This window comes from Eurytemora carolleeae, unplaced genomic scaffold (assembly GCF_000591075.1).
Source record: "Eurytemora carolleeae unplaced genomic scaffold, Eaff_2.0 scaffold150, whole genome shotgun sequence".
NCBI classification, from domain to species: Eukaryota; Metazoa; Arthropoda; class Copepoda; order Calanoida; family Temoridae; genus Eurytemora; species Eurytemora carolleeae.
Window position 1 is genome coordinate 168,739 of NW_019396434.1, and position 52,756 is coordinate 221,494.

General features: G+C 31.3%; 6 protein-coding genes and 1 long non-coding RNA gene across 9 annotated transcripts in view; 3 read left to right on the forward strand and 4 right to left on the reverse strand.

Moving 5' to 3' along the window:
* LOC111703250 (protein kinase DC2) overlaps positions 1–53 on the forward strand; it is a 43,710-nt gene extending 43,657 nt beyond the window's left edge. Inside the window, exon 12 of the mRNA XM_023475139.1 lies at positions 1–53. This exon is cut by the window's left edge and continues 518 nt beyond it. The gene's annotated coding sequence lies outside the window, so the exon portion shown is untranslated.
* Positions 54–5,656: 5,603 nt separating this feature from the next.
* LOC111703253 (uncharacterized) lies at positions 5,657–10,558 on the reverse strand. Of its 3 annotated transcripts, none has more exons than XM_023475146.1 (6): positions 10,490–10,558; positions 9,820–9,859; positions 9,299–9,374; positions 7,260–7,319; positions 6,042–6,106; positions 5,657–5,932 (listed from the first exon to the last, which is right to left on the reverse strand). In XM_023475146.1, exons 1-6 carry the CDS (start codon positions 10,515–10,517, stop codon positions 5,905–5,907), a joined length of 297 nt encoding a protein of 98 aa, XP_023330914.1. In that variant the 5' UTR covers positions 10,518–10,558; the 3' UTR covers positions 5,657–5,904. The 3 variants fall into 3 exon arrangements, with proteins under 3 accessions (XP_023330914.1, XP_023330913.1, XP_023330912.1); XM_023475145.1 differs by having other exon boundaries at positions 5,657–5,970; XM_023475144.1 differs by having other exon boundaries at positions 5,733–6,106.
* Positions 10,559–11,436: 878 nt separating this feature from the next.
* On the forward strand, positions 11,437–20,468 carry LOC111703255 (carboxypeptidase B). Its single transcript, XM_023475148.1, has 17 exons — positions 11,437–11,531; positions 12,865–12,980; positions 13,161–13,200; positions 13,900–13,961; positions 14,774–14,832; positions 14,902–14,959; positions 15,017–15,100; positions 15,415–15,485; positions 16,019–16,100; positions 16,533–16,600; positions 16,736–16,795; positions 17,483–17,547; positions 18,003–18,109; positions 18,705–18,811; positions 19,103–19,197; positions 19,708–19,773; positions 20,365–20,468. Exons 1-17 carry the CDS (start codon positions 11,492–11,494, stop codon positions 20,433–20,435), a joined length of 1,251 nt encoding a protein of 416 aa, XP_023330916.1. The 5' UTR covers positions 11,437–11,491; the 3' UTR covers positions 20,436–20,468.
* LOC111703257 (uncharacterized) lies at positions 11,715–12,091 on the reverse strand. Its single transcript, XR_002765585.1, has 2 exons — positions 12,004–12,091; positions 11,715–11,825 (listed from the first exon to the last, which is right to left on the reverse strand). It is a non-coding gene; the product is annotated as an uncharacterized LOC111703257 (long non-coding RNA).
* A 1,129-nt stretch (positions 20,469–21,597) lies between the features above and the next one.
* LOC111703258 (carboxypeptidase B) lies at positions 21,598–35,263 on the reverse strand. Its single transcript, XM_023475149.1, has 17 exons — positions 35,180–35,263; positions 33,822–33,937; positions 33,637–33,676; positions 33,522–33,583; positions 33,123–33,181; positions 32,716–32,773; positions 30,089–30,172; positions 29,703–29,773; positions 29,354–29,435; positions 27,633–27,697; positions 27,069–27,128; positions 26,355–26,419; positions 25,993–26,099; positions 24,983–25,089; positions 23,541–23,635; positions 22,998–23,063; positions 21,598–21,715 (listed from the first exon to the last, which is right to left on the reverse strand). Exons 1-17 carry the CDS (start codon positions 35,214–35,216, stop codon positions 21,645–21,647), a joined length of 1,245 nt encoding a protein of 414 aa, XP_023330917.1. The 5' UTR covers positions 35,217–35,263; the 3' UTR covers positions 21,598–21,644.
* A 907-nt stretch (positions 35,264–36,170) lies between these two features.
* Positions 36,171–44,536, forward strand: LOC111703245 (uncharacterized). The gene is made up of 14 exons (XM_023475133.1): positions 36,171–36,221; positions 36,652–36,705; positions 36,942–37,014; positions 37,564–37,619; positions 37,952–38,003; positions 38,715–38,781; positions 40,700–40,751; positions 41,303–41,368; positions 42,134–42,174; positions 42,799–42,822; positions 42,877–42,956; positions 43,498–43,574; positions 43,808–43,917; positions 44,268–44,536. Exons 1-14 carry the CDS (start codon positions 36,171–36,173, stop codon positions 44,341–44,343), a joined length of 879 nt encoding a protein of 292 aa, XP_023330901.1. The 3' UTR covers positions 44,344–44,536.
* Positions 44,537–44,621: 85 nt separating this feature from the next.
* On the reverse strand, positions 44,622–51,134 carry LOC111703259 (uncharacterized). Its single transcript, XM_023475150.1, has 6 exons — positions 51,111–51,134; positions 50,184–50,246; positions 50,053–50,113; positions 49,017–49,106; positions 46,321–46,434; positions 44,622–44,971 (listed from the first exon to the last, which is right to left on the reverse strand). Exons 3-6 carry the CDS (start codon positions 50,105–50,107, stop codon positions 44,679–44,681), a joined length of 552 nt encoding a protein of 183 aa, XP_023330918.1. The 5' UTR covers positions 50,108–50,113; positions 50,184–50,246; positions 51,111–51,134; the 3' UTR covers positions 44,622–44,678.
* Positions 51,135–52,756: the final 1,622 nt, after the last annotated feature.

Consider the following 52,756-nt stretch of genomic DNA (forward strand, 5'->3'; position numbering starts at 1 on the left):
GTATATCAAGTTATTCTTTAAAGAAACCGTCTCCTTATTTTCATATTTACTTTACGTCAATACTTTCTGCACCTTCACATCGTTTAATCAAATTTACAGAAGAATTTTTTGTGATATAAGTTAAACAGCTTTTTAAGTGGATAAAGATAAACATTGCATACAGTTGAAAAAAACTATGGATATGTGTCAATGCAAATAGTTTTAAAAAAGCACGATACGCGAAAATTGTACATTTTTAACAAAATGTGTAAATAAATGAACTGTATTTTCTTGAGTTTAAAACTAAATTTAGAAACATTTAAAATACTCAGGACATTTTGTCGAAGTCTAATTTTAACCCAGATTCCTACTTGATAGAAAAGACCATAAATGTGAATAAATCTACGAAAGAAAAAAAATATATCAGAAACCACAAATGAACAAAATAATTTGATTAAAACAATTTGGTTTTTAGAATAGAGAATATATTTTAATCCGCTAATTTTATCTGTGATTTTAGTCATTTTTGTTAACATTAAACTCAGTATTGCGGTTCCAACTTTAACTTCATGTATGCAGTACATAATTCCTTGTAACAGTTAATTACGTCAACTCTGTTCTGTACCCTATGTACAGTTTATCAATTTATCTGTACAAAGTTCTCATTCAAAATAAATTTATGTTCAATTTTTGAATTTACATTTGTATAAAACATCTTTCATCTCGTAAGTTAGAAAACATGAAAATGTAGAAATGTAGCAATGTAAGAGAAAAAAAATAAATGTGAATGCATAAAATGTCAAGATATCAGTAGAAATGTAGGAATGCAGGATGGAAAAAAAATAAATGTATGAAATGTCAAAATGTCTGTAGAAATGTAGGAATGTAGTAGAAAATAAAGGAAGAAAATTGAATGTATAAAATATATTTAAATATCTCCAGAAATGTAGGAATGTAAGTAGAAAATAAAGGAAGAAAATTGAATGTATAAAATATATTTAAATATCTCCAGAAATGTAGGAATGTAGTAGAAAATAAAGGAAGAAAATTGAATGTATAAAATATTTAAATGTTTCCAGAAATGTAGGAATGTAGTAGAAAATAAAGGAAGAAAATTGAATGTATAAAATATTTAAATATCTTCAGAAATGTAGGAATGTAAGTGGAAATAAAAGAATAATGAAAATGAAAATATTCTTTGATTTAACTTTGGTCTAAGTTTAAGTGGAAACGGAAAGTTAGTTTTAGAGTTTAAACATGAAACTATTCAGATGGAAAATATATATATATATATTTAAAGGGATTGAAGGCGTATTTTAACGTGACCTAACTATTTATAAAGTATTGTGTTAACAGAACAGTTACTATAGAATCCGCACTGACACGTAGTGCCGTCTGACAGGCCGGTACGTGTCATTTGAAAGTGCTCAATGCCGCAGACGTCTATGTAAAAATGTACAATGGGCAAGAAAGAAAATATTTGTTTTCCATATTTACTAAGTCTAAGTTCCAGCCTTGCTCCCTGGACCCACTGCTGTGGAGAGTTTTTTGTGCAGACAACGATGTGCACAACTTATAAAATGACCTCATCTTCTGCAGGTCGATTGATTGATTACTTGGAAATATACCACGCACCCCTGACCCTTTAGTGAAAGTAAATTCAACCTGAAGTCTGACCGTGTCAACCTTCTTGCACCGGTTAGTCCTATTGAGTGTCTGTTTTATTTAACCGATGTCCTGCCGATACGATACAAACTTGGACCGGAAAGGCTCGGAAATTCAAATGTACTACAGCTGCTCGTGATACATCTATTTGCAACTGTATGATTAGAAAATCCCTTTCGAGCCACTCGGGTAGGACGGTCCGAGTCAATGCTTCTATTCTATATTATCAGTTATGTGGGAGTATCCAGATTAAAACATTACCCTGTAAACCTTTAATTGATCATTGATCATTGACTTATCTTTATTTTTCTATAGAAAGAAGCGCTTGTAAATGTTGATTTGCAATCTGCTTTATGTTCCAGAAATATCAACATCCTTCATGTCACAGAAGATAAATATTTCTATTTGAACTCTTGAACTTTGTTAGACATGTCTCCTCAGATTCAAATCTTACATGTTTTTATTGAGAACCGTTTTGAATCTAAATTTACACCTTCAGTCCCTTTAGTTGAGCTCACAAATTGTTTCTTGGAGAGGGGTCGAGAAACGCCACAAACTTTACATATTTACCTCTCCTGCTATATATGTAGATTGTAGATCTAATGACCGTTTTAATTACATGGTTTCTGCCAAACTATCCTTAGTTCAGACTGGCGGAGCAAGTATAGAACTTAAAGGGACTTTCGGCGATAATTAAAGAGACTCTTAACGAAATTCAAAGGAACTCTTGACGAAAACAGGTGAAATATACGTCATGAAAATATGTAGATTGTAGATCTATTGTCCGTTTTAATTACATGGTTTCTGCCTAATTAGTAATTATCCTTTGGTTCAGACTGACGGAGCAAGTATAGAAGTTTAAAAGGACTATTGAAGAAAATCTAAATTTGTCTTTTACATGATCGGAAGTTTACTAAACATTCCAACTTTAGAGAGAAGAAAACAAATAAAATATATTTCTCTTATACTGTCCGAAGGACAAACAATATCTTCCAAACTATTTATCACATAAAGGTTTCAAAGGGACCGTTCTCAACCAGAAATTGCTATCTTTGCACTGAGGGTCACATAAAATGACGCTTACAGTCCCTTTAATAGCAAAATTAAATCAAACATAACTTGCAAAAATAGTAGACATTGATGCTATAAATGGACACTAAACGGTAAGCCATGGTTAAAATACAAATATAAAAGTTTAACGTTAATTATAAAGTGATTGTTCATCTATTTCACACAATGCCCTTTATTTTTGGGATCAAAAACACAACTCAAATACGTTTCTCAGGCCCAAATGATCAACACTTTTATCGAAAATGTACATCGCGTTTTATGGCACTTTGCTAAAAACTTGAATTGTTTCCTGGATTTTCTAAATTTTTAAACAACATTTAAACCTTATTCAGTGATAACCAGTAAAACTCGAAATGAAAGTCGTCAACGTTTGATATCTCAAAAGAACTAAGAATTTGTAATTTTCAATGGCAATATCTATTATATCTCAGAAAATGTTTAGGAAATATTCAAAGTTTTATTTTTTATTCAATTTTAGACTGCTTATAACAGTCTAAATACAATACATTAATTAATAAAAATAAAAACGCAGCAAATAATATTATACAGGCGTAAAGACCTTTCAAAACTTCTTGGATCGGCAAAGAAATAATAGTTTACAGCTACCCTGACCTTTAAACTATATAATTCATGATACAAAACATTATATATTTATTAACCATTAACCCACACTGCAAATTTAGCATTAAAATATCTTATTGCAATCAACAGGAGTAGTGGAGGGGGGGGGGCTATAAATACAAAACAAGAATAAAGGGAAGGGGGACAAAATGAGTCCAAAAAGATTAATGGTTAAAATCAAGATGGGTTGCACTGCATAGTATGAGACAGACGGACAAGGTAAAGTTTATGCAAAACTACTTGTAAGACTTTTTGACCTCGTAGCTTCTCTAGTTTTTATTTTACACAGGTATGAAAGAAAATATTTGTCTGGTTACATATTGGAAAAATATAAAAAGAAGAAGAATGGAATTACAAGTAATAAAGGAGAAGGATGGTATAACAAGTAAAAAGAAGAAGAATGGAATTACAAGTAATAAAGGAGAAGGAGGGAATAACAAGTAAAAAATGAGAAGGTGGGAATAACAAGTAAAAAAGGAGAAGGTGGTGAAACAAGTAAAAAAGTAGAAGGAGGGAATAACAAGTAAAAAAGGAGATGGTGGGAATAACAAGTAAAAAAGGAGAAGGTGGGAATAACAAGGAAAAAAGAAGAAGGTGGTGAAACAATTAAAAAAGGAGAAGGAGGGAATAACAAGGAAAAAAGGAGAAGGTGGGAATAACAAGGAAAAAAGGAGAAGGTGGGAATAACAAGGAAAAAAGAGAAGGAGGGAATAACAAGTAAAAAAGGAGAAGGTGGGAATAACACGTAAAAAAGGAGAAGGAGGGAATAACAAGGAAAAAAGGAGAAGGTGGGAATAACAAGTAAAAAAGGAGATGGTGGGAATAACAAGTAAAAAAGGAGAAGGTGGGGATAACAAAGAAAATAGGAAAAGGAGGAAATAACAAGTAAAAAAGGAGAAGGAGTTGAAGAAAAGTTTATGTCAGAACTCAGAATGTTGTAAACTTATTTAAGTATGATGGAATTGGCGTGAGTTTAAAATCTAATAAACTCCAGATTCGGAGATTCATTGTAAACAAGAGGGAACTCAGTTTTGGACAGTGCAAAAGTTTTTTTTATTTTTTAGCGAAACAATGTCTTCTGTGATTTCATTTTCATTGGGACACACTGCACTTTAATTCTTGTAAATGATAAAATGTACCTATCTTTCTCTTCTTAATAAAAACTTTCACTTAAAGGGACAGACCAGCTATGTAAGGTAGTTAAACTGAGCATGCAGTATTGTGGACAAGTTCTTTGGGATTCATTTGAGACATATAAAACTTTTTAAAGATCTGTAAATCCAGAGTTTGAGCGCAAAGTCGACGTTCAAAATCATGAATTTGGGTGGGTTCGTTTACAGAATCTTTTTTTTATTATTATTAAATAACGACGACAAAAAATATAGTAAAAATTCTATAGTAAGCTAATTAGAAGTCTGTTCCTTTAAGGTAGAATACTTTATTATATGATTAAAAAGTATATCTTAAGTAAAATTTTATCAAAAAGGGGAAATCTTTTTATCAAAAAAAGTAATATTGTTTAATTCGTACGCTAGCACAAGTGTTGGAAAAAAATCAGATTTAAAATTGAAAATTTATATATATCAGATTTATTGTAAACAAGAGGCAGTGCAACAGTTTTTTTTATTTTTTAGCAAAAAATGTCGTCTTTGCTCCATTTTTATTGGGGGAAACACTGAAATTTTTTTCTTTTAATTAACGTATGAAACACTAAAAACTTTCATTTGATGCTGAATACTTTAGTAGCGCGCTCGAATTCTAAGATTAAAAATATTCTTACAGACATTTTATCAAAAAGGTTAAATCATCAGTAGGCTAGCAAATTAAACTCCAAAAACTGTCTTGACGCAGAATACTGTATTAGCTTAAATTCTATGATTGAAAAGTATATATTTTGCGTAAAATTTTATCAAAAAGGGAAAAAATTAAATACTGTGCATTAGCAGGCTAACAAATTAAACACCAAAGATGTGTCTTCTGTGATTTTATTTTTAATGAGAAACACTGCCCTCTAATTCTTGTAAAAGATAAAATGTACCTCTCTTTCTCTTCTAAATGAATACTTTCATTTGAGGCAGAATACTTTATTAGCTTGAATTCTAAGATTAAAAAGTTTTTATCTTAAGTATAGTTTTATCAAAAAGAGAAAATCTTTTAATCAAAGAAAAAATGGTATTTTCATTTCAAAATTGTAAATACTTTTAACTTTATTGGGAAACCATGTAGGAATAAATTCAGATTTAAAAATAAAAATTTAATTATATTTATACTTTAGGGCAGGCTAGAACACATTTAATTGTATTTATACTTCAGGGCAGGCTAGAACACATTTAATTATATTCATACTTTAGGGCAGACTAGAACACATTTAATTATATTCATACTTTATGGCAGACTAGAACACATTTAATTATATTCATACTTTAGGGCAGGCTAGAACACATTTAATTATATTTATACTTCAGGGCAGACTAGAACACATTTAATTATATTTATACTTCAGGGCAGACTAGAACACATTTAATTGTATTTATACTTCAGGGCAGGTTAGAACACATTTAATTGTATTTATACTTCAGGGCAGGCTAGAACACATTTAATTATATTTATACTTCAGGGCAGGCTAGAACACATTTAATTATATTCATACTTCAGGGCAGACTAGAACACATTTAATTATATTTATAGGGCAGGCTAAAACACATTTAATTGTATTGTAAACTCCATTGTTACTCTTCACGTCAGTTTCCACATACTGCAGCAGATCCTCCTAATCATTCATTCATTAAATTATCCTTTAATCCTTTCATCCTTTCATAGATTCATCTTTTCATAAATTCATCCTTTCATAAATTCATCCTTTCATCCTTTCATAGATTCATCCTTTCATAGATTCATTCTTTCATAGATTTATCCTTTCAAAGATTCATCCTTTCATAGATTCATTCTTTCAAAGATTCATCCTTTCATAGATTCATCCTTTCATAGATTCACCCATTCATAGATTTGTTAGCTTTCATAGATTCATCCTTTCATAGATTCATCCTTTCATAGATTCATCCATTCATATATACATCCTTTCATAGATTTATACATTCATAGATTCATCCTTTCATAGATTTATCCATTCATAGATTTATCCTTTCATAGATTCATCCTTTCATAGATTTATCCATTCATAGATTCATTCTTTCATAGATTTATCCATTCATAGATTCATCCTTTCATAGATTCATCCTTTCATAGATTTATCCTTTCAAAGATTCATCCTTTCATAGATTCGTCCTTTCATAGATTTATCCTTTCATAGATTCATCCTTTCATAGATTTATACATTCATAGATTCATCCTTTCATAGATTTATCCATTCATAGATTTATCCTTTCATAGATTCATCCTTTCATAGATTTATTCTTTCATAGATTCATCTTTTCATAGATTTATCCTTTCATAGATTCATCCTTTCATAGATTTATTAGCTTTCATAGATTCATCCTTTCATAGATTTATTAGCTTTCATAGATTCATCCTTTCATAGATTCATCTTTTCCTAAATTCATCCTTTCATCCTTTCATAGATATATCCTTTCATAGATTCATTCTTTCATATATTTATCCTTTCAAAGATTCATCCTTTCATAGATTCATCCTTTCATAGATTTATCCTTTCATAGATTCATCCTTTCATAGATTTATTCTTTCATAGATTCATCTTTTCATAGATTTATCCTTTCATATATTCATCCTTTCATAGATTTATTAGATAATTTTCTTTCATAGATTCGTTAGAGAATTTCTTTCATAGATTTATCCTCATATGGGATTTACTTTATAACAGCTGAGGTTTAAAAAGTCGTTGTTGTAAGTAAAATAACTCTTTTTGGACAACTTAAAAAAATTAAGAAAATAATGATGATATTTACATAGTTGCAATCTGCCTCCTCAAATTTGTTAGCATTGCACCAGTTCACATTCATCGTTGCCTGAATATATAATTTGATGTACCGTTTACACTATACATGAATGCATGTACAATGTAGATAAGAAAATACTCTGTACTGTACAATATAAGTTATAACTGTACAGTGTACACTGTACAGTATAACTCTAAATTGTAAGGTATAAATGAAAAGTGTACAGCATAATTGTACATTGTGCAAGATAACTGTACGTTGTACAGAATAACTGTACATTGTACAGTATAACTGTACTTTGTACAAGATACAATATTCTGTACACTCTACTGTGTACACTGTACATCATAAAGTATACACTCTACACTGTACAGCATAAGTATACACTCTACACTGTACAACATAAGTACACACTGTACAGTATATACACTATACACGATACATCATACAATTTGATTATACAACGGTTTGTATTTATCTTAACATATATGGTGGCTATAAATTTGGATTTTCAGGACTTCAATGCAATCATTTAAAATGTGAATACTAAAGATACATGGCTTTTACCATTGATAAAGATAGACTGCGCATAAGACGACATTTTTCATCTTGAAAGATATAAATGTACAGAGATGTTTTAAAGATATTCCTATTATATAGATTAACTAGGTCGGTTGTGAACATTGGCTGTTCTTATGTCATTAAGTACTTGTGGTGTACATGAGTTCTGTAGAGAGAAATTTAAGTTAGTTTAGTCCTTCTCATGTCCTTCTTCAGTTCTCGTCCATATGATATATTGCTCAGTGAAATATTGTTGTTCAAATAGTTCCATTCCCGGAGTTATTTTACACTATTATGAAATCCATTAAAACACCAAACCACCCCGCTTATCATTGAAGACACTTTTACCCCTAGAGGTATGAGTTCGCGGACTGTATAATTCTTGGTGATTTTGCGTACATAAGCTATCTATATTTATTTATTTATCTATGGCTTTTACACTGATCTAAAGTTTGCAAGCTCTCAGGCAAAAGTCGATGCGTTAAGTGTATGAAGTCGTCTTCCATTCCACAACTTTTTGGATCCCATTGCATAAAATGTACTACATATATAGAGGGTTAACCAAAAAGGATGAGATTGTAAAAACGACCTGAAAGTGTTACTTGGAGACTTCTGCCTGGACTAACGTTGTTTCCTTGAAAAAAAAATATGTTGAAAAAAAATCAGATTCAGGAAATTATTAACACAAGGAAGCAGGCAGTATAGATTCTATAAAGTCGTCTCTAAGTCTCATTCTTTGTGGGTAACCCTGAACAATGGAGTACATTTAAAGCCTTTCCCTGTTTTCTCAACATAAAATGCTATTGACAAAGAAAATTCATTTCTTTTGTTAAGAATCTTTGAATAGTTAGCGTGAAAGAAACAAGCTTTTTTATTCTCATTTTATCTAAAAAATGTAGATAGATTGATGATAAATGAATGATTCAACTTTGACTTAGAAATTAAGTTTCTCTCAGAAGTTAAAAAAATTCAAAACAAAAATGCATATATACAAGATTCGGTCGCACTGATATCTGGACAACTATGAAGGTTATTCATCAGATTTTAAGCCGTCGCAACCAAATTACCTAGTCACTTATAATTTTTTGTAGTCCTAGACATTCTTAAAACTGCAAATCCCTTGTTTCTAGCGTAGGTTTAAAAGAAACAGGCGGCATGATACTGTTCCATTTTTTAATGAGAGTGTGCACTTCTTGGTTTGCAGTGGTCCGGTCGATTTAGGCCACAGAATACACAGACTGCCTATCTCCTTTCACAGCGTGGGCTACGCAGGCTTAAGTTAACCCGGCACAACATGCTACGTTTTTACGATAGGTTTTTAGAGTGCCATCTCACGGCCACTTGTTAAACAATACTCATTCAGGGGTTAAATTTTACAACTTTTACAATTACAAGACATAGAGAAAGCCTGTTCTAGCTCCTTTGGAGAAAAAGAAAAGAAAAGAAATTATAAATCTATGGTTTAGATGTAGTTTTTGATAGCTTACCGAACACTCATCAGGTTTAAGCTGATAACAAATCCAATTTTTCACAGAGGCTTTTTTGCTAAGATTCTCATAGGTACTAAACATGTTTTTAAACAATAATAAATTTTTTAAAAACTGGTTTTCAAACAATATAAATATATTTGATTGTATTGCATGTCATCAAAACATTTTCTCTAAAAAGGGCAAAATTTAGCAGGGTCATCTTAAGCATGAAAAAATCATTTTTCCTTCTAAAGGGACTGTTAAAGTAATTTTCAAGTGTTCCTCAATTTAATTTAACATGTTCAAAGATATAAAAACGACAATATCTTAGTAATTGTTGCTCAGCTAAAGGTGTAAAATAACTGTCTGATTCTGATTTTCTTATTTCTATACATTTGCTACAATGTCGCAGACCTTAGATATTTCAAACTATTTTTCTGGATCAAATAATATGAGTTTATACCATCAGGTTGCAATGTTAAAGGGATTAATGAATTTGAATTTGTGATAAAGACTCAATCCTTTATTTTATATGTTACCGTGGATATGCCGGACTGAGGGTGAGAAGAAGCAAAAAAACTAAAATTGAAAAAAAAATGATTTTATCGAATGAAATCTGAAGTTTTTAGATAATGGAATATAATTTTGTATTAAATAATAATTCAAATTAGGGTGGGTCTCCTTAACTGTAAACCCATAAAATTCTAAGAACTTACCAAAAAAAAAAAAAAATTCGCGATTAAACCAGAGCCCGCGATTTAAAAAAATCGGGTCTAAGCTGTCGTTGGGCCCTATTTACGGCTTGAGTTTTAGGATTCAACCTGCATCTTATTTTCCACAGAGTTGAGTTTTAAAAAATGGTTTATTATTCTATTTGGCGGATTTTTATGGAAGGAATTGGCGCATTCCGGGTTTATATGAGAACGAAAGTCAACATTGAGCCTTATCCTCTACTAAAACCAACCAAGGTTGGCTTTATTTTCATTGGGCCTAACTCCTTAAGTCGAGCCGAAGATCTTGCAGCTGTCAATCACGTGACACAAGCTGTTGTCAGAGTTGGGTAGAAAATTGGGTTTTAAAGTCGGGTTTATGGAATTACGGCTCGAGTTGAAAAAACGATATTTGGTTTTTTCTGACTCTGTTTTTACCCGGCCTAGACTTTAATCATATATAAACACAATATTCCCCATACATTGATAATTATTTCACCTTTGACAATACCAACTCGGCAATCCATCGTGAACTAAAGAAACCACTTAACTACCAGTTTTTCTTACTACTAAAATCATCCTTATAGTGAAAGAAAGCTTAAAAAATATTTGTTTTTCAATATTTGTCCTAAACTAATTTTGTAAAAAATACAATTTTGGCAAAATGGTGCTTTTTTAGCCTCCTTAGAATAATACGAAATTTGAGACAATAATGTAAATTCCATGTATACAATTCTCAAAGTAGAAACATTAGATTGCTTTTCAATAGATGGAAAACTGTTGGTTTTAAAAACTTTTATATTCAAGGGGGGGTTGGTTCATAATAGTGAAATATAAAAATAAATAATTTTCAAAAAAACAAGCTTAACACCAAGCAAAATAAGGCCCTCGCGCTAATGCACTTTCTTTAGGGGGGTTTTAAATATTTAACAAATCATAAAGTTTAAATTACAAAGTTATTTAATTTTCAAAATTTCAAACCATTAAATTTTAGAGGTCAAATTAGTGTTGACAAAATTAAAATTAGTGCTCCCTAACTTCTATAAAGTGTTTATCATATTTTGAAAAAAAAAGCTTTATTCGTGCCGCCCTAAAAAAACAATATTTACAACCCTATCTTTGGATCGTATTTGTATACATCTTTTCTCAATTGAATTTGGCATGAGCCCCTTTCTGATGAAGGTAAAAAGACAAAACCCACCTTTCCTCAAATCACAGAATTTTATTTCAATAATTTGTTTGTGTGAGCTAATCTATGAAAAAGTTTAAGTTGATTAAAAAAATAAAAGTTTTTATTTTTTGTTTGAAGAAATGCAGTTAGAAAATAAAAGAATAAAGTTAAGACTAAGTCGAGTTTCTCTCTGTATTTTCAGCTTAAAACGTGTTTTTAAATCATCTTATATTTATTGGATTTAGTTGTTTGTTAAAAAAGATAAAAAATATAAGATAAAAGGTCGAATGGAAGATTAAAGGTTATTAGTGTAAATTCTAATCCAGCACTATGATGCTGGTCTTATTCACTATTCTTGCTGCAGCAATTGGTAGGTTTTTCTTCACCCATCGTCTTTTCTTTCTACAAGTTTGCCATTTGTTCGAATTTTTCTTAGAGGTTTTCAAAAGTTTGTTTAAAAATCATACGTATATTGTACAAATGTAAACTGTTCAATATATATAAATGTTTCGCTACTTAGCGAATTCCCTAAAGACCTAATGAAATCTATAAGTACCGAGTGGTATTTCTCTGGATAGGATTGTAAGGCTTCCTTCTCTCAACGCTCTCCATAACACAAGGATGATAATAAGGTTCCGAACGTTTATTTCTCTAAGCCTTCAATCTAAATAATCTTTTATAAGCCAACAGAAAAAGCATTGAGTGATAAATCATACAAATATAGCAATAAATCCACTCAGGCATTAAAAAACTGTGGCAAGGAACCCATACATTACATGATACAATATCAACCATAACCGAACATAAATAAACAATATTCATATAAATATAATCATAATTACCGCAGTGGTCCTAGAATATTCACACGGTTTAATAATAGACGAACATTACATGAAATATAACTGTATACAGAAGTAGAAACTGCTCGCTCCTACGCAGGGAACTTGCGCATGCGTAGTCGGACGGTAAACAGCTTCTCAAACTAGTTCTTCACAATACGTTCTGTACAGACCGTCAGGGGGAACTCAGAGAATCACAGGGGTATCACATAGACTTCATGAACGCAGCGTAGCTCGCGTAACAATAAACAACTTTTCACTTTGCGTAAAGTGCAAGGTACATAATCAACTTTTGCACGAAGTGTACAGTGTACAGTGTATAAAATTCACTTACAAAAATTATATAGTATACATAACCAACTTTACACTAGGTTTAAAGTGTAGAGTGCTATAGTGTACATAAACAACTTTACATTAGGAGCACAGAGTACAGTGTACATAATCGACTTTACACTAGGTGTACAATGTACAGTGCACATAATCTACTTTAAACTATGTGTACAGTGTACAGTGCACAAAACCAACTTTACACTAGGTGAACAGTGTAAAGATTATTTAAACAACTTTACACTAGGTGTACATTGTAAATTGTACATAAAAAACTTTACACTAGGAGTACGGTGTACATAACCAACTTTAAAATAGGCGTACAGTGTACAGTGCACATAACTAACTTTAAACAAGGTGTACAGTGTAAAGAGTACATAACTTACTTTACACTAGGTGTACAGTATAAAGTGTACATAAAAACTTTACACTAGGTGTACAGTGTACATAACTTGCTTTACACTAGGTGTACAGTGTAAAGTGTACATAAACAACCTTACACTAGGTGTACAGTGTACCTAACTAACTTTACACTAGGTGTACAGTGTAAAGAGTACAATGGAGACCAAGTGTACAGACTTGAAGTCCAGACTCCCAATCAGATTGAATATCTGCAGAACCTAGAGAATAATGGAGCTGATTTCTGGACTGAGGTATTAACTACTTTTATAATTATCATTATTATTGTTATCAATTGTAATTAATACACAATTTTGCAGGTGCATTTGTCCAATTTTGTGCACTGTAAAAAAAATCAACAATTTTCTTGAACTAAAAATCTAAAGTTTAAAGTATGAAAGTGCTTTATTTATGGAGTTATTGATTTTATATAGATTCGTCTTGGAACCGTGGATGTGAGGGTTGAGAGCGAAGGTAACAGAAAAAATAGCTCAAAGATTTATGAAAATTAGGACACTGATTATGTGTTGTATCTTTAGCGTCACAAAAATGTGTTACATCTAACATAGTCTAAAGTTTGATTCAATATAGTTACATTTTATAAATTAAAGAAGGGATAAAATTTTGTCAGAGTCACTACTTTGCATTTTTGTAATAAAATCAAACTTTTTAAGCAGCCAATTTTAAATTTCAGATTTATGTAAAGTTCCTTAAAAGCAAAAAAACTTAATTGTTCAAAAGAAGGAAAAAATTAGCCCTATCTAATAGTTTACAACATTGGTTTATTTTTTATTTTAAATTAATGTGTTTTTACATATTAACAAGATTAATAGTAACATTGCTAAAATATTTCACACCATCTGTCCTCAAACATTTTAAATTTTCTTGATTATTTTATGCTCTTTAAGCAATGACCTCTTCCTCTTATAGCCAGCTCTTATGGACACACAGCACAAAGTTATCTTTTTAGCTTTCAACCTTAGTTAATTGCACTTCAACTTTAGTTAATTGCACTTCAACCTTAGTTAATTGCACTTCAACCTTAGTTAATTGCACTTCAACCTTAGTTAATTGCACTTCAAAATTTTATTTAAAGTAAGAAGTGCCAAAAACAATCTTTTTAACAATAAAATGTTATAAAAATAAATTGATTAATGTTGTGAATGTGATTAGGCAAAGCTTTATTGGAGGAGGAGTTTCAGCGGCTTGGAATTCAGTTCTCTGTCATGATTAAGGTACACCACCAGCATAAGTTCTATGGGGTAGAGAGCAGTCTAAGATCTCAAATTTTATCTAAAATAATTTGTTGGAGCAACAGATCAAAGCTTAATTTGGCTCGGGTGCTAACACATTTTGTTTGATGCAAATTTGACATTTCTCAGAGTGGAGTAGGGGATTTTTTTAAGCATTTCAGGTTTTTTACTTTTAAAATTCTGTGATGGTGACGGACCAAACCTCTGTAGAGTAAAAAAGTAGATGTTAGTTCCACATTTATTGAAAATATATTTCGGTCTGGGTTGACCCTCGTTTGTTCTTGAGATTGTTTCATCACAAAGATTAAAAATTTTACTTTTAATAGGTACTAGCTGAAGGCGTTGCCTAGGGAAATTTTTTTATTTTTTTTAAATTAGAAAAAAAAAATATTAGACGAATTTTAAATAAAACATTTTCAATTTTTTTAGCCTGAGACACCCCCCAGCCACCCAGAGTATCCACAAAACATTTCAGCCTCTAGAAGTTTTTTTTCTTATTTTGTGCCAAATGAGATTTAATGAATTGCTGCCAACAATTTATCTTTTGCGCAAGGTAAAACTGAAGAAAAGTTGTTATATTTAGTTTAAGCAGTTTAACTGCTTCTCCTATTCATTAAATCTGGTCCCAGATTAAAGATATTACCCTAGAACTAAAAATAAAAATGATTAGCAGAACAGAAAAAATTTGTATCGTCAAATGGATTGACTTTTATACAGTTTATCTTTAAAATAAAATAGATGTTGTCCCACCCTTGGAAGAATGTTTGTTTGGTTTATTAATTTAAAATCCTCAGGATTTGGCTGGGCTAGTTCAAGAGAGCAAGTCATGGTTCAAAAAGGGAGACAAAACAAGGTGAATAAAAATAAAAAGGTAAAATTTCATATGATAAAAAATTGGAAATTCCAAAAATTTAAATTTCAGGACTGGAGCCAAACATGCTATGGATTGGACTTCTTACCATCCTGTAGAGGACATGCATGTAAGTTTACATTAACTTAATCATCTGAAATCAATAAACACAATCATTTCTGATTAGGATTTCATGGATTATCTAGCAGCTACATATGATTATGTATCAGTATCTTCCATTGGGGAGTCATATGAAGGAAGAGAAATGAGGGTAAGTGCATGAAGTGAATGAAAGGCAGCAAAGTCATTCAGTTTTTTATTTTGAATGATCAAGGGTGCTTAAAAAATAGGCCAAAAAAAGTGCTTTTGTCTTTGTTCAACTTTTTGTAAAATGTTTGTTGTATAACTTGGTCTATTTTTTATTTTGATTGTTTAAAATTTTATCGAAAAAAAGTATGATATCAAACTCTTTATTATTTTTTAGGACAAGGCATTAACTTTTTAAATGTTTTTTGTTTAGTCAAGACTTAAATTTGGCAGAAAACCTGTTTTTGCTAAACCTCTTTATATCTTGATGTTGAATAGGTTTTGAATGTGTGCAAAGGAGGATGTGGAAATAAGCCAGCTATGTGGATTGATGGTGGTATCCATGCAAGGTACCACATTCTCAAATTTCAACATTAACGTATTAACAAATATCTAGCAAAATTCCAATAATTGTGGGAATTCAAACACCATAAAAGTCACTACAGCAAAAGTACCCCCTACAACTAGTCACTGAACTATTTTAATTTGGAGAACCTTTCAGGAATATAGAACTTTATGTGGTATTCCAAATTGTGATTAAAGACTTAATCTTGGGGTGGGGGGGGATAAANGTGAATATTCAAATATGCACCTACGTGAATATTCAAATATGCACCAACGTGAATATTCAAATATGCACCTACGTGAATATTCAAATATGCACCAACGTGAATATTCAAATATGCACCAACGTGAATATTCAAATATGCACCAACGTGAATATTCAAATATGCACCAACGTGAATATTCAAATATGCAATGCACCTACGTGAATATTCAAACATGCACCTACGTGAATATTCAAATTTTTCAATAATAATGTAATATAATTTTAATGTGCTCATTTTCTAGTACTTTCCATTTTAATGTATCTAATTACAAGAGAGTGGGTTTCCCCTGCTACAGTTACCTACATGATGAATGAGCTGATTGAGAACGATGCTGAACATCCAGATCTAACTGAGGTAGCTTTCATTTTCAAAATGTTTTATGTAATTCTAAGATAAACCTCCATTTAAAGATTTACATCCCTTAAACAGCACCATTTAAACCCTTTCCTGTGTACAAATGAGGATATTTCAACGTCTACCGGGCAAAAAGATCTGTCATTACCAATTCATTTCTCTGCTAAAATTATTGACACATCCCTTCAACAGCAAACCTTTAATAAGAATACAGAAAAAAAGAATATTCCAATCTTTTTTGCTCAAATAAAGGTATTTGTAAATTTTGTTAATTGGGCATCCATTTTTTTAAATGAAATAAAATTTCATCAATCATTTCATTGAAAATTTGTAAATAATGTTTATATATTGTTGCTGTATATTTGAAATCTTATAACTTTTTGAAATATTAAAACCTGATTGTGCTGAGAAAAAAAAATCACATTTTTCTAGAACCTGGATTGGTATATTCTTCCATCCCACAACCCTGATGGATATGCTTACAGCATTGATAACGAAAGGTTAACTCTCAAACTTAATAAGATGTACATTTGATTGAGTAACTTGGCTAGTTGGGACTTGATATCTATAAATAAAGCTTTTAGTTTCTAGAGCTTATCTTGTAGGATGAATTAAAATTCTGGTCAAATGTTTAGATTATGGAGAAAGACCCGTGCTCCAAATGGAAATAGTTGTTTTGGAACTGATGCCAACAGGTATTTTATATTTGAAGTCTTCCTGTATTATTGTTTTAGTTGCATACTATGATTTAGTGCTTTAGATCCAGATCTAAATGATTTTAGATCCAAAGGACAGATCCAGCATTCTCAAAGCTGATCCTAAACAATGCTCTTATCAGTGCTTTGGATCCGGATCCAGATTTGTTTGATTTGCAACATTTTGGTTTCCTGAATTTAAGGGTCCAAAATCCTAATAAATATGAACTTGTTGCTTTCAAAGCACAAACTCAACTGTTAACTAATAAGCAATTATTAAAAACTTCACAATCTTTTCATTCAATGGTTCATTAAGCTCATGAAAGGAAATGAGTTTTGTCACAAACTCAAATTGTCTAATCCCTGTATCTTTACAATCTGATGATGTAAACCTTTGATATTTCAAACTAAGATTATTTTGGCTATCAGATTTCATATTTTGAAATATCAAAGGTCTACGACATTGGGTAGCAAAGATATAGAGATTAGAAAAGTAGATTTTGTGACAAAAACTCAATTTCTTTGTTTACGGTTCATAAAACATTAAATCTTAAAGAAATGTTTATTACTTGGATCTGGATTTATTTTTTTCAGAGCAGATCTAAATCCACAATAGGATCTACATAAAAATGAAATTTATCCTAGACACTGCTCATATTTACAAACACATGATAAAATATTATTTAGAAACTGGGGATTTCACTGGAATGAAGGAGGATCATCTAATGATCCATGTGCAGAGACCTATATGGGTAAATCCTGGATTAAATATTCTGCAATTAGATGATTAAATCTAATTTTATAAATGTTCTGAAAATTACTAAAAGCAAGGCACAATAAACAGCCTCTTATTAGACCTGGGCAGCCAAAATGATCCAAACTTAAAGTTTTTCGGTGTCTGGATGACAGACAAAGTGCAAAACATAAAGTTGCATTTCTTACAGTATGCAAAAATTTGACTCTAACCGAAGATATAGGAAAAAAATAAAGAAAAAGAATGAACATATGTGACCTTGATTTTTTTTTAAGGTCACTTGAAAGCCGAAAAAAAATTTAAATGTTAAAAAAACTGATCAACCTGGCTGCCAAGGTCTACCTCTAATCCAACCAATCAAGATTTAGAAAATTTGAATTAAACCAATAGAAAACTAAACTTTAAATCCAATATTCCTCTTACTATACTACTAAACCTTTACCTGTATTATAGGAAAATCTGCATTTTCTGAGATTGAAAACCAGAATGTGAGAGATTTTGTTTGGGAGAGAAAAGACAATATTAAATTCTTCAACACTATTCATTCATACAGCCAATATGTAAGATAAATATTATAAAGAAACTTTGAAAGAGTGGTTTTTGATAAAAAAATTGGGACATTTTTGTCTTATATAGGTTGCCCCCCCCCCTTCATGATTTCGCCCGTAGCTAAGAGTGGAGATATGGGAGTGTAATAAATGTCTCTAGTCCAACTTCTCAAGGTCTACTTTAACCCTAAACAGGCTGGGGAAACGCCCCCCCCCCCCTGTATTATTTTTGTCCTAGCGTTCTCATTTTTGACACTATCACCGTGAAATTTTGTGACTAATTAATTAATAGTAATTTAAAGGATTTTTTTAAATACTTTTTTTTAATTTAAAGGGTAGGGTACAAGGCGGAAAAAAGTCCGGTCTGTGAAAAAAAAATCTAAAATAGCCCATAACTTTTTTGTGACTAAAGCTACAGATCTAAAACTATATTTTTGAGAAGCCCTTGAAAAATGCATGTAGAAACCACCCTCCCTAGCACCCAAACTATTAAATTTATAGGTCTAATTTTTTTTTCAACCCCCCCCCTCTATTCCTCAACAAGATAGCGTTAAATAGTTCAAATATTATTGAAAATCTAAAAAAAATAAAGTATTGACTTATTTAGATTCTTCTGCCTTGGGGTTGGGGATACGAGCAACCTGATAACTATTCAGAACTAGAGATGCTCGCTTTTGAAGCAGTTGCAGAGCTTACTGCTGTTCATGGAACTAGGTTGGTCTACAATACAAGTCTAGAACTAAGCATGTCTAGTATGTTTACAATACAAGTCTAGACTTAAGCATCTCAGTGTGTTTTATTAAGAAAAGAATCAGGCATAAAACTATAATTTTTTATTGAACGTATACTTGTAAAGTGATCATGCTTATTTTGATATTCAATGTTTACTAAATCCACATTTATTGAGCTAGTAAGAAGAGGATTAAAAGTGAAAGATGGCTGACTTCCCACATGTTGGCATGGCATTTAATTAAATATATAATTTTCTGAACTAAATACTTTTAGATACACTGTTGGATGCATCCCCTGTCTCCTATATGTTGCTAGTGGTGGAAGTTTAGATTGGGCACTAGGAGAGGCTGGAATACCTTACAGTTATGGTAAGTCCTTCAAGTAAAGAGAATAACTTTTTTGGGTTCAACTGAATTTTATATCTACTGAGTATAGTTTTAAATTAATGGGTTGAACACCTAGCACTAAATATGGGAAAGTTGTCCATCATGGGTAACAATGAGAATGAGCGGAATGAAGAAATATTTAATTTTATTAAAAGACATGTAACTTGTAAGTCTTTAACTCTGATAATTTCTCCACTGCTTTTTAAAGCAAGAAATGTGTTAGTCACTTTGGCAGAGAAACCGCAACTGACAATAAACAGTACAAATGAACAAAAACATGAATATCTAATTCATACTTGATCAAACAGAGCTTTTAAAGGTACCATTGTAAATCGGGCATTTTCATCTTTGCATGTAGGGTCATCTGAAGTTATATAAAGTATATAGCCCCTTTAAAGTGTCATCCTTTGCAGGTAACCCTGTACATCCCACAAATATGAATCATTGTAAAAATTACTATTTTAAAAACATCAATTTCAGTTTAATGTTTAGGAATGGAACTGAGAGATACTGGAAACTATGGATTCCTTCTACCACCAAATCAAATTATCCCAACAGGTTCATTAAACTCATTCTATAGTTATTTGTTATCCGTTTATACTTATGCTCACAATTGTTCAAATTATTATTTATTTTTACTATTTTTCTTCACAATTGAACAAAACCCTTTACTTTAGATACAGGGTGTCCCAGAAAACATGACAGTAGCAAGACGACTTGTATGACATCTTTGATATTTGATAAAATTTGCTACATTTATTTGTCAACCTAATTTTAAAAGTAAAATTCTAGAGATAATTAGTACAAAATACCCCTAGTCCTTGCATTTTCAAAATGTGGTCTGTCTTTGTTGTGTTTTAAATATTAAACGAGATTGGAAGAATTTGGTTTAGATTTCGACAATTTTGGTTTAATTTTAGAAAAATTTAAATCTGAACGAAATTCTTAATATCTCCGGTAATATGGACACTGAATGTAACAAATCAAATCAAAGATTAAGGACGACTTTCAAGTCGTCTTACTACTGTCATGTTTTGTGGGACACCCTGTATTTGATTTTCTTTCGTATTTGTAGAATATTAGAAATCAATCAATCAATAAAACCACCCAAAATAGAAAAATGTCACTAAAATTTTAAATAATATTCAGGAGAAGAGACATGGGCCTACCATCTAACTGCTGCCAGAGCAATCCTCAGAGAATTTGGAAACAAAGTTTAAATGTTACTTTACTTAATAAACTTTAATTGAAGACATAGTTATTTATTAAGGTTTTAGAACTTTAAAGATAAATTTAGATAATGTTATGTCTTAAGAAATACTTTTTTTTTAATAAACTAGCTTTTTTGTTAGAGTATTGTCCTCCACTGGGAAGGTTTTATCCTTTTCTAACAACCCTTCAGAACTCTGATGGCAAAAGTACGAGTTACTTTTTAACCTGTTCAGAGGACGAATTTAAAGATTTTGAACATGCGACTATAAGAAGCACCAAAGGAGTTCAAATATGAGACGCGGCTCAAACATTGTTGGTTCCGCTTCAAATTGTATTCAGTGTTTTGAGATTCAAGCCAGTGCTCAATTGGAGCAGGGTTTTGGGGTTTATTTTAATGATAAGATTTTTTGTACAATTTGATAAATCTCAAAAACCTTACGGTTAACTTAGATGTTGGGAAACATTTCAAAGCTTAAAGACAAATACACAGGATGGCAGACGTACCATCCTCCCCGTCCCATCTTTATATTCCTTCTCGACTGGAAAATGAAACTCGAGCAAAATATGAAACCAAAGGGGAGTCAGGGGAGAGGGTAGTGACCTTACTCCTCTTAGAATAGGACCAAGATACAGGGTTCGGAAAAATATTACTTTCTCTTGCAATTTGGCTAGCTGCAGAGACATCCAAAAAATTCATTTATTTTTATTTTAAAAATTAGCCGAAGTATGATTGAATGATGGACAAAGAATGGATGATCAAGAAGAAATAATGAAAAACATGAATTATAGAAATCTCAAAATGTTTCCATCTGATATTTTATAGAAATTTAAAAACAATGTAAACTTAATTAAAATAAATTATTAAAGTTAAAAAAGGCATAAATTTCAGACGCCATTAAACTAAAGATATAATTCAATCTTGAGAAATAAGTTTTCCACTTTACTTTGATATTTAGAAAATTTTACAAACTTTGTGTATTTTTAAAAATTTTTTTTCATGGATGCTAAAGTAGGTTTATATGTTACTCCTTGATTTCAATTACCTGACTTAACTTAAGATCTGAGCCTGTTGGAGTAGGCATCGTTGCATATAATCATTGAATATCTATGAGAAATAGAAAAAGTACATTTTTGATAAAAATTTTTTAAATGAAATGATTATTTTCCGAAAAGTATATGCTGTCTTTTATTGAATTAAAATGTATTAACTACAAATATTAAATTTGTTTTCCAAATTCTCTGATGATAGCTCTTGCAACTGTCAAGTGAAAGGCCCAGGTTTCCTCGCCTAAATTATCAAAATTCAGAAAGTGAATGTTCTTATTGCAGATCGGTGAATTTTTTTACTTTGTTAAATATTTTTTTTCATCATTTGTTATCGACCCATCTCCTTCAGCAAAATGGTTTGTTCCGTGAATTTGTTCTTTCAGTAAAATGAGTTGTTCAGTAAAATTGTTCTTTCAGTAAAATGATTTGTTCAGTAAAATCGTTCATACAGTAAAATTGAGCGTTTTAGTTTGATTTTTTTGTTCATATTTAAAAAAAAACTTATTAAACTTAAAGAAATCTTTAAAATATTTGACATTTTTTAACAATATTTGTCAACAGCAATTGAAATGAATGCAACACATTTTCCACTACTATGTAAATTAGCAATTTGTCCAACCAAACGATAAGTTTTGTTTTAATTAAAAAAATGTAAAATATGAATTCCTAAACTTGTTTGGTTAACCTGGAAAATGTTTTGCCAAACTTGGAAAAGACTTATTTTTACAAAATGCACTGGTTAGAAGAAACTCTATTGTTGTGCTAAACCTAAAAATCTACACTTAATACAAAAATCTATGAAACATTTTAAAAGCTGTAAAGAATATGATAAGGTTTTAGGAATAGCTTAAAGATTTTTATTTAGACTGCAAAACAAACTTTATTATGAATTTTTTAATAAACTAACGAGGCCTGTTTATCCATCATTAGGAAAAAAATGCAACAAAGAGACCGCATTGATGAGCGTTTTCGAAGTGTGTTTTATTTGTTGGAATAATCTGGTCAGGTGGGAGAACAAAATCATATTTACCTGATGGAATAATCTGGTCAGGTGGTAGAACAAAATCATATTTATCTGTTGGAATAATCTGGTCAGGTGGTAGAACAAAACCATATTTATCTGTTGGAATAATCTGGTCAGGTGGTAGAACAAAATCATATTTATCTGTTGGAATAATCTGGTCAGGTGGTAGAACAAAATCATATTTACCTGTTGGAATAATCTGGTCAGGTGGGAGAACAAAACCATATTTACCTGTTGGAATAATCTGGTCAGGTGGAAGAACAAAACCATATTTACCTGTTGGAATAATCTGGTCAGGTGGTAGAACAAATTATATTTACCTGTTGGAATAATCTGGTCAGGTGGTAGAACAAAATCATATTTACCTGTTGGAATAATCTGGTCAGGTGGTAGAACAAAATCATATTTACCTGTTGGAATAATCTGGTCAGGTGAGAGAACAAAACCATATTTACCTGTTGGAATAATCTGGTCAGGTGGGAGAACAAATCATATTTACCTGTTGGAATAATCTGGTCAGGTGGTAGAACAAAACCATACTTTCCTTTGTCTCTTAACTCCATAGCTTTAAAAACAAAAATATTTTAAATATAAGAAAAACTTTAAGGTTATAATAAAAATTTCTATAAATCTTTGTTAGGTACGCAAATTTTATGCAACTGTAGATTTAAAAAACAACAATTGTGTCACCCTTGGATGACTTTAAATCAAGCAATTCCAAAAATCAAATTCAAAATTATCAAAATGATTGAATTTTCGTGCAATTGTACTGCAAAAATTGTAAAAACAGCCAAACAAAATTTTTGCAGAATTTGGCGTAAATAACTATTAAGCATTTAGCTTGAGAAGTTGAGAACATAGAGTTGCTCAGGGTGTTTATAAAATAATATATAATTAATACATATTAATATTTATAAATGATATATGATGAAAAATTTCAAAAATGTTTGTACTTCTGAGCATCCATAAACCTTCCCTGGGTTCAAATTTGGGCCCAATGGGTTCAGCTGTTTTGTACAAAAATCCTTGATTAAAATATTACCAAAGCTGTAAGGAATTCCTGCCTCTCCTAGCGCCCAATCTAAACTTCCTCCACTAGCAATATACAAGAGACTAGGAATGCTTCCAACCTCATATCTGAAAGAATAAATATGACAATGAGAACCAGTATACAGTTGAATTCTTTTTTATTTTAGTTTTGCAATTTCGTTCTAGATATTTCATCAATATTTTAAAGCAATTTCAATGATATTTCTTATGGAAAAGAAAGTACAAAGACAACATTCATTTTGCAGTTTCTGGTTGTCATTGTATCAAAAGAGCTTTATTTATATTGTAATAATTAATGGGTTCAATCAATTAGAATGCAAGATGTAAATCTTAGGGATTTTGAGATCAATCACTTGCTCCCATGGTTGGGGTATGCACAAATGTTTCACTCTATGTTCCGTATTCTAATTCTTGTAAATCCCTTTAATTTTTTCTCTCTAGATATCTCTCAAAATATGAATGAATGGGATTTATCAGCTTCATAGTTTATTTGTTAAGTACATCTGTATAAGGCTATTCTTGTTAAATCAGTTCCTTTAGATATTCTAAAAGACCATAGTTCAGCTACTTTCAATGTCTCATTCAGCTCAAATGTCTCGTTCAGCCGCTCTAATTCAACATCTATCTGAGCAGCTTCCTCAACTCAATATATCGTTCATCTGCTCTGATTCATGAGATGCTTCTACGGTAACCCTAGCTGCTATTGTAGTTGTTCCAGCCAGAGTCTTCACTAATTTAGCTGCTTACTTTGCTGGACTGGAAACAAGTCTGTGAAGAGCTATCTACAAGGACTAGGGTCTACTGCATCATGATCTCTTGGTACTCAACTGCTTCTACAATAGATCTGTCAAGAGCAGCATCTCCTGTCTCAGGATCCTCTGGTTCTGCTGCTGATTCCACAACAGGTCTGTGAAGAGTTGCTCTACAAAGAGCGGTGTCCCTGTACTCAGGATCCTCTGAAGAGTTTAAAGCAGCCTCTAATACTGGCTGGGTAATCTAGTTTTCCTCTGTATGAACACTCTATAGCTGCTCCAAGTCTCCAGTAGCTCTGTTCATAGAACCAAATGGAGAATATATCTTGGTCTGTAATTGGAATGGAAATCTATAGTTCTTCTGTGTGTCATGGAAGTCCTAGTTCTCCTGTGTGCCATGGAAGTCCTAGTTCTCATATGTCTCCAGGTTCTCTACTCCATTCAGATTCAGAGGAAGGGGTGAGGGGTTTTAGTATCTGATCATACTCTAAATATTACACCATACTACAATATTACAATATTTGATGATTGTATAAATCCAGGGGCATATACAGGAGGAGGAGGGGGAATAATGGGGTTAAGCCATGATTTCCAGGAGAGATGCTGCCCCCCAGCCCCCCCTTTTTTGGAAATTATTAAATGTAAGGACAAATTCCTGTATGCACCCCTGTGTATAACGTACTCAGTTCCATGAACAATAAGTAGCTCTAGAACAGCTTCAAAAGCCAGCAACTGCATTTCTAGATAGTTATCTGGATGATCAAAGCTCCAACCCCATGGTAAAAGAATCTAGAAATATAAAAAATTTAATCTTTTGTTAATTTTGTTTCAGAAATTCTATTATCAACTATTGGAAATATTTTGGAATCTCTCTTGATTAAAAGTCCGTGAATATGTGGTTAAAAAAACCAACCTTAGAGGGAGTGTTTGCGAAAAATGAAAGGGGGTATAGGCTTGCGCCGAAAATAATCGCTTTTGATCACTTCCAAACTTCTATCTGTTGCTTCTATAAGGATAAAATTGTTAAAAACAACTCATACTGATGAACGTAGCGTTCATACAAATTCAGAAAGTTGCAATATAGTACTCAAATTATAAAATAATAAATTTAATTTAAAACAAATCATTCAGATATTACAACCTAAAGTATTATGAAATATTTACCATATACAAATGCGTCGAAAAATAATCGATGACTATAGGTTGTAATATCTGATTGATTTGTTTAAAAATAAAATTGATTATTTTACAATCAGAGTCGGATATTGCAACTTTCTGAATTTTTATGGACGCTACGTTCTTCAGTATATAAGTCATGTATAACAATTTTCTCCTTATAGACGCAACAGATAGAAGTAAGATTAGTAGCGATTAAAAGCAATTATTTTTTTGTCGTAAGCCTATACCCCATTTCATTTTTGCAAAAACTCTCTTTAAAATACAATTCCTTCTAAATGAATACATGCTTAAAACCAGTATAAAGACAACAAACTTGTGATAAGATATTTTTTAAGTTGCTGATATCGTTAATATCGACATCAATTTCTAAGAAAAACGTTTAAATTGCAAAAATTATCATAGAGAGTAGAAATCGTTTAAAAGCTTAATAGAAATAAAAATTCAGCTTCATAGTATTGTATCAAAACACCCTATTTTGTTCAGGATATAAACATTTCTTACAATCTAACTTACATATTGGCTGTAAGAGTGAAGAGTATTGAAGAATTTGATCTGGCCTTTCCGTTCTAGTATAAAGTCTCTGACATTTCTGTTTTCTACCTCAGAAAATGCTTCTTTACCTTAAAAAGGGTGGTTTCAATTGACTGTCCATTTATGTTGTGGCATTTCCAATTCACAATGTTACCCTTGAGCAAGTATGAAGAAAATTTTATTTTTTTTATCATAAAAAGTGTTGAATTCTGGCAATTTCCTGCCCACTCTTCATTGGAAAGGTTAAACATAACGTTAAAATTTCTTTTAACGGTATTCATTGATATTTCATTTTTAAAAATAATTATCAATATTATCATTATTGTTATTGTATCTATTATTACCCATGTAAGCTTCATCGCAAGGATCATTTGATGATCCTCCTTCATTCCAATGGAATCCCCAATTTCTGAAAGAAAAAAATATGAATTCATAATTGAGGTTTTCTTTACGTAGTAAATATTTTAAGATAATTTTATTCTTATGAAGAATTTGATGTTTTATTGGACTTTTATTGATTATGGACTGTTTTCTTAGGTTTTTATTTCAAAGATTTGTACAGATTAAAAAAAGCCATTCAGGCAGTATGCCTGAGGACTTGCAGTAAGTATAATAGCCCCGCTTTGAGCTTAAAGTGAGGGGCATGTTTTAGTTAGAAAAGTTAAAAAAAAACTGAACAGCCTCAGACCAATACTTTTTGAGTTATCTCCAAAAAAGATCAGGCGGAATAGGGTTAAGCTATTTTTACTAACTAATAATAAAACTGTTTGAAAAAAGTCTGTACGTTCCCAGCAATATGCCTATCCTTATATATTTATATTTATCCAGTTACCTGAAAAGGATAAGATTCAAAAGACGAGCAAAAATTCTTAAATATAACGATCTTAATGTTAGATTTGGTTGTTGCCTTCAATCTTTCCTGGTAATGGTTTACTAAATTGTTTGGTATCAAAAGAAGCTTGTGTTCAAATGCAGAGATGCATGAATGTAAGAAAAAAACCTCAATAAATTCCATACAGTTGTCTCTGAAATCTCATCCTTTGAGAGTAATCCTGTACCTGTTTGCATCAGTTCCAAAACATCCATTGTCATTTGGGGAACGAGTTTTTCTCCACAGCCTTAATTGAGTGTTCACAAAAATTAAGAACTACATTATATGTAGCAAATATAACATTAACTACAGTTGGACCCAGAACTTTGGAGACATCGAAAGAATTTATAAAATTTTATCTTGACAATTTTTCAATGAGTTTTACACTATTTTACCTATGTTTCAGTAAGTGTAAAATAAAGAAATATTCATAAAATCTGCATGAAATATGCGGGAAGCGTTTTAGAGAGTTCCATATAATAATTCAATTGAAAAAATAATCATCTGCAGCAGTGCTCCATTATCAGTAGGTTTAGAAGATGACATTTTGTAAATTCTTTCGATGTCTCCGATTAGAAGATAGGAATATTCAGTTTATGCCAATATTCATAATATGTATAATTTAAAATGGATTATCCCAACCCTCTTTTCATGTTTTGAGAACACTCCATTAAGTAAATTTAGCAAAATTCATCATTTATTCATTTTGAAATCAAATGTTTGTTGATATTTTATTATGTTTGATGCTCACCTGTCAGTGTATGAGTAATTATATCCATCTGGGTTGATATTTGGAATTATATACCAGTCCAATTCCTGTTTAAAGAGTCTGTAAACGTAATTTTAAATGACCCTTCCATTTATAAAGTGATATGAACGATTCACAACAGAACCATTAAAGGTTTTGTCTGAACAAGTATGAAATAGATATCCATGTTTTTTTTTTAATTTTAACATTTTGAATTTGAATTTTAAAAACTGATTATTTTCAAATGTAGTTTCTCTAAAAATCGATCACTTATGCAATTTTCTCCTGCAGAAAAAAATAAAAGAATTATCAGAATTAAAGACTTTTCAAGCTGAATTTATAATGACGTTATATTTTACATCTTTGATCAGATAAAAGTTTCAAGTGTACTGTTGTGAATTGATCATTTTCTATTAGTCGAGGTTCACTTAAAAATGTTGCTTACAGCCCCTTTTTTCAAAGTTTTATCTTTATCGGTTTGAATTAATAACAAGAAGTATACTTGAACTTGGTTCGAATTCTATAGTAAACTTTTTAATGGATAGAAAATTTAAAGTCATTTAAAGTCATTTAAAGTCGTTTTTAGAGAGAAAACTTAGTCTAGAGAGTGTGTCTGTCTAGACATCGTAGTTTAGCTGAGAGTGTAGCATTGTAGAGAATTTTAATAATCTTTTGAGACCTATAAGAGGTTTGTACAGTGTAAGACCACATAATCGAGATCTTTAAAATCCTCCTGGTGCTTGCACCCAGACAGGTTGTGACATGGCACACCTGCCCAACTACGCTTGGCACGTTCCACCTTTTTTTAAATCGTTCCGTTTCATTCTAGAACGAGAGCCTTTTGCTAGATTGTTTGTTCCTCTTTCATTCTTGTTTCAATCCTTCCAATCACATTCCATTCCGTTCCGTTCTTGGTGTTCTTAGACGAAAACGGTTTTTTCCGATTCTGTTCTATTCTTTGTGTTCTTTGTTGAGAACAGTTCCATCCCCGTTCCGTTCCCTTCTTTGTCAAGAATGGTTCCATCCTCATTCCGTTCTTTGTCCATATGAAATATGAGTTTGATGTCACATCTGTGGGTCAAGAGTGGTTGCACTGGTTCGCCTGTGCAAGTAGCCTGAATCTAGCCTGCTTGGGGCACAACTAAGCCCGCTGGTAGCTATTCTTTTGGAATGACAGTACATAGCCAGGACCGGGTCAACACAGTTTCCTGAGCTTGTCTGTGCAATGATCTAATTCAGAGATCGCTAGGCTAAAAGTTGGTCTGGGCCCTCAACCTGCTATTAGATAATAAAATGCGGACTGGGAGAACTATTGTTTAAATGGTGAGGACAGATTATTAGAATGGGGAACAGGTTGCATTAGGGAAGGGGGAGGGGAGTTTTATTATTTCTAAATGATTTAAACATTTTTCTGATTTAAAATGCGTTTCCGACTTAGAATGCATTCCTGATGATAAAAATGCCTTCCAGATTTTAAAGTTCTTTTCAAGCAATTTCCGTTCTAATGCATTCTGTGTGTTCCTTCTTTTTTTCAGAACGTTGGTATTGTTCTTGATAATTCCGTTTGTTCTCATGAAAGAACAATCGTTCCCCAGGAACAACGCCCAACCCTATACATATATATATGCAGGTTGCGGCGCAGTTTATCTTTCGTAAATTTGATGAGTTATCTATGTTCTAAGATTTGAATATTTTAAGATTTTCATGTTCAGAATGGTCCTTACCTCTGTCAAGTCAGGATGATCACTATTATTCTCCAATAGTTCATTTATCATATAGGTTACAGTGGCAGGAGACACCCATTCTCTAAATATGATCATATATGATACAGTGGCAGAAGACTAAAAGGTCGGCCTGGGTTTTCAGTAAGGATTTTTTTTCTTCAGAATTTAACACAGCACACTTAGTTCCTCCGTAGCATTTAGAAGGTAGATTTAATCTTTAATCAGCTAAGAAATTTTCAGCTGTTAATTTCCAAAAGGTTAACATTCTCAATAGCTTCAGAAAAGGTTCCATCAGAAACCAAATTGATTCTGGAAAGAATGGAAACTCTAAAGTTCACATTATTCTAACCTTGCATGAATCCCGCCATCTATCCAAATAGCTGGCTTATTTCCACATCCTCCCTTACATACACTCAATACCTGCAATTTGATGTTAAAAACTATTCTAGTGGCATTTTTCCGTTATTGGCAATTTCCTAAATGGCATTTTGCCTTTTTAAAAATTGTTCATTTGGGAAAAAGTTGTTGGAAAAATGTCCAACTCCAATATATTAATTCCTCAATTTAATTTTATAACAATGCAGATATATGCTCTTGGAAAAATATCTAAAACAAGCATTGTAAATTTTTATGAAAATGATGTCAACATAATTGAACAATTTTAACAGTTTTATCATCAACCATACAAAAACTTTGAAATTAATAAAAAATAAAGGTTATTATTATTTGTCATACCCTCATGTCATTTCCCTCATATGATTGTCCAATTGAAGACACTGATACATAATCATAGGTAGAAACCAGAAAGTCCATAAAATCCTGGAAAATGTCCTTTTTAACAATTTCAGCTTTGAACTCTGAAAGGCACCATTTTAAGTCATTCTCAAATTTTCGTGGATTTCTCAGCTTGAATTGATGCATTTTAAAATTTCAACCAACCATATAAACCTTCCTGAAGCCTTGGGCTGGGCCATGTTTCGTAAACAAAACGGAGGTTTTAGAAAATTAATTGAAGAGTCTATTAATGAATTACAAAAACCTTTAATTTTTAAATCCTTAACAAAACAGATTAGTCGTTATGGAAAAAAAATTAACGGTGAGAACATAAACGAAACAGAATTTTTTAAAAGGTGGATTTCTTTTTTTGCTGTAAATTGTATGAAACTTGTAAAAAAAATGTTTCTTTATGTGTTTTGACTTTTTTAAATGTCGTCTTTTGTGTTCACAACCATTAAAAATTTCAGAAACAGTTAACTAAAATTTGTTTAATGCTTTGAACCATTTGGCTAAGCTGTTTACAATTTCATTAACCGTTAATGAATTAATTCTGTAATAACATACCATCAATAGACGGAGCTGTTAAGGGTTGTCTATGCCGTTAATAAAATTGAGATCATTAACTAACAGTAACTTTAAAAAAACGGAAAATACCGTTAACAAAACAAAGTTTCATTCTTACCCTCTAAAACTATCAGCTATCTGAGAGTTTATTTAAAAACGGTTGGAGCAAAAAGTTTTAACATGCCCACTGCCCAGCCCTACCTGGGCCCCAACAACATAAGTAACATTTAATTATAATTTTAAATATTTCTTTTATATTTAAAATAAAGTTTTATAATTACTTACAAATTAATTATTAATATTGAATTTTCATAATCAGCGGCTGCGGATATGATATGAATGACAACCTTCAGTATGAAATTGAGCGCCAAAATTGCAATCTGATTTTGTTAATTATAATCTATTAAAAATTATTTTGTTGTTTATTTTGTGTTTTTTTTTAATGGTGCCCTGGTAGGATCTTCACAAGCCTGTTTTAGATCACAGGCATTCACAGGGTTACCCCCCTCCCCTCCACCCTAAAAAAACCATCTATACGCCATGATTAAGATATATTCCATTCACAGGATTTTCTTTAAGGGGAGAGGGCAATAACTCTGTGTACACCCTTTTGATCTGAAATGTACTTGTTAAGACCCTATACCAAGGCCCCATCTTCGCATTGTGATCAAGGCGCCATCAAAGTGCTGTGATCAAGACACCTGTATGGCAACATATCTGGCTGCTTTAAGTCCCAGGCATGGTCCCAGGGGGTAAGGGGTGGCGTGGACAGCTGGGAAAAAGCATCAGACAGACACACACTTAGCGAACAAAATAACCTATTGATGTATTGCCTCCCGGACAGAAGGTTCACTTGTTTAACGTTATTAAGGACGCCTTCAGAAAAGTCTTAATGGTCTAATTCAAGCTTGAACTCTCCTGAAACATTAGGTCTTTATTGCGCCATATGACAGGGACTTAAAACTCAATTCAGGCTTTCAGGCCAAGCCTTGAGGACAGATACTTTTACTCTTAGGCTATTCCAGTTCTACTCTAGCTTTCCTCAAAGCAGAACCTAGGTCTTTGCAGAGGCGCTTCTAACAGTTACTAGGAGTACAGGGAGACAGAGAAAATTGGCAAATCTAGTTAAACGTACACACATAAGAAACTGAAGGTATGAAGGAAAATCTACATTAAAAAACACAAGATAATCAACAATGGATGTCTGCATTCATCTGTCAATGCTGTATTACCCTGGAAAACAGAGGGGTTGTTTACCTCTCCATAGGTCTACGATTGCTCTAGAAAAGCTAAACTTGCACTCCTGAAAACCAGATCTCTTGAGCCAGTTTCTAAGTAAAACCTACAATCCATGTGGAGATTCTGACATTGGGTCCTACAAATTTTCAAAATTCCATGTTTGTTGCAGTGTTTCTTTTTTCCACACCCTGTAAAAGAGCTAGGAAAATTACACATTAATTGTGTATAGATCTATATTTAGTATAGTCATCATGCAACAATCTACAAACCTGAAGAGATAGCAAATATCAATTCTAGAAAATTTCATTATTCTTTGTGAGTTCAGAGTCAGCAGCTGAGATATTGAATTTAGAAACATATGATGAGCTAAACTTCCTTGCAACAAACCAGAAATATCGGACAGAATTAAAAAAGAAACAGAGATTAGCAGAATTCTGAACCAATGAATAGATAAGAAGAATGTGCAAACTATTTCAAATACAAATTATTTTGAAAATATCAAAAACAAATATTGGGGTGCTGTATCCCACATGGAGTTTTTGAGGTCCTGGGATCCCCCTCCCCCCCCAGGGACCCAGGGGGGAGGGTCCCAAGGATCCCAAAGTGGGAAAATTGTAGTACTGTAATACTATTAGAACAATTTTGTACAATTTTTTAATTTAATGCTTAAAAAATTTTTTTTTAATAATTTGCTAAATATAACTCTTAGGCCATTTTCCCCAGTCCCCTATACATAATTCAGACCCCCCCCCCCCCCAGCCTTTACATGGTTAAATATTTACATGCATATCCTCGACAGGATGATAAGAGGTCCAGTCCATAGCATGCTTTGATCCAACCCTACAATTCAGAACAAATCATTTTAAAGAAACTTTTAGTCATAAAACAAGTATTGATTTTTAAGGACATTAAAAACGCTTTAAGACAATATTTAAAAAAATAACAATCATGAAAAAAAGAAAAAAAATATGCTTTTGTCACAAGTTTCCTTTTGTTGTTAAAACGTAACTATGGTTGCTGAATTTTTTGTTATGGATAGCGCTCAGCATAATATTTAAATTGAATAATTTAAATTAAATTCCGGGATATAAAAGAAATCCATGTATACATACATACAAATACAATTTAAATGAGCTTGTTAGAACCGGATTTAAAATATAAAAGTTTTAACCTCAAGCCTAATAATTACCTGGATTTGTCTCCTTTTTTAAACCAGGTCTTACTTTCCTTTATAAGTCCAGCCAAATCCTAAATACGGATCATATCGAGGTGTCCCCCAATAAATCCCTTTTTCTCTATCTTTTATTATTAACACTATCACCTTTGTAATTTTTTTGTTATAACTTTAAAACGGCTTACAATTAAACACTCAAACTTTTCCCTTTTTTAACTTTATGCTTGTGAACAAATTTAGCAAAATACTGGGTTTTTTATGCATGATCAAACGGCTGGTCGGTGTATCAAAAAATCAAGAATAATCTATAACTATAAAGATCTATTTTTAACAATTTTCTGGCTAACGTCTGGAACTTTCCAAAGCCTCCCCCCCCCCCATAAGACAAAGTTACAAAAAATGAAAAAATTTTACCTCAATCATTACAGAAAAATTAATACCAAGGTTTTGAAATTCTTTTTCCCACACAGTTTTATCTAAAATTAAAAAATTTAATTTGAACTGTTAAAATTTTAGATGACTGGCTCACCTTTTAATTCCACTCTGACATCTACATTACCCAAACGAACCTAAAAAATCTTATTGGCTGAAGTATTATCTTTTTTTCAATAGCCCTTGATAATAACATTTTTTGGAATCATCAAGCAAATATACTAAAGTCGAAAAGAGAAAAATTAGGAAAGATGGGTTAGAAGTTTAAAGTTAAATTAATACCTCAGTCCAGAAATCAGCTCCATTATTCTGTAGGTTCTGCAGATATTCAATCTGATTGGGAGTCTGGACTTCAAGTCTGTACACTTGGTCTCCATTGTACTCTCTACACTGTACACCTAGTATAAAGTTGATTATTTACACTGCACACTGTACACCTAGTTTCAAGTTGTTTATGCACTGTACAGTGTATACTGTAAACACTGTATACACTTTGTTAAAAGATGTTTATGTACACTGTAGTACACTGTACACCTAGTGTAAAGTTGGTTATGTGCCCTCTTTTCTTTACACCTAGTGTAAAGTTGGTTATATACACTGTATACTGTAAACGTTGTTTGTACACTGTACAGTGTATACTGTACACCCATTGTGAAGTTGGTTATGTACACTGTACACTGTACACTATACACCTAGTGTAAGGTTGGTTATGTACACTGTACAATGTACACTGTACACCTTTTGTAAAGTTGGATATATACACTGTACAATGTACACCTTGTATGTATCACTGAACACCTTTTGTAAAGTTGGTTATACACTGTATACGTAGTGTAAAGTTAGTTATGTGCACTGTATACCTAGTGTAAAGTTAGTTATGTGCACTGTATACGTAGTGTAAAGTTAGTTATGTGCACTGTATACCTCGTGTAAAGTTAGTTATGTGCACTGTATACGTAGTGTAAAGTTAGTTATGTGCACTGTATACCTAGTGTAAAGTTAGTTATGTGCACTGTATACGTAGTGTAAAGTTAGTTATGTGCACTGTATACGTAGTGTAAAGTTAGTTATGTGCACTGTATACGTAGTGTAAAGTTAGTTATGTGCACTGTATATGTAGTGTAAAGTTAGTTATGTGCACTGTATACGTAGTGTAAAGTTAGTTATGTGCACTGTATACGTAGTGTAAAGTTAGTTATGTGCACTGTATACGTAGTGTAAAGTTAGTTATGTGCACTGCACTGTATACCTAGTGTAAAGTTAGTTATGTGCACTGTATACCTAGTGTAAAGTTAGTTATGTACACTGTACATTGTACACTTTACATCTATTGTAAAGTTGGATAAACACTTTACACTGTACATCTAATGTAAAATTGTATTGTACACTGTACACCTAGTGTAAAATTGTTTGTGTTCATAGTACACTATACACTTATTGTAAAGCTGGTTATACACACTGTACAGTGTATAATGTACAAGTGTTGTAAAGTTTCTTTATGTACACTGCACACTAAACACCTAGTTAAGTTGGTGATATACACTGTACACTGTACACGTAGTGTAATGTTAGTTATGTACACCTAGTGTACTCGGAAAAGAAAAGAAAGAAAAAGATTGCAATGAAACTAAAAAACCTACCAGCCAAGACCCCAAATATAGCAATTAATGCTAACATATTTCCTACCAAACTAAACACATTTTAGTAATATTGTTATCTTGACATATTCCTTATTTACTTATAGCTTTGTCCATGTTCAATGTTCATATCTTTAAGAAAACAAAACTTTAAAAACTAAATTTAAGAAGGAATACAGATTTCTTGAGTTTTGAACGCAAGTTACATATTTTTCAGTATCTCTGATAAACATAAAATATGCAATAAGAGGGATACGTATTAAAAATAACCCCCCCCCCCTCTAAAAAAAACTTTGCTGATGGGGTATTTTTTTACTGTGGAAACAACGTAAGTTTAATTTTTACAGTTAATTTGTCATCGGAAAGCTCTATATTTTAGTTATTTTAGGGTATATTTTGTAAAGAAGTCGTTTTTGTTACACTTAAAACTACTTTTTGAGTATAGGTCGAAAATCAAAACATTTTAAAACTTTTTACTGAGATAGATGAGATCAAATACTTTTGATGAAAAAGTGAGCTAATATACTGATTGATACTAAAAAAAATTTATGAGATTTAATTTGATTATTTCGACAATAATTGCTAGAAGTTTTTAGATGCTTTACATCTAAAAACTTTTAGCAAATATTGTCATTGTATATAACAGTATCGAAAACAATTTACAGTTTTCAGCTTATTAGGTAATAGGTTATACGAATTTACGAAATGGGACTTAAATGACATGTCATATACAGTCGATTAAATTTAGAGTTTAGACGTCAGACAAAGGTCAATTTTGGAATTTACACTTTAGCATGAGCAACCTGGAGTTAGAAAATTAAAACTGTTTTTTTCTAACAATCTTTTCTAGCAGAGGAGATATGATTGAAAATTTTAAAAACATATTTTTAGCGGGAGTTGTTTCTAAATTCGCGTTCTTTAAGTATACCCTGTACGTAAATTTTATCTTTATCTTTTGTGGTTGAAAATAGATTTGTTCTTTCATATTTACAAAATGTCAGCAGAAGCAAGAATAACATTTTTAAAACTAAATAAAACATACAGGGTGATTTTAGAGAATAATCTTTAAGGATGTTCGGGTGAATAAAACTTGTAGGCGGGTTCTAAAGAATAAAATTACTAGGAGATTTTTAAACATTATAGGGTGATTTATAGGGATAACCAAAAAACCTATGGAATAATTTTGGTCTTTGTTTTTTCTTTCTTTTAATCATGAATAAAGAGATTTAATTATCCATACTAAGTTTTAAAAATAAGTTAGTTTCAACATTCCAAATTTTAGGGAAAACAGATCTACAGCTGTCTGGTTATCACTGTTATAGACCATTTTGAATAAACAAAATTTTTAGTGGAAACCGACTTGAACTGACAAATAGAAAATGGTCCTATTTTCTTCAAATTTGACCGAAGATAAGACACAAATTTACAGTTGGAAGATTTATTTTTATTATATCTGTTATACTCTAATCTATAAGATAGGTGATATAGTGGAAGGAAGTGTTGTGGTAAAGACAGCTTCACTTCTTAAGGTAATTAAATTTGACTTTATGACTATGCAGAGGCAAAGCAACATTTTTTTATTTTTCGGTATTTTTTGGGAAAGTCATAAAATTAATGTTTTAACGTAATTTTTCTATTCGTCCAAACTATTAATCTTTCCAAAACAACAATAAAGACCTTAGAATCAAAATTAAAAATTTTAGCACAAAAAATACTGCCTACTTTAAAAATACAAAAATTTACGTTGACTATTGTTGTCTTTTAGCATGATGGAATACAACTTTTCCTGGAGGGATTTGTTCTCATTCAAAAATCTACTGCTTTACTTGAGGAAAAAGGTAAGTAACAAAATATCAACATTTTTAATTTAACAATATTAATTTATTACTTTTTGGAAGATTGAGATAAGAATCCAATGTTATCTAGAAAAAGTAAAGTTATCTCTGCTGGGTTAGCCATTTTGTTTGTTTGTCGTTCCGATCATAACTCATGAACCCCTGGACCGAATTTTGATTGGGGAACTCGTTGAAGCCGCGTGAATGTTCTTAGCTTTGTTTGAAAAAAACAGAAAATATCTGGGTTGACTTTTTGTTGAGAAAGATAAAATTTCCTGGCAAACTGGGTTCCCAAACTGGGTTCCCAAGTTGGTACAAAGAACCACCAAAAGTATTTATGACAGTCAATGTTGGAAATGTTCCAACGACAGCAATAACTATCATTGTTAAAAATCTCAAATTTATCACGATTATTTATTCTTTTCGATCTTTCTTGAAAGTAAATTGAATATTCTGAAATTCAAAAATTCTTCTGAGAGAACTAAAAATGTTGCATATAATACATATTTAATTTTGGTTCAACAATAATTTTTTGAAAAAAGTCTCTTTAAGTTCCTGAACTTGGGAAACAAACTGAACTAATATCGAAGAGTGTCACTTTAAGCAAGGTAATAAAAAAATCTTTAAACATTTTTAAGAAATGTGATATGGTGTTGTTAAAACCGGGAATTCCATTGTTGACTTTATAACTTCATTACGGGAACACCAATATTGGACATTTATAGCACCTTTTAAGGGAAAAAATAAAAATTGTCATTCATATTTGTTTAGTTTATGTGATTTGCAAGAAAAAAAATTTGTTCTTTGGTTATTTTTGTGAGGTTTTCAAAATTTGTCTTACTTTTTATTGGAAATCTTTAGGCTTTCTGGGGTGAAGCCAATAATGGACTATAGCGCCGTGCGAAAGAGTTTTAATAATAAATGATAAGGCTTTGTAAAGGGAGGAAAACTGATTGCTGGGACCTACGAGTTTGATTTTAAAGCTAAGCTAGGTGATTTAAATTATAACTTTAAAAATACAGTGAGACCCATAAAACTATGCAAAAAGAAGACGACTGTTAAATTCTAATATGTTTAACTAATGCACATGTAATAAAACACTACGCAGACCCATATCATTTAATAAAGGATTATTTGAGCTACCGATAAAACTATTTGCTTTATAACATCAAATACACATTATATTGCTTACATGTGTTCTTCCTGTATAGCCACTGTTTATAATTAATTCTGTATGTAAACAACAGTTTTGAATAAAATCAAAATTTGTATTACCGTTTATGACAAACATCAAGATTAATTGATTTTTTCAAACGAAAATTTGAAAAATCTAAAATTAAGTTATTGATCAAAAGAAACTTCACTAAGCAAGTGATTTGCAAATCAATTATTCTTTACGTAATAAATTATTCGTTGATCAATGATTATTTGATTACTCAATATTTTTTCTATTAGTCAACACATTATTGTTTAATAATCAATAATTTGAATTAATCAACAATTAATGGACAGATTTATCAATAATAATATTTGTTATCAGTTAATAATCAATTAAATGATTAATCATTGATTAATTAATTGATTAATTAATATTTAACTAACTGATTAATTAGTAATTAATTAATTAATTAATATTCAATTGATCAGTTAACTAATCAATTGATCAATTGATTATTCTATTAATAATTGTCCCAAAATACTAGAACGAGGCGAGGTACCTCTGCAAGAAACTAACCATGGCGCCTGTATCTCTATTCAGTATTTTGTCAGGTTATTCATTCATTACGTAAAACTAACTACAAGTAGGGTTGTTAATCGTTTTTAAAAACGATAGTTTAATGGTCTTTTTTTGTTTTGTTTTTTAATGGTTTTCAAAAACTATCGTTTTAATAAAACTTTTTGCAACCGTCTTTTATACAATTGTTTTTTTAAACGATCGCTTTTTAAAAAAAACTGTATTGACAATTATGTTAATGAGCGTTAACGAAGGGTCGTCGTTAAAAATCGTTAACTAAGTGTTGTCGTTAACGATCGCTAAAGAAACGACGAACTTTTTTGTAAAATCTATCGTTTTTGAAGAAAAAAATTAAATGCAACTTTATTGAATGTCGTCTTACATGAATTTATAATTGTGGGGAAGCTAAAACTTTTTGATATTTTCTTAAAAACTACTCCATGATAAGTACAGAGGTCTTTCAGGTCGGTTTTCTCTCTTCGTTAACGATACGACGAGTTTTAAAACGATAGTTTTTAAAACAATCGTTTTAAAAACGACCATTTTTTTAAAAAAAGAACTTTTTTAATAAAAACTAACCAGAACCTTTTTAAAAACGATCGTTTTTAAAAACGTTCGTTTCGTTTTCGATTTTTCGTCGTCGCTTTCATAACGAAACTATCGTTTTTAAAAAAAGATGAAATCTTTAATATCCCTAACTACAAGGAACAACATCCTGTCTGTATCGGTATTATTTCAGTCACATGTTTACCTGCATTCAAAATCCGTCAAACATTGCGTTAGAGACCATATACCTAAGTTTAAAATTGCATGATCTGTATCGGATACAACACGTGTTCTGTCATGTTAGAGACCATACACCCAAGTTTAAAATTGCATGATCTGTATCGGATACAACACGTGTATTGTCATGTTAGAGACCTTACACCCAAGTTTAAAATTGCATGATCTGTGTCGGATACAACACGTGTACTGTCATGTTAGAGACCTTACACCCAAGTTTAAAATTGCATGATCTGTATCGGATACAACACGTGTATTGTCATGTTAGAGACCTTACACCCAAGTTTAAAATTGCATGATCTGTGTCGGATACAACACGTGTACTGTCATGTTAGAGACCTTACACCCAAGTTTAAAATTGTATGATCTGTATCGGATACAACACGTGCATTGTCATGTTAGAGACCTTACACCCAAGTTTAAAATTGCATGATCTGTGTCGGATACAACACGTGTACTGTCATGATGTTAGAGACCTTACACCCAAGTTTAAAATTGCATCATATGTGTCGGATACAACACGTGTACTGTCAGGTTACCCAGTGTAGAGTAGACCCAGATTTTGCTTTGCAATAAATGTAGCCGGGCAAGTGCTTATTTACTTAACAATTTCGAAGATGAAAAAATATTTTTTTTCTGAATGCTGCACTGTTGGAATACCTTTCTGCTCTTCAATACCACAGTCAACCAATATGTGCACACTATAGTGCAATAACTGTTCAGAATTTCGTCAATTACTTATTTTAAACTGAAGTTAAAAACAAGTGTGTCGTAGTTCTTTCAAATGTTTATGTCAGTACTTAGTAAGGTAAGAAATACCAAGGTGTTGTGACACTCTTAAATGTATATTGCAGTACTTAGTAAGGTAAAAATACCAAGGTGTTGTGACACTCTCAAATGTATATTGCAGTACTTAGTATAAGGTAAAAATACCAAGGTGTTGTGACACTCTTAAATGTATATTGCAGTACTTAGTAAGGTAAAAAATACCAAGGTGTTGTGACACTCTTAAATGTATATTGCAGTACTTAGTAAGGTAAAAAACCAAAGCGTTGTGACTTGTGATACTCTTACATGGCAAATTCTCTATAAATCATGAACAATTTTCATCATGCCTGGATCTCTGTGCCTGAAGTTTAAAAGAAAACATTTATTCAATTTGCATTTTAGAGTTGAAATTCGTAGAAGTCTTTTACACCAGAATATTGAAACTATAGAAGAGGTAAGCAGCGGCAACTCTGTACTCAGTATGTTACAACTATTTTTAAAGAGACTGTGAACGTAATTTCAAGTAACCCTCCATTTACAGAGTGGCATATCCGATCAACAATGATACCCATACTTTTACTTTTTAATTGAGGTTTTTATTGAAGAGGCTTGGAGCAAAAATGAAGAAATTGTCAAAGTTAAAAATGTTTTTCTAGAAAAGCGACAATTTTTTCCTCAATTTTGATCAGAGAAAGATTTTAAGTGTACAGTTTTGGATCAGGCATATGACTCTGTTTTATGGAGGATCAGTTGAAATTACAATAACTGACAGCTTTCAATTAGGAATTCAATATAAAACTATCAAAATACTTTTTCATATTGAACCTTTTCGTGAAAAGTTGATATAAAATTTCAAAGTGACTAATGCAAAAAATAAAATCTTAAAATAATGTTTAAATTACGAAAGCAAATGTGGGCGATTTTTTCGTCATTCCATAACTTTTTGTTGTTGTATAAATTCTTCGATTTTACTCTCTATCTTTATTATCTTTAAACTTTATTTAGATTTTCCTGGAGGTTCCATCCCCTCTTGATGGTCGGAAACAGCTTGACATGAGCTATTTTCTTACGGAAAGATTTTTTGCAGTTTTTGTCCTGTAAACATAGTAAATCAAGAAAACTTTATGATAAAAAATGTTCACGCTTATTTCATTTTTAATTAAAGGGACTGTTAATTTCAAGTGACCCTCCATGCAAAGATGGCAATTCCGGATTTATAACGATATTCTTAAAACCTTTCGTGTGTACGTCGAGCACAGAGATATGTGTGTGTAAACTGTTCGTTTAGCTTGTATATCAGATGAAAGTTCCGGTGTGCGCTGCCTACACCCCTGAAGTTCTAAACTAAACACAGCACACACTGGCATTTTTAGCTGAAAACAAGCGGGTTACCCTAAGTTTACACACACTGATAGGGATGTTAACGTTTTCATTTTTTGAAAAACGATCGTTTCGTTATGAAAACGACGACGAAAAATCGAAAACGAAATGATCGTCGTGTCGTTAACGATTAAAAACAATCGTTATTCGTTTTCTAAAAGTTCAAAACGAGTGGTTCGTTTTTAAAAACGATCGTTTTTTTCCGAAAACGAAACGATCGTTTTTGTAAAAGATTGAAAAACGAAACAAAAAACGATCGTTTAACGATCGTTTACAAAAACGATTAACAACCCTACTGACACCAATATCTCTGTATTAGACAAATACACAAATATTTCAAGGGTACCAAATTGTAAATCTGGAATTGCCCCCTTTACATCGAATGTTGGAAGGTCACTTGAAATTATGTTAACAGTCCCTTTAAATTATAAAATCTATCAAATATACATATTACAGGAATCAGATGTAGACTCGCCAAAATTAGAAAATTCTCCAAAGTAAGTAGTTTGCTAAATTTTTTAACACAATGGTCATTATGCAATAAATGTCTGTTTACCTTTTTTTAAAAGAGTAAGTTTAAGTTCGATTAAAAAATTTAAGATTTGTAACATAAGTTATGATAAAAAAGTGTATTTATGGCATTTTTCCTTTCTTCTCTTGATGCTAAAGATATAATATATGCAGGGTGTCCCAATAAACATGGGAATTAAATGACTACTTCTATAACGTCTTTGTTCCGAGCGGGATTACTTCGTAAACATAGTTTTGTAGTATCACAGTTATAAACTTGTATCACCGAAAACTACTAGTCTCGGGTTTTCCTGAATGTGGTCTACCATTTTAACCTTCAAAATTGAAGGAGATTCCAGTTTATTAAAAATCAACAAAACTGTTCAAATGTTTAATATCTCTGTCAATATTAAAGATACAAAGAAGGTAGAACACATTTTGGAAAGCTCATTAGATATTTAATCTTTTTTCGATGCACTTTTAGGTCATTTATCAATTATCGGAAATCAAAGACGATATCCAAGTCGTCTCTCGATTCCCATGATGATTGGGACACCCTGTACAATATGTACATTATTTATACAACATACATAATAATTTATTTTTTTAAGGTTTTCTATAACAGGGGAACTAAGGTATAAATTAATAAATATTTAGAATATTGTTTACTTGATAAATTATGATTCCAGTATTGGAGGAATCTGTGAGATTGGGAAACCAATAATTGGAACCTTGCTAGTTGAATCTTCAGATAAAAGTATATATTCAGGTCAAACAAATTTTAATATTCTTTCATCTTTTTCTTTCCTTTTAAATTTTTTTTCTCCAACATTTTTTTATCAACAAGGTTTGCAAAAGACTTCAGAGTTGGTAGAATTTATTCAGTTTTATTTTCATGCAGCTGTAAACTTGTTTTCTCCTTTCCTAGTTCAGCTTGAGCTGTAAACTTGTTTTCTCCTTTCCTAGTTCAGCTTGAGCTGTAGACTTGTTTTCTCCTTTCCTAGTTCAGCTTGAGCTGTAAACTTGTTTTCTCCTTTGCTAGTTCAGCTTGAGCTGTAAACTTGTTTTCTCCTTTGCTAGTTCAGCTAAAGCTGTAAACTTGTTTTCTCCTTTCCTAGTTCAGCTTGTACATGTTGTAGTATTTAAAGAATAGAGTATAAGATTCAAAAAATCTGATTTCTGAACCTTATATTAGGTCGATCAGTTAAGATCTCATCCTGTTTAATCTTAAGCTAACCATGTTTTTTTTACTGCATAACTGTATTCTTTTTAAAATAATTAACAAAAAAAATTTTTTAGTTACTGTTTAGTTATGATTGAACTGCAGAGAAAGGAAGAATGGTCCCAAATTGGAAGTTTTCACTCCTCCAAGATTGTGAGCCTTCAAGTAAATGCATTTTTTAAAAATAAATAAACTTATTTCTTTATGAAGACAAAATTTGTATTATAAATTAAAAAAAAGAACTTTCTGATGTCAGAAAAAAAAACAGGACTAGATTGGTTTTGCTTTTAAATTGCAAACGCTGTTCGTTGTTTTATTTATTTTGATATTTCAAAAACAATGTTTTGATTCGCTTTAAATACATTTGATTCGAATTTTTATAATGTCATTGTTTTCAGATCTGCGACGGAAATGTTCCAAAGAATGCCGCACTACCGATTAAACTAATTTTCCCGCGTTTTAGGGTAGCGCCATCACTTTCCATACCAAACCTCAGTGTACGCTACAGGTACGCCATCTTTCTTTTTAGAAATTTTAGAAACTCCAATTTTAAATATTAAGTAATTTTATCGTACAGCAAAGAATGTGACAGTCAAAAAAGTGTTCAATACGATAAAAAAAATTTATTTAATCTGCACTGTAATTATTTCTTGCCAATGTTTCTATAAACAAAATATTAATAAAAACAGTTCTTTACCGACCCTGAAAACTTTTGCAAGCACCACCACAATGTCAAAAGCTACGACATAAATTTCTTGTTGAACAGAAACTTTATGTAGCATAAAAATTCAGAAATTTTGAATTACGGTGAATTACATGAAGATGCGTGCCACTGAATGTAATATTTGATTTTTTCAGTTTTGTGATAAGTGTCATGTTTGAGAACAAGGACATTGTCACAAAGGAATATCCTATCCATATTGTTCGACGATAAAAAATATGTAACATATATTTGTATTTAACTTTTCTATATTGTGGAAATTAATCTAGTTGTAAATTATATATAATTAGATAAAAATTAATAAAATTTTATAAAAATATATTTGATTTACAGCGGTTAATTATTTAATGTTATATTATGAAATTCAATCTATATCATGAAATTAGCCAACCAATCAATCAATCAACCAATAAAAAAGATTATTCCATGGGAAATTTTTTTTAAATGACTGATCCGGTCTTTGTTTATAAATCATAAATGCCAAAACTATATCAATTAAAGAATGTATATTTTCAGCTCTAAATAAACTTGTTTAATTCCACAAATCTTTACACTTTAGTTTGATCGATCTCAATCCATAAATGCCCCAAAGTTGGAACAGATTTCAATACAAATTTTCTTTTTCCGGAAAATGTCGCAATGCCATCAATACCCTTAGTTTTTGCATCAATGGTTGCTCTGAAGGTAGAATCAGTTCCGGAATACTGATAAAATTCATTTTTTTTCTCGATTAGTTTCATAACAATGTTGCCAGGTAGGAAAATGTTTTCTTCTCCCAGAATACTTGAATCCACGCCAACAATCTGACAGCTGATATAATGCCACTTCTCACATTCAGTTACTGAAACATGGCCAATTATAACACTTTTTTAACTAGTTTCATTATTGCAATGGTTGATTGTTTCACATCACTTTTGCTAGCGTCATTTAAACTTATACCTCATTTTTGCCTTAAATTATTTTGCTGCATACAGTTTTTGCTATACATTTTTTTATGCTATAAAATTTTTTTATATGGAAAAAATCCCTAGCACTCTGCCCCTACTTTAACTTCTGTGCCCGGCCCCTCTTGTAACTTGCGGTGCCTCTAAAGGCCTACCTTGGCCAAAAGTATAAGTTTGAACTAGGATGTTTAACATGTAAAAAAAATGTTTGTAAGATAAATAAAAATGTCGTAAATAAGTGAATTAAAAAATGACGTTATAGCACAAATGGCATTGACAATAATGACAACAACAAAAAAATTGGTAGAGCCGTGACAATTTTACTCATGTCAGAGAATATAAGAAAACAAGAAAATGATGACACCAGGTTTGAGATTTTCTTCGTTATGTGATTTACGGTTTTTCATGTTAATCCAGGGAGTAAGGAATAGAAGGGAGATATAACTGACGCGGTTCGCCCTACCATATGATTATACATGCTTTACAGACGAAGTACTCCATTTGAAAAGAGTTTTTTTAAAGGTCGTCTTTTAATTTTTGAAATGTACTTTTTACTTTACCATAATAAATAAAAACAATCTTATTTAATATAAAAAAAAATTCGTTTGTGTTGCTAATAATTTTGCATCTTAAAAAATGAATTTATTTGGCGATTTTCAGCATACTTGTTTCCCTGTTAAATGTATTCAATGACCTTTTCTGAATGCATGTACGCGGTAATTGTGCATAAGACGACATTTAAATATTTCTTATTCAAATGGAGTACTTCGTCTGTAAAGCATGTATAAAAATATGGTAGGGCGAACCGCGTCAGTTATATCTCCCTTCTATTCCTTACTCCCTGTGTTAATCCTTTCGCACCAGAAATAAGGAAAAGCCATTTTTGGCTTTATATGCACAGTTAACACCAATATTGAAATTTACAAACCAGAACCTATCGTAGACTAAAAAATATCTTTTGATTTCATAATTTCTTAGAATATTTTACTGACAGGGAAAAAATATTGTTAAAAACTTAGCCATGTAATTGAGGATTTTATGGCTTTCCTGTTTTTATTTTCCTGAAGATGTTAGCTTTCTTGTACAAAGCCAATAATGGCCGGCCTCTCGGTGAAAAAGGGTTTTAAAGACGTTCGAGGATTTTAGAGGCTTAAAAATCCTAAAAACCTATTTTTTGGGGGGGAGGGGAGAGGGTATCACTATCCAGTAATAAATTTGCCCAAGAAAGTTGTGTGGTTTTCCTTACCTGATGGATTTAGATCTATTAGCATCTTTGGTTCCTCCGACTCACTATTAGCATAATCACGTTCATTTTCATTATTCTCCACGTGCAGGTCGATGTCAGACACAGGTTCAATCTCTTTTCACAAAATATTAGATTTTCTTAAATAAAAGCGGAAAAATTGATTTCAAATTTTTCGTGTTTTGATAAATTATGTGCAAATTGAAGAAAAAAATTGTATTTGCTTATAGAAAAATGTGCAAAAAATAACAATAAACAAAACAAAAAATTGTCTCCCAGGTTCTGAGGGTACTGTACAGTGTACAGTGTACAGTGTACAGTGTACATTGTACAGTGTATACGTAATTTCAAAGAACTCCCTATTTCAAGATGTTAATCCCCAAATCACAACGGTGTCCAACTTTAAATTATTTTTTTGTTAATTCTAAGGCCGTATCATTTCAATGGAATGCTATTTTTAACCCGTTTTTTAATTCTTGAAAACAGCTGCATATGTTTACATAAGTTTTTACCAAAAATTCTTTCTTTTTTATTTTAACCACTGGATTGAACAATCTTCATCATCAATGTTGTGGTGTGTTTGCATATAGCAAACACCACCCACCGGGCCTATTTATTGGTTAGATAATGAGGAAATTTTAGAACATTTTTTATCCACAATGTTTTGGGACATCTTTTCTCGCACAAAGCGCCAGAAAATACAGATTTGATCAATCGTTAAAAAAGCTTTAAATAATATCTGTCTCCAGTGTAATCTAGTTATAGTATAATAGATATTGATATGATATACTGAAAAGAATAAAAAATATATTTTTAAAAAGTTTTTTGCTTTTTTTTAACTACTACATTGTATAATGGTGTGATTTGTAATTATGGTCAAATGGTCAAATGTCGGGTAAGTCAACCCTATTCCGATTGGGCTATTTTGGTCTATTATAGATTTGGGTGGGGGGGGGGGGTGTTTTCCTATGATTTTGCCCTTAGAGTTGAGATAGGGGATGCATATTCCTAGACCAACTTTTCAAGGCCTGCTCATTTAAAAAAACCAGACCTCTAACTTTAATTGTCAGGGAGGATTTTTAAAAATTTAAAAAGTATGTCGAAAAATTTTTCAAATATGGCTATTTTTACTTTTGACAAATATTAACATATTACATATGTTCATGTTTCCATTTTTCAAGGCCTTTTCAAATTTATAAGTCTTAGCCCTGTAGCTTCATGAATAAAAAAGTAATTAACCATTTCTGATTTTTTTAAACACCGACCCGCTGATTGACCATTCTCCACCCTATCCTATGCATAGAAAAAAATAATTTAACAAGATTTGTTCACTACTATGTAGGGATGTTAACGTTTTCATTCTTTTGAAAAACGATCGTTTCGTTATGAAAGCGACGACGAAAAATCGAAACGAAACGACCGTTTTTAAAAAATATCGTTTTTTTAAAAGTTCGTTTTTTAAAAATGGTCGTTTTTCAAAACGACGACCCCTCGTTAACGATCGTTAACGAGCTTTAACAAAGAGAGGAAACCGACCTGATGGGCATCTGTACTTATCATTGAGTAGTTTTTAAAAACTTAAGTAGTTTTAACTCCCCCACAACTGTTAAACTTCATGTAAGACGACATTCAATAAAGTAGCATATAATTTTTTTCTAAAACTAAAGTTTTTCCAAAAACTACCGTTTTTATAAAGTTCGTCGTTTCGCTAACGATCGTTAATGACAACCCTTCGTTAACGATCGTTAACTTCGACCCTTTTTTAACGATCGTTAGCATAATTGTCAATATATTTTTTTTCAAAAACGATCGTTTTTTCAAAATGATCGTTTTTTAAAAAACAATCGTATAAAAAACGGTCGCAAATCGTTTATAAAAACGATCGTTTTCAAAACGATCATTATTCGTTTTTTAAAAGTTCAAAACGATTGTAAAACGAAACAAAAAACGGTCGTTTAACGATCGTTTTCAAAAACGATTAACAACCCTACAACTATGGTGTTGAAAAAGTGAAGAAGTTTTAGCGTTCTAATGTAAGCCATTTTTATGTTATTTAGAAGAAACCACAGGGTGGGGGAAGAGGGTGGAAAACCCCCCCCCCCCCTTCCTCATCGTGATAGGGTTTATATAGATTTTAAACTTCATTTTTTTTAAACAAAAAAAATTGTGCTCGGTTACTCGCGTTAAACGTTCAACCCCCCCCCCCNCTCAAGCTAAACCTCCACTACGCCTCTGTGTACAACATCCCATCCCAAATAGATTACCAAGTCCAATAGGTGGCAACAGAGACAATTATACATGACGTCACAAGTGTCAAATATAACAAGGAAGACAACATTTTCTCCCATTGGTTGACATGTTTTCCAAAATTAGATAAAAAAGGTTAAAAACAGAAAAATGTACTTATTTCACCAGAAGATAAGCACTTTATTAAGCTATTATTAATAATTTTGTCAGACACATATTCTGTTGACACTTGTGACGTCAGAATACAGCTGTGCTGAGAGCGTACACATTCTACATTGCCATCTATTGTACTTGATAATCTATTTGTTCCATCCGGTTGCTCTTGATCAGCCAACGGTTTCAAGGAACAGTTGTGAATCAGGCATGCCCTTCCTTTAAATGGAAGGTCACATGAAATTACGCCAACAGTCCCTTTAAATTTAAAAAGAAAATATTTTGAAAAAAAAAGTTTCCTGAAGGTTGTTTGAGTTTGACTAGATACTGTTTTAATTTGTCTTGTCCAGGCTTTTTCACTGTCTGAAGGAAATACGTTCCAGAACTTTCTAAATATTTATTAGAGGGAGAGACTGGTTAGGTAACATATTTGAACCGAGAGTGCAGTGTTATAGAGAAATGTTTTTGGATTCATTTAATACCATTGAGGCGTTTTAAAGGTGTATAATTTCTAAGTCAGAGCTTAATTTCGTTCTAAAACTTCACCAGAAGGAATGGTCCTCAGAAGAAAAGTTTTTTTGCAATTGTGTAATAATCCCGACGAAACATGTATTAATGCAAATTCTTTCTACTTGGAAACGTTACATCTAGCCAGAGATTTGATTAGAGGTAATGTTTAGCCTAAGGTATAAAAAATTATAATAAAGATAATTAATGTTTTACAGTATTTATAGAAATCTTATCAGTGCTGAAAACTCTAGAAATGGATACCTTAAATCCCAATCGCTTAATCTAAATATCCATGTAGACAATTTTAATTTCCTTTGAGTTGCATACACTTTTGAGACAATCTTAAGATTAAATTAGTCTTGAAATTAAAAAAAAGAGAAGATCAAGCATTGATCTCGATATCCACAATTCTAGAGTTTTCAACTCAATTCGATCAAACGAAAATAGTTAAAGAAAGTGTAACTATCGCAAGCTTCGATAGAACTTAAGAAATATTAAATTTGTAGGATATGATCCCATAAAAGTTTAACTTTTTTAAAATCTATTAAAATCATAAAAGATTCTACAAATTGTATCTAAAATCAAAGTTTTAAAAAACACTATCAAAATTATATTTGGCTATAAACTTTTGTTTTGTTGTTTTGTAGCGATAGACAGATATACAGATAGACAGTTCGATTGTTCGAAATTTGTCAAAAAAAATCATATAAGATTGTTAGATCGTTGATGCCGTTAATCGTTCATTTCGAAATTTTAAACATGCAACAATTGGAAGTTATTGGTGAGGAAGGGGGGGGTAAGATTAAAAAATTTAAGTTGTAATACCTGTTAAAATACTACTAAGTAGAATTGTAAGAAACAGTTCTTTTTTTGAAAACATGACAAGCTGAAATTTAGTTGATTTAAGAAAATTATATATTCTAATTTTTGTTTTAATTAAAAATTTTTATTTTTACCTATTTGACCTCCCTCTGCTGTTAAACTCAGTTGAAATCCAAATATTTTATAAGAATTTCCATCTGAAAATGTTTAGTTGTATAAAAATCGGATTACAAACAAATAGAGATTAGAAAATTTGAGTTTGAGGCAAAAAATCAATTCATTTAGAATCTAAATAAAGCAACATGTTTATTTGTCATATGTAATTGACAGTTAACAGAATGGAAAAATAAAAAAAATTAATCATAATTTTTACTTTATTTAACGAATTAATGAGATAAAACAACGAACAGTCATACAAATGAAAACCATAAAACTCTGGAATTGAAAGAAGACTTTTGGACTCAAGTTATAACTTTGAATAGTCAAATGATCGTGATACAAAAGAATTTTACAGTGTAAAAAAGCCCATAGTTTACTTAATAAGTTACGTGTAACACCATTTGCTTTCTAACGTCATATAAATACACTTAACTATGGCTTTAATGTCGTCTTCCTATTCCACAGTGAACTCAAATAGATTCTAATACAATAGATGGCAACTTAGAATTTGTATACTCTCAGTACAGCTGTATTCTGACGTCATAAGTGTCAACTCAGTTTTTGTTACCAACAAAATTATTAATAATATAAATAATTTTAGACTAAAGTGCTTATCTTTCAGTAAAATAAGTGCAAATGTTCTTTTTTCTGTTTTTACACTTTTTATTTAATCTTGAAAATGTTATCAAATGGGAGAAAATGTTGTCTTCCTTGTTATATTTGACACTTGTGACGTCATGTATAATTTTTCCATATCCCTGTTGCCACCTACTGTACTTGATAATCTATTTGAACTTACTGAAATTCACTGAAGTTTATAAATGTTTTAATTTTCTTTAGAAATTTATCTTTTTTACTTGCTTCACTGAAACTATTTAAGGTTTCACTTAATTTGAACAAACCTTGAACTTGTCGGTTTTTTTACTGATTTAGCTAATATAATACAAAACTGTATTTGATCATAAAACTATGAAATATTAGATTTAAATATATTCATATAGTATTATATATATCATATATCACATACATATATTGCATAAATATATATGTATACGTACAAATACATATTATAAAGATACAAATTGTAAATTAATGTTATCATTATGCATATATAACATTAATATTATATAATATTTAATTTCCTTTAATTATTATTTTGAAATCTAACACTAATTTTAACTAAACGGTGGAAGCTTTTAAAGATCATACAATTTCTAAAATTAAGTTTATATTTGTTTTAATGTTTCAGACAAGAGGCTTCTTCTTGTTAAAATCAAATTTTAAAAAAATTGACACAGTTCATAAAGATGAATATTTTAACAACTTTTCACAAAAAAAAGATTTTTTACAGTATTTTTCTCTTTCAATTTTAAGATTTGAACTATAAATATCATAAGAGTTATATATTTTAGCTCTTTAATAATTTTTTTATTGGACATTCCTTAAAGATTCATTAGCGACAGTCACACCAAACACAATTTGTGCTTTGATTTTTCCGCCAGCTAAAAATCTAAAAATGTGTTCTCGCCTCGACAACGTTTTTTTTCACATAAGAAATAGAGACAAATCTTTGCGGAAATCGTCGTACAAAGTAATGCCCTGTGCTAACACCATTGTGTTACCTCAAAACTGTAAAAATCACTTTCGAGTGCGTAATTTCATATTTTTATTGTAAACAGTTTCTTTATATGTACATGCAGGGAAATTCTTAGTTACGAAACTGTCTAAATACTTAAATGATAAAATAATCATGAACATTTTAATCCTAAAAGACATAGGACGACATTTCATTCAATCAGTTTATTAGGATCAGGTACTGTATGATTTTATTTATGAACAATCTGCGCCCGAATTCAATTTAGAGAACAATATTTAATAGGTCACATTCGTACTTACTAACTAATGGAAGATAAAGGGTAAAAAAGAAAAGTAGCAAAAGCGAAAACAATGTTTTAAATTTAGAAAATTAATAATTTTAAAAAAAGCTAAAATGTATTGAATATTTTTCACGTTCACTGACCTATACGGATTTAAGAGGTTGAGCTGACCCCTCCATCCAAACATTTCAATTCACAACGATACTATTGAAAGCTTTGTCTAATCAGTTTAAAACTGTGGATTTTCCATACAAAAGTGCAGTTTGCGCATACAGCATGAAAAATGTATAGAGGTTAGAGGTACAAATAAACACTTTGAAACCTAGAAAAACGACATTATTAAATCTTCTATTAACCAGATAAAGGTTTCAATCGGACAATGCCATCTTTTGTACGAAGGGTTATTTAAAATTACGATGATAATCCCTTTAAAAGAATTACGATGATATTTCCTTTAACAGAATTACGATGATATTCCCTTTAACAGAATTACGATGATAATCCCTTTAACAGAATTACGATGATATCCCTTTAACAGAATTACGATGATAATCCCTTTAACAGAATTACGATGATATTCCCTTTAACAGAATAATTTGGGTTGTACATATCTAGTGCTGGATTAAAGTTTAATATTTAGCATTGTCCAATTATATTCAAGTAATCATTAA

Excerpts from the sequence above, each read along its gene's own strand:
- LOC111703253 (XM_023475144.1), bottom strand. The coding sequence starts at position 10,517 with ATGGATTGCCGAGTTGGTATTGTCAAAG. Across the intron at positions 9,375-9,819 it reads CTCAGTCCGGCATATCCACG|TACCTATGAGAATCTTAGCA; the intron begins GTAACATATAAA and ends AAACATGTTTAG. Across the intron at positions 7,320-9,298 it reads TTAAACCTGATGAGTGTTCG|GCAACGATGAATGTGAACTG; the intron begins GTAAGCTATCAA and ends TTATATATTCAG.
- LOC111703255 (XM_023475148.1), top strand. The coding sequence starts at position 11,492 with ATGATGCTGGTCTTATTCACTATTCTTGCTGCAGCAATTG. Across the intron at positions 18,812-19,102 it reads ACTGCTGTTCATGGAACTAG|ATACACTGTTGGATGCATCC; the intron begins GTTGGTCTACAA and ends AAATACTTTTAG. Across the intron at positions 19,774-20,364 it reads AAATCAAATTATCCCAACAG|GAGAAGAGACATGGGCCTAC; the intron begins GTTCATTAAACT and ends AATAATATTCAG.
- LOC111703258 (XM_023475149.1), bottom strand. The coding sequence starts at position 35,216 with ATGTTAGCATTAATTGCTATATTTGGGGTCTTGGCTG. Across the intron at positions 33,584-33,636 it reads TGTCAGAGTGGAATTAAAAG|ATAAAACTGTGTGGGAAAAA; the intron begins GTGAGCCAGTCA and ends TTTTAATTTTAG. Across the intron at positions 32,774-33,122 it reads AAAAAAGGAGACAAATCCAG|GGTTGGATCAAAGCATGCTA; the intron begins GTAATTATTAGG and ends TCTGAATTGTAG.
- LOC111703245 (XM_023475133.1), top strand. The coding sequence starts at position 36,171 with ATGTCAGCAGAAGCAAGAATAACATTTTTAAAACTAAATAAAACATAC. Across the intron at positions 36,706-36,941 it reads AGACAGCTTCACTTCTTAAG|CATGATGGAATACAACTTTT; the intron begins GTAATTAAATTT and ends GTTGTCTTTTAG. Across the intron at positions 37,015-37,563 it reads TGCTTTACTTGAGGAAAAAG|TTCCTGAACTTGGGAAACAA; the intron begins GTAAGTAACAAA and ends AGTCTCTTTAAG.
- LOC111703259 (XM_023475150.1), bottom strand. The coding sequence starts at position 50,107 with ATGTTTTCAAAAAAAGAACTGTTTCTTACAATTCTACTTAGTAGTATT. Across the intron at positions 49,107-50,052 it reads ACTTAGTAGTATTTTAACAG|AAAGTTCTGGAACGTATTTC; the intron begins GTATTACAACTT and ends ATAAATATTTAG. Across the intron at positions 46,435-49,016 it reads CAAACTCAAACAACCTTCAG|AGATTGAACCTGTGTCTGAC; the intron begins GAAACTTTTTTT and ends TTTTGTGAAAAG.